This window comes from Chiloscyllium punctatum, chromosome 1 (assembly GCF_047496795.1).
Source record: "Chiloscyllium punctatum isolate Juve2018m chromosome 1, sChiPun1.3, whole genome shotgun sequence".
NCBI lineage: Eukaryota > Metazoa > Chordata > Chondrichthyes > Orectolobiformes > Hemiscylliidae > Chiloscyllium > Chiloscyllium punctatum.
In genome coordinates, this window is record NC_092739.1 from 134,691,970 (window position 1) to 134,756,909 (window position 64,940).

The 64,940-nt window shown below is 42.1% G+C and overlaps 1 protein-coding gene across 1 annotated transcript; it reads left to right on the plus strand.

The window, feature by feature from the left end:
* Positions 1-7,130: 7,130 nt before the first annotated feature.
* On the plus strand, positions 7,131-49,302 carry smad7 (SMAD family member 7). The gene is made up of 4 exons (XM_072574713.1): positions 7,131-8,410; positions 9,606-9,659; positions 15,634-15,708; positions 48,436-49,302. The coding sequence occupies exons 1-4, from the start codon at positions 7,771-7,773 to the stop codon at positions 48,972-48,974; spliced, it is 1,308 nt and encodes a 435-aa protein (XP_072430814.1). The 5' UTR covers positions 7,131-7,770; the 3' UTR covers positions 48,975-49,302.
* The last annotated feature ends 15,638 nt before the right edge of the window (positions 49,303-64,940 follow it).

The window sequence follows — 64,940 nt, forward strand, 5'->3', positions numbered from 1 at the left end:
TTTCCTCCATCCTCACATCCAACAATAAATGCCAGAAGCTCATGTGTTTTTTTTTGTCACTAGGACTGAGACTATATGATCAGCTATATCTATTGCCCTTCCAGGAGCCCACCAGACCAAACATTATTTAATTCCACTCCCTGCTCTAACCCTGTACTCACATCTTTCTCTAGTTTCTCTCCTATCTCCCATCAATGTCCTGTCCCAACTCATCTTGTCCTCTACATCCATTTCTGCACCTATCACATTCCCATTAAACTGTGAATCACCCAACTTCCTTCCTAATTCTTATGTTAGACAACATTAACAACTTCCTCTCTTCAGGCATTGTACCTCACACCTTTAATATCTATCCTCATCAACCATCTTCTCAAAAAAAAGCCTAACACTTAAACCAAGTATCTTGGCAAACCAAACTCGCCCAAAATTCTGTTTGAATCCTTCCTATTAGGTTTCAGCCTCTGCCATAATACTGAAACAGTTCTAATCAAAGTTACAAATTACATTTTATATGCCAATGACAAAGGTCATCCTTCTTGATCCATTGACTGCATTACCCTCCTGAAAGGGCTTTCCACTGATGTTTAGTTAGGTGGAATTACTTGGTTACATTCTTATCAATCTTATTGAAGTCAACAGATAATTGGAAATAATTTATCTTCCTGATACTGTGCCTCTGATGTACGCCAGTGCCCTTGGCCCAGTTCTATTTCTCATTTACATGCTACCTCTTAGTCACATTGTCTGAAAGCACACTGTTAGCTTTCATGTGTACACTGATGACATTCAGCTCTACCCAGCCACTACATCTCCCAGCTCCTCCACTGTTGCTAAACTATCAAATTGCTTATCTAATACTCCAGTACTGAATGTGCAGAAATTCTCTCCAGTTAAAATCTTGGGAAGACTGAAATCATTAGTTTTGATTCCCATTCCCAATTCCCCACTCATTCCTTCTCACTCACTACAATCTCAGACTAAATCAGTCTGTTCACAATCTTGGTGTCAAATTTAACCCCAAGTTGAACTTTCAATTACATACTCACATCAATATTGAGATTCTGGATTAGTGGTGCTGGAAGAGCACAGCAGTTCAGGCAGCATCCAAGGAGCAGCTTGGATGCTGCCTGAACACCTGTGCTCTTCCAGTACCACTAATTCAGAATCTGATTTCCAGCATCTGCAGTCTTTGTTTTTACCTCAATATTGAGATTGCCTATTCTGCTTCTATAACTTTGTTTGATTCTGTCCAGTCTCAGTTAGCTGATGCTGAAACTTTCCTTCATACATTTGTAAACACTAGACTTGGCTATTTCAATGCAGTCCTAGTTGGTCTCTCATCCTCTAACCTCTGTGAACTTCAGGTAGACTAATATGCTGCTATCCATGTCTTAACTTGTAGCAAGTCCCAACAACCTTTCATGACAGGGTGATCACTGAAGTACATTTACTCCTGATCAACATAAAAACTAGGAGCAGGAGTAGGCCATTTGGCATTCGAACCTGCTCCACCATTCAATAAGATCATGGCTGATCTTTTCATGACCTCAGCTCCACTTACCTGCCCTCTCACCATAACCCTTAACAACTTTACTGTTCAAAAAGAAAATCTATGTTAGCTTTGAAAGCATTGACAGAGGAAGTCACAGCTACTTTACTGGGCAGGGAATTCCATAGATTCACAACCCTTTGGGTGAAGAAGTTCCTCCTCAATTCAGTCCTAAATCTGCTCTCCCTAATTTTGAGGCTATGTTGCAGCTGTATAGGCTGCTGGTGAGGCCACACCTGGAGTACTGCATGGAGTTTTGGTTTCCTTACTTGAGACAGGATGTACTGGCACTGGAGGGGGTGCAGAGGAGATTCACTAGGTTGATTCTGGAGTTGAGGGTGTTGGCTTATCAGGAAAGACTGAGTAGACTGGGACTTTATTCATTGGCATTTAGAAGAAGGGGGTATCTTATAGATACATATAAAATTATGAAGGGAATAGATAACATAAAGGTAGAGAGGATGTTTCCACTGGCGAGTAAAACAAGCAATCTCCTAATGTTGCAATTCTTATCCTTGCTTTCAAATCCTTCCATTGTCTTACCCTTCCCTATCTCTGTAATTCTATCAAATTCCATGCCTCAAGATATCTCTGATCATTAAATTCTGACTCCTTGAGAATCTCTAATTTTAATTGCTTCATCATTTGATCGTCTGATCTAATATTCTCTTAAGTGGCTTGGTGCCGTATTTTATTTTATAATGGTCTTGTGAAGTGCATTGGGAGGTTTTATAATAGTAATGATGTGACAGAAACATAAGTTGTTGTTAAGTGCACTCAGTCTTTCAATGTCTTCGCTTTATTAATTTTCAGCATACTTTCTATTTAACTTAAACTTTCCTTGATTATGAAAGAAGTGAATACTGAAATGGTACTCCTCCTTTTTATCAAAAATAAGTTTCCCCCTTGGCCCCTAATCAACCCCACCATTCCCCTTACCATCTTTTTATCGGACTACCAAGGTAACCCATGGATTGATGCAGTTCTGTTGTATCCTACATTGCTGCTACACTGTTTTCCTATGCATATTAAATGCTCAATTCATAGTTGTGGGTTTTGTTCTCATTAAGACAAAGAATACCAGTACTGGAAAAGTGAACTATTTTCTAATTTTCCAAGCCAATGTCCCACATGATATCTCTCAGATATACCATGATTTGTCCATATGTGGAGGAAATTATCTTACATTATACATCTCAATCAGATGGACCATAGAGGCCAAGGAGTAGCAGATGGAGTTTAATTTAGATAAATATCAGTTGCTGTATTTTGGAAAGGCAAACCAGGGCAGGACTTATACACTTAGTGGTAAGGTCCTGGGGAATGTTGCTGAACAAAGAGACCTTGGAGTCCCCAAGGACAATAGTTCCTTGAAAGTAGAGTTGCAGGTAGATAAGATAGTGAAGAAGGCGTTTGGTATGCTTGCCTTTATTGGTCAGAGCATTGAGTATATGAGTTCTGAGGTCATGTTGCTGGTGTACAGGTCATTGGTTAGGCCGCTTTGGAATATTGTGTGCAATTCTGGTCTCCCTGCTATAGGAACAATGTTGTGAAACTTGAAAGGGTTCTGAAAAGATTTACAAGGATGTTGCCATGTTTGGGGGGCTTGAACTGTAGGGAGACACTGAATAGACTGGAGCTATTTTCCCTAGAGCATCAGAGGCTGAGGGGTGACTTTTTAGAAGTTTGTAAATCATGAGGGGCATTGATAAGGTAAATAGACAAGGCCTTTTCCTGGGTTGGGGGAGTTCAGAACTAGAAGGCATAGGTTTAAGGTGAGAGGGGAAAGATTTAAAAGAGATCTAAGAGGCAACTTTTTCACAGAAGGTGGTGCGTGTATGGAATTAGCTGCCAGAGGAAGTGATGGAGGCAGGTACAATTGGAACATTTAAAAGGCATTTGGATGGGTATATGAATAGGAAGGGTTTGGAGGGATATGGGCCGGGTGCTGGCAGGTGGGACTTGACTGGGTTGGGATATCTAGTCGGCATTGTCAGATTGGACTGAAGGGTCTGTTTCCATGCTGTACATCTCTATGATTCTATGACTCTAAGAATCAATTTAAAAGAGATCTAAGGGACAACTTTTTCACACAAAGGTTACTCTTTGGAATTAGCTGCCAGAGGAAGTAATGGAGGCTGGTACAATTACATTTAAAGGGTATCTGGATTGGTGTGTGAACAGGAAGGGTTTGGAGGGATATGGGTCAAACGCTGGCAAATTGGACTAGATTTTTTTTTAGGTTATTTGGTGGGCATGAATGAGTTGGACTGAAGGGTCTGGTTGACTCTATGATCGGAAACAGTTGGCCTGTCAAGAAGATCTGATCCATCCATCCAGCCCTATTCGGATATGAGCAGTCTGCATTCATTATCAACTCACTTTCACAATGCCAAAATTTAAATGAAAAACCCTTTCACCACTTTAGGGGACAAAAAAGTCAGAAGTTCCTTTTGAACCACAAGGACAATCAAGCAAACTGTCACTTGATGCTGAACTAAACCCCATTTTTAAAATTTATGAATGGGACTTGGGCATCATTGACTCAGCCAGGATTTATTAGTTGTCCCTACTTGCCCTTGAGAAGATGGTGATGAGCCACCCTCTTGAACTGCTGTAGTCTGTGAGCTGTAGGTAGACCCACAAAGCCCTGAGGGAGGGACTTCCAGATTTTTGACCAATCGATACTGAAGGAAAAGTGATATAGTTTCAAAGTCAGCTAGGTAAGTGGCTTGGAAGGGAACTTGCAAGTAGTGTTCCCATATATCTGCTGCTCTTGTCCTTTTGTAAGTGGTTGTCAGTTTGATTAGATTACCTACGGTATAGAAACAGGCCATTGGCCCACCAACTCCACACCAACCCTCCAAAGAGTAACCACCCAGATCCTACCCCTTTTTTACCCCTGACTAATGCACCTAACACTATGGGCAACTTAGCATGACCAATTCACCTGACCTGCACATGTTTGGATTGTGGGAGGAAACCCATGCAGACACGGGGAGAATGTACGAACTCTATACAGACACCCGAGGCAGGAATTGAATCTGGGTCCCTGGCACTGTGAGGCAGCAGTGCTAACCACTGAGCCACCATGCGGAAGGTGATCTCAAAGGATCTTTGAGTTTCTTCAGTGCATCTTGTAGATAGTACGAGAACATGGAAGGAGGAAAATATGAAGTAATCCAATACTGATTCAAAAAAAATCCAAAATACTGGAAACAACAAAGAGACTTGAGGGTCCAGCTACACAGATTATTGAATCACAAAAACAGAAATTGCTGGAGAAACCCAGCAAGGCTGCAAACTGTTCTGAAGAAGGGTCACTGGACATGAATTATTAACTCTATTTCTCTCTCCTCAGATGCTGCCAGGCCTGCTGAGTTTCTCCAGCGATTTCTGTGTCTGTGTGATTCAGATCTCCAGCAGATCATTCCAGCATCACAAACAGGTATGAAAAAGACTAAAGAAATACTGGCATTTAACTGTGGAGGATTTGAACTTGGGGTGCTTCAAGTAAGTCTTCAACCATACAAATAATATCAGTCTGGACACTATGCCTAAGCAAGGATCTGATACGATGACAACATTTAAAAGGCTTTTCATGGATTCATGAATAGGCAGGATTTATGGGCCAAATGCAGGCAAATGGGACTAGATTAATTTAGGAGAAGTTAGACGAAAGGGTCCATTTCTGTACTGTCCAACTCTACGACTCTATTGGCCTTAGAAGGTCTGCCATCTAGGTTTACTGGAATGCTGCTTAGACTCAATGGTTCATTTCAAGAAGAAATTTAACAAACTAGGGTTGTATTTCTGAAGAAGAGTCATAGTGGAGTCAAAACATTAACTCCATTTCTTTCTGCCCAGATGTTGTTGGACCTGCTGAGTTTCTTCAGCATTCTCTGTGTTTGTTTTTATGGTTGCATTTCCTGGACTATTGAAGATTAAGGTGTGGTTTCACTGAAGCTTTCAAGATATTAAAGGAATTGATAGGATAGAGTAGAAAAAATATTTCTGCTGGTGAGAATCTAAGTCACAGTCTAGAAATAAGAAAGACTTGCAGGAGTGAAGTTATGAAACTGCTGTTCACACAAAGGACGGTCCAAGTTTGTCGAATTCCTTTACACGATTGGTAATTGATGCTAGGTCAATAATTATTGTTAAATCTGAAAATGATAGGGATTTATTAACCAAAGGAATTAATGGAAATGGGGTAGGCTTGTCTTGTGATTATGATAAAATTGAACGGCTGAATAGGATCAAACAGCTAAGTGGCCCACAACTAATGTTTCTACTATGCACAGCTAGTATACAGTCTTGAATGCATGGTAACTCCCCCAGCTAGACTTTGGGAGAGGAGAAGTTCAACAGTGTAACATAAATTCAAGTTGTGGTTGGCTTCTATATGAAATATCTTGGATCTCATCATAATAATAAGACTTTAAGACATGGGAGGGGAAGTAGGCCATCCAACCCATTGAGACTGCCCCACCCCATTCAATGAGATCACAGCTAATCTGGTCATCCTCAACTCCACTCTCCTCATAACTCTCGATTCCCTTACTGATTAAAAATCTGTGTCAGCTTTGGATATCCTCAATGACCCATCCTTAATGGCCCTCTGCAATACCAAAATCCAGAGAATCCTACCCTCTGAGAAGGAAAGAAAATCTTCTCCTCGCTGTTTTAAACAGATGATCTCTAACTTTGAAATTAAGCCCTCTGGTCCTCCCAGAAAGAACCTCTCCACTGTTACGCTCCCTAAGAATCTTTGGTGTTTTAATAGTCACTTCTCATTCTTCTGAGCACTAAAGGTTACTAAAGCCCAAACTACTCATGACAAATCCACCCGTACCCAGTGCCCAGTGAACCTTCTCTGCACTGCCAGATTATCTTTCCTTAGATAAGGGACCAAAACAGTTCATAGTGTTCCAGCTGTGGTCTGACTAGTGCCTTGTATATTTTAACAAGACCTCCATTCTCTGTGTAATAAAAGCCAACAGTCCAATTACCTTCCCTGCTACCCAGTGAACTTGGATACCAGTGAGCACACGAGACGGAAATTATTCCCGTTGGTCTGTGGAATCGCAATAAGATCAATAGTTTCAAACCTTCAAGGCAACCCTCGAAATCCGACTCAGATCTATCCCCCCCCCCCCCCTCTCTCTGTCTCTCCGTGCATCATATCGCCCGGCAACAACATCTACAAGACAGTCTTGCTTGAACAGACCGTTTACCTGGTTCCCCGCTGGTTTGACAGAGGAGGCAAAACTGAGAGAGAGAAAAAAAATGACAGAAATGTTCATAGGAGAATCCGGATAGAGCAAGTTTCAGTTCCCAAAATTTCCCGATTGATTTTCTCTGCAACCCCCACTCCCCCCCCCCAACAAAACAAACAGAAAATTGATAGTGCATTGTAGCCTGATGAATGTTGCCTGTAGTTTGTATGTTACGGGGGGGGGGGAGATTTGGAGGTTTCTAAGTAAAAGGGGCTGTTTGTAATGTGATCGCTTGTTTGCGTAACAATCACTTTAAACCGGGGGCCGCGACAAAGTGTCTAGACACACACGTGATCGACCGCGCCAATGCGCAGCCAAAGGCAAGAGCTTGTAAATTTCAAGCCTTGTGTCAGTTTCAGCCCGGAGTCCGGAACACTCAGGAAACCCACAAGCAGAGCTGTAAACGGAGACAACTTTCTCGGTCTTATTTCTCTTAAAAAAAAATTCTTTTCCTCCTCACCCCTCCCTTTAAAGGCCGCTGTGTTGTGTTTTAAATTATTGTTGGAGGGAGGCATTAAGTTAGTGAAAGGCAACTGGGAAAGAGAGACAAGACAAGCATACGCACGTCCAAGTCAAACCAAAGAGAAAGAAAGAGAGGAGACTGGAACGGATTAGAGACATTGCATGTGTATCTACAACCGCCGAAAGGAAGAAGGGAAAACGAAGGAAGAGAGCGATCTCGACAATCATCAGAACCGCCGGATTAAGGGCTTGGATTAAACTGTGGCTCCCCAAAAGCCAAGGAAGGAACAACAAGCGAACGCTTGGGTTACATTTTAATGGATACATATTCTTGGCTACATTTTCCCTACTTTATGCCGGTGGGTTACAATGCATGATTGTATCTGTGGCCCATCCTCCTGTATTTAATTGTAGTATTGTTAAAACCAATTTAACCGGATCTTTTATTTTTTAACCTGCCTAAAGATAAGGGGCTGGCGTATGCTACAGATTTGTGCGGCTGTTACTGTGTCGTTGCCATCGAGGACAGGCTGGATTCATGTTTTGCGGATATGTTTTTTCTGTACCTGGCTGGGTTTTAGCGGATTTCTCTCTGGCGGATCTTCGTCTCGTATGTTCAGGACGAAACGATCGGGTCTGGTGCGGCGACTTTGGCGAAGCCGTGCATTGGGAGAAGCAGACGGCCAGACGGATAAAGAGGGCGATGCAAGCCGAGGAGGGGGAAGAGGAGGGGGTGGGGGTGACGGAGGCAGTAGCAGCCGTGCCGGGGGATGTTGCGGGGCGAAAGCATCCAAAGCGGGTACCTCGGACCCCGAACTGAAAGCCCTCACGCACTCGCTGCTGAAGAAGCTGAAAGAGAAACAGTTGGAATTATTGTTGCGATCTGTGGACAGTAAAGGAGGAGCCCGGACTGGATGCCTCCTTTTACCCAAGATGATTGAGCCCAAACTAAGTAAACAAACGTACTCCTTGCCGGTACTGATATGTAAAGTCTTCCGCTGGGCTGACCTGAGGAACTCCTCAGAATTGAAGAGACTTTATTGCTGTCAATCGTACGGAACGAATAACCCGGATTCCGTCTGTTGCAACCCGCACCACCTTAGCAGACTGTGTGAACTCGGTAAGATCTTTCTCAATTATCCGAATGCACCTTTTCTGTTACTGAAAAGTATGCCTTTAAGAGGAAAACCGAGTTGCGGGATTTTCCTTGTGGCTGTTCCCGTCCAAGTGGGGCCACCTCGGCGCCTCCATTTGTTGTTTTTTTAAAAAAAAAATCCCACCACAGTTTACAGTAATTGGGATCCCAACTGAAGTTCTGCAAATCTAACCAGCCTTGTCGCTTTATTCACATCCTGAAAGGTGTCCCTTTTATAAGAATCTAACATTTAAAATAAACACTCACCAGAGTAGATTTGAGCTGGAAGTTTCATCGTGCTATCTCTTTTTAAACTGAAAAACTCGGGGTCATGTCACAACGTTCTGCTAACATCTGAGATTGATCCCGGGATTAGTATTAACTCCGAGCGATCCGGTTTACAACTGAATTTTATTCCATACTAATTCAGGGTCAGAGTTATTAAAAAAAAAAGAACATGCGCTGATTTAAAACTGCCCGATCAATCCAAATATTACTGGGCCAATACTGTCCCTACTCAAATTATGTAAATTTGTTGCGAATTCAGAGTGTTGCCTAATAATAATCAATTCTCTATATTTGCATAGATTCTCATTCAGGATTATGATGTAAAGTGAAACTTGAGTTAGATCGACAACGGAGGCGGGGGGGGTGATAAATTAAGAGGTTTTTTTTGAAGTATTTCTGGGAATTGCTTGAACATGAATTGCTTGTTGTTTAAATTCACATTGCTCTTACAAGGGAGCAGGAGGCAAGTTGTTTTAAATGCCCTATAAAACCTGTCAGATGTATCAATCAAATAACTAAAAGTTTTGTTTTAAGTTTGTCTAGAAGGCTTGTCGCCGCGGTAAATGGGTGATTTTCCAGTTAGATGGCGCGGTCAGATCTTCAGCCAGACTGATTCAGTGTAATTTCCAGAGCAGAAGTGGTTTACGTGAGCCAAGGAGGGGCGATTAGACACACAAGTTGCATATCAGTGAGACTGGCGCCAGGCTGACTCTTTTGTTTATGTGACTGTTAACTATCAAGGCAATCGCCGCCTTCGCTACGCTGCCTCCAGCCCCCAGAGCTAAGACAAATAGTTTGCGAAAGAATGCCGGCTCTCCTGCCAGCGTTATCATCAATTTCTATCTCTTTTCTCATGGCTTTGACTTTTTTCTCTCTCTTTTTATGTTTCCAGAGTCACCCCCGCCTCCTTATTCTAGATTTCCAATGGACTCATTCAAGCAGCCTGGTAAGTGGTGTTTTCGCGTTATTTCTCATAGTAATCCAGATGTTTTTGTATGTAAATTGAAAACGATTTCCTTAAAACGTCCCACCCCACCTCCCCATCTGCTTAAAAGATTGTACTGTGTTTGTAGAGGAGAACCGTTGTGTTATTTGTAAGTTATAAAATATTTGATTTATTACATTTTGAAAAGTATTAACAATGAGTGGAACCTTGAACACTGGAAAGCTGATAGCAGCTTTTATCAGGAAAGGAGCATGATTCAGAACTAATCTGGGGAATAGCTAGAAAGTTGATCCTCCAGGGGAAATTTGGGCTGGTTTCTCATTTTTTGGTGAATGTTAGAATTTTCACAGTGTACCATAGAGTAATAAATACACCTTCATATACAGCCCAAGACAAGACATAACATGTAGAGTTTTCACACAAATTGCTATGAAATTGTTGTTTATCTGAACAGATGGAAATTTTGATGCGTTGAGTTTATTAGGGGTTCTGGAGCCAGTGAAAAAGATATTACCAAATTCTTGGGTTTTGCCCCATAACTGCCTGCTTGTCACTTTACAGGGTTTTTCCCATATGGTACAGTTTTTTCAGAGGTTAAAACACTGATGGTTAGCCATCTATTTGTTGGGGAGAATCCTGTGACTGATCAACTTGGTATTAACCTCTTACACCCAGTTCTCTCACTTTCTAATAGAAATCAATTGAAAAAATGATAAATGAAGGAAAGAAAACACTCTTTGTAAGCTCAGAGCATTCTACAACCAGTGGTTGTGTGTAGTTACTGTTACAATGCAGGGAGTATGACAGCTGATTTGCACACACCAAGCTCCCATGCTGATCATGTTGCACACACCAAGCTCCCATGCTGATCATGTGGTAATGACCAGATCATCATGGTATTGGTTGAATGGTAAATAATAGGAATTGTGCCTGGTTGTCCCCTCACCCTAACCAGCTCATAACCGCTGAGGGCAATTGCATGGTCTGACTATGATATCAATTTGCATAAAGTAACTCAATATTTAGGGGATCATGATTGAAAACCACTTCTACAAGACTCAGTACCACACACAAGGCAGTGCATTTTAATTTTTGTCTTTTAGCGAATACCTTGCAGTTCATAAATAATTGCACTTACAAGAGGCTTAGGTGTGGACTCAGTGGTCTAGCTCATGTGAGTTCCAGCTTAGTCACCTGGGACTACAATGGGATCATTGCATGTGAGTTAATCTTCAGTAGCATAAACATAAAAATGTTGAAACTCATACATGATGGACTGGTGTAAATAGATGAGTCTAGAGAACTGTTGGAGATGCAATCCTGATGTTTCCATCTCAAAGAGACCATTCTTCATGATCTCCAAGAGTTGGACAGTATCCCTTGGGTGTGACCTGTTAATGCCACTTGAAGCTATTCTTTATGGTGCATGCAAATATAATACCTATTCAGGAAAGGCTGGATGACTCACACTTCATATTTGCCTGGCTATTTGTGGAATTGACCACATCTTCAACCATACCCAGCTCCCAACTGTTACCATGACATGAAAAGCATAATGTCTACTCAGTAGGCTTTCATGTTGAATGGAACATTGCATTGTCAGTGCAATTCCTTTCCACAAGTTTCTTCTGTTAGAGATCGGACTTCATGCAGTGCAAGTCCTGTTGTCATATAGCACTGAGTAGAGTGTGGCAATGTATGCTAATTGTTTATGTGATTTGAACATTAGAAGACGCCTAAAGTAAACCTTCAGTAAAAGAGGTAGGGAAATCGGCTTTGTGTAAGGTGAGCTGAGAAGAGTATCTGTGGAAATGGTCACCCATATATTTTAGACAGAGAAATTTGTTTTAAGTTAGCAGTGTAGTATTTTCATGTTGGAGACAGACATTGTGGGTTTAAGTTTGACTCTAGAGACTTGAGCACAAAGATCCAGATAGACACTTTGGTGCAGTGCTGAGTGAGTACTGCATTATTGGGTATACCATCATTACATGAGACAGTAAACCATAGGGGGTTATTTCAATGAATAAGGGAGTTCACCATGTCATGGCCAATATTTAATCCTTGATTGTCACCACTGAAATAGATTATCTAAACATGATTTTATTACTTTTTGTGGGATCTTGCTGTACACATCATATTTTCTATGTAACAACAATGTTTGTACAATGTTGAGATTTCATTATAAACTGGTCTGAGATTTCCTGAGATTGAATGTGCTGTATCAATGTGAGAATTTATACAGCATCATTGATGCATGATTCCTTTTCCAATGAAGTGCATTGCAGCCACAGACCCATAAAGTATGCTTTTTTTCTCTTTACACCCACCTTCTAAAGGCTCTGGATGGGTTGGTGTGTAATTCCATGAGAACTGACTACATGCTTGTACTGTTGGAAACAAAGCTAACTTCCCAGTCCAATTTTCTCCAGCTCTTAAGCTGACTTGCAGTAAAGTTCTTACTGACCTGAGGAATTTCACGCCTATGGGCAGAAAATCAAAACAGCTACAAATTGCTACTGACCTTCATGTTCAAGTTCTTTGCATATGCTCCTGTCACATGAAGTTGTGTAAATTGTAATGTTTGTTCATATATTTTTATTTTCTTAAATGAGATGTGGACCTAGCAGTCCATTGAGGGATTATGCCTGGACTGTGTGACATCTGTACTGGGTATTTACCCTGGGATTTGAAGAAGTAATAGTTCAAAATTGATTTCTATGTGAAAATCCTGCTGGATTATCAACAAAGGAGGGATTTAAGGAGGGAAGAAATTTTAAAATCTTTTAAATTGATTTTGATTTTATTAATGATTCAGCACGGCTTTAAAGTATTATCATCATCTATCGAACTCAGGTACAAAGCACCTGCATTGCTAAATAATGTACCTATTTCATTTGTGAACCTAGAAAGTGTTAGTAAGTTATTTTACTATAGGGACATTATAGCTGAGCCTAATATATGGGTCACATCTAATACCTACGTGCATCTTTACCAGCAGCGAGATGCAGCAGGAGGTTTTGTTGATTCTTTTCTTTTTTATCTCTCCCAAACCCAAGTAGGACAGACCAAGTCTTTAGTATCATCATTGCAATCCCAGTTGAAGGGCTTTAAAGGCAATGGATCTTTGGCAAGTAGCAAAGTTAAGACGACTCCGGCATGGTTCATTTGAATAGGCTGGAGGAGCAAAATGGCCTACCACTTTCCATTCATAAACATGGTTCATTAGTTTCTGGCATTTTATGTACTGTCACTTAGGCTTGTAGATGTTTTGTGAGCAGAGAGAAGAATGATAGGAGCATTCTTATTGATCAGTACAAATGTGGGACCATGATGTGCATGAAGCACATTATAAAACCAAGCATGTGTTTCCTGATATATCCAAGTTTTATATGCATTCATTCCCTCTTATGGAGTGTTTCTACTTGCAACTAATTAGATTTCTGCCTGGAGGGAAAAATATCACTTTGGAAATTTAGCAATTGGTAACAATATACAAATTTACTAACAAATTAAATGATTTATTGGTCAGCAATCACAGAATCTAACCTATGAGGTGGGAGGGGTGTGTGGCGGGAGTGGTGTGGAGGCTGTACACAGCGGCTTGAACAGACTGGAGGCTTAGCGAAACAATTTGGGCCCTCAAGTAAATTAGACATACAGCAACTCCTGCACCTGATGAGTCCCATTAGTTGAGTGGAACAACTTCCTGTGAGGTGTTGACATAAAGGTTAACATTATGTATGTAAACAGAAAGCCACAATCTGAAGCTGCACTAATGGAAGGGAAAGCCCAATAACTTTCGAGGAAGTAGTGCCGAGTTTTTAGTATTTGGAAGCTACAGAAAGGCTTTCCTTCTGGTTTGGAGTGAAAACAAATATAAGTCTAAATCCCATTTCTGTGTACCTGCTTGTCAACTTTAGTGACGTGTTTTTATTTCTTAAAAAGTCAAATTTCAACATGTGGGCCATAAATAATCATGTAATTAGTCAAACAATCGACATTGGCAACATAAGTTTTGTTTTTTGTTCCATGTCCTCTGCCAGCCAGTGTGACCAGTCAGTGTGGCTGAGCTCCAATCCCAAGGAAGGCTGTGTTGTTGTATAACACTTGGGCACTTAGAACTTAATTTGCTCACGGCATGAAGTAAAATTTATTTTTGAAGGATTCTAAACAATGGGAAGGTAAAATATGAATGTGAGGAACTAAGTCACACAAACCACTGCCACCTTCACTGTTATCAGACGTGGGCCCCTAGGTCAGGGAGGAGTCCTCTTAATCACTCTTGCATGTGTGCAGTTTATTGGGTGACAACATGCTCAGGCATTGTCTACAATTTCAACACTTCCCACACCAAAGAAAATAGATCAGCTGCTCTCAAACATTTGGGCTAACGTACTAGGTGGACATTCCAGAGGGTTTCTGGTACCTGAGGAACTGTGTCCCAGTTTGAACACGTGTCTTTAGGATGGGAGAGGAAAACTAAGCTCAATATTGTATAACGCTAAGATGGAATAGCATGGCAGATATGCTTGTAGCCTTATAAATGTATGAAAATGTCGGACTCAAAACAACTAGCTGTTTTATTGAACTCCTCTTATACAGTTATGTTATAGTTCAGCATTTTGACCTCTACCCTGCAGCAACTATGTTAGCTTCTGGGAAAGAGAAGGAGACAAAACAAATTTTTTCAAAACTGAAGGCCAATATGTTGAAGAAAATAAATTCCCCTCTGGTGAGCATTCATAGTTTGGCCTAGGCTGCCTTAGGAGCAGAGCTTGCCTGAATGGCTCAGGTAATGTGTTACTTTACACAAACCATTCTTTAAAGTGTACCTCGTTTAGAGCATGGAAAGGCCCCATGCTTGTTAAGAGATACCCCTGGCTGTAAAATATCAGGGGCTGACTTTGAAAAGTTTCTTGTGATATGAGCTCAGTGGAATTTGGAGCCAGGGCGGGTGGAGAGTGATGTGGGTTAAAGGTACTTTTTTTGCAGATCTGTTGACAGGCTTTTCAGTTGAAGTCTGAACAGATTTGCTACAGATTCATTTGAAAGTCCTATTCTGAAGCAAGAGACTTTAAAGAGAGAGACACTTTGTAATAGTGCCTAAACTTTATCAGGGGTTGGGCTTCTCAAAGCCTCTAGGTTTTAGTATTTGAGGTATTTCAGTGTAGCTGGCTGGGAAATGGAGATAGCTTGGAGAAGAGCCAAAGAAAATGGATCCACATTGCTCCCTCGCTGTTCGGCTCTTAATGTGGAACTGTGGCATGAAAACAAGGCTGAAGCTTCTTAGGAGATGGCTTTCATCAGCTTAGTCAAAAATGGCTGTTGGAACAGGAAAATGAAGGTTAACCCTCTGAGAGCTGGATAGATTTTTGTGTTAGGTTTACTGCACATTATGTTTCCCTCTCCACAATCTCCCTAATAAACTATACAACTGTAACTCTGTATCTGTCTGTCTGTCTGCTGCACACCCTGTGTCACTTTCCGATTGCTTATCTACTGAGTTCCTGAATCAGACAATGAGTCAGAAGAATGGAGCAATAAAGTGGCAGTTAGACTCCTACAGGAATTGTCATGGGACTTTGTTCCTGGCGAAGACCGGAACAAAGGAAGTTGGGATTTGAAAATACCAATGTCCTTAGGTGAGCAAGTTTCCCAAGTCCATTCGCAGTCATAGAATCAAGAGCTGTACAGCATGGAAACAGCCCTTCGGTCCAACTAAGCCATACTGACCACGTTCCCAAACTAAACTAGTCCCACTGGCCTGCACTTGACCCATATCACTCCAAACTGTTTCTTTCATGAACCTATCCTTTATATGAGAATCTGTTGTCAGTGACTGTCAATAACTTTTTTAGCTATAGAGAGAAAGTAATTAGATGTGTTATTTGTGTTTAGTGATTCAAATGGTGTCAGAAAAATATATCCTGAAATATTTCAATAAATGCTTTTCCTTTTTTATTTCTTATAGCAGACTCACCAGATTCTGTGCCTCCCTCAACTGAAACTGGGGGAACTCATTATATGGCCCCTGGGGGGCTTTCAGGTAAGAGACACTGTTCTATTCTCGACAAGTTAATGACTCTTAAGTGCTGAAATGGAACTGTCACAATGTTTTTAAAAATGTAGTTTTGTTAATGACTTTAGGTGGAATTTAATCAGTGAGGTGCAGGTCATGTCAGTGGAAGTGTGCAGCAAATTGTGGGTGGATTTAATGATAATATTGAAGGGCAGGAAGCTGCCATGTGGGCCACAGATGATCACAGGTGGTTAGAAAGTGGTTGCACCCTCCTCTGGGTAACTGCAGTGCTTCAGTAGATTGGAGCGGTAATCTGGGAGCCCCCCTCATCCCTCTTGTGTAGGTCACAATTTTTCACCCTCATCGTTTCCCCTTAACTCTTCATCATCTCCTGGGATCCATCATGTCTGCACCTGACCTCCAGTCTACCCTGGTCACCAGTGTTTGTGCCACTCCTGACAAGTACAGCTCCATGACCATTTTCCTGCTCCCCTCCTCTTTCCCTCAGTGTTCAGCAACGATAACTGCTCCCTTATGGTTCCAATAAACCCCTATGTTTGATGCACACTACCTTTTAACCAGTTGAAAACAAAGTGGTGCAAGTTTCCTGTATGTTGCTGATTAATCTTGAAGACCTATTTTGATTTGGAAGAACCGTGTTTTAATGATTGTAATTATAGAAACATAGAACATTACATAGAGCTGTACAGGCCCTCCGGCCCTCCCCTTTATGTTGTGCCAACCTGTAAAACCAACCTGAAGCCCATCTAACCTACATATTCCCATTTTGTTCATATGCCTGTCCAATGACCATTTAAATGCTCTTTAAAGTTGGTGAATCTACTACTATTGCATTGTTATTCATGACGTACGAATGCGGGGAAACTAGGTTCTGACCACTGGTTGCTGTGTGTCTTGAGCATCGTTGCTGAAAAGTCTTAATCACTTAAAAATAACCCACTGTTGGAAAGCTGAGGTTAAATTATCTGACCCACCATGATTCCCATTTTCAATGGCCTCATTAAATTCCACCTTTTATTGTTGAGGAGTAAGACAGTTTGAAATCAGAGTGAATGTCTTCATTGTCTGTGTTCTGGCAAAGCTGATTGCCTGTATAGTCTTCATTCCATTTATATCAATGCAATGAAACTCAGGCTGGTTCTTTTTACTGAGTGGCCAAGTTGTTCTGCCAAATAACTTCCAGACAGCACCAACCTGCACTACACACATTGAGAGGAATGGATCAGTATCAAAATATGACTTGATTATTCTGGGTGTGTAGTATGCTGTGTGATTCTAGATGCACAATGCTGTATAGTATCCCAAATGTATATTATACTACAGAATTCTAGAGATTGTGGTATTGAAACTGCACAGTGTAACTTGGTATTCGAAGTGTGCAGCATATTATTATGTTTTCAGTGTGGTATTGTAGATAGGCATATTTATATTCTAGACATTACATTATAGGGTGGTACTCTGAACTGTGTTATAATATTCTATTGCTTCATCCACTATAGTTACAGAAAGATCCTGCTTTGCATGTGGTGTGTTGTCCTTAGCAATTTGGAAGGGATCCACAGTTTGGGAAGCAGTTTTGCTGGGAGGGTGTAAGCGTTTATGCTTTCCTGATGCTAATTTACAATGGTGTCATCTTGTGATATCGAATGGGACAAAATCAGTAAGGCAATGGCTTGGACAGACAAAATGACCGCTCCCTTCACTGACCTGTGCTGCTGAAAGAAAGCTAAATTGATTTGTTAGTTTCATCCTTCAAATTTTTGTAAGCTGCAACTGTATCATTATAGCAGCAGCTGATATTAAATTGCAAATCCACAAGCATTACAGGCCTGGGGCAAGGTCTGCGTTTTCTGCAGAGCTTTACGTCTCATTCAGACTATACTTATGTGTTTGGGCTCTTGTGAAGTGAAGTTGAGTCTATGGATTTATGTAAGGTGGCTTTGACTGGTAGAAAAATATTTCTCGAAGGTTGTTTGTGAAAGTTAGAGCTGGCTTTATATCAGATGCAAGCGACGAAGTGTGTCAGTGGAGACTAAATCCCTCAGATTTTAAAGGGACAGTGCTTCATGAAATCTTTCTTATTTCTACATTCCAATGATTGCAATATATCATGTGGTGAATTATGGTGGGGGTTTGACAGAGGTGGATGTGGGGGTGCAGAATTAGCTCTTGTCCTCTGTTTACATTGTGGTAATGCATCAACAGACTCGGTCAATCGTGTATCTCGTTTGCGAGTCTTAGTTGAATCTCTCACCAAGTGTTTGACTAATTGTTGGTATGTGGGAAGATTTTTAAAAGTCTGAAACCAAATGAAATGTATGAAGACACACGGATGAAACTCCCCCAAACCAGTGATTTTTCACCCCACCCCACCCCACGTTTCTCTCTCTCTCTCTCTCTCTGAAATAAAGTGTTACGAGTTGACATTTCAGTGACTAACATTCTGGTCAGGATCCAACAAGTTAATTTTAGACTGTGGTGCTACGTTATAGGAAGTTGTTGGAACTCAAAGTAACAATCAGCCCCACTTACAGCCATTAACCTGTACAGGACAGCACTGATTCAGAAGAACTGTGTCACGTTTGTGGAAGTGGGCATGCAGAATCTTCAGTGCTTCATTCAATTGAAATGAGGATGGTGTTTTGTGGTACGTAAATTGTGTCTGGAGTGGTTATTTTGGGCTGTACAGCGTTAAGGTGAATTGCTGATAATTGCAGATCTTGTTGCTGCAATTAATTGAGTGTCACTGAATAAATGGACAGTGTAGCTTTTAAGAGCACTGATTTCAGTCATCCTGCAAGATTTGTAAACAGCAGATTGGCACCAATAATCACAATAATCCTGGCACTGAAATAGAGACTGGGCCATATGCTGTATGTCTATTCAGTGAGGGCAATCTGTATCAACAGGGAGTTTGAAATTGAGTTTGTAATGGCGAATGCGTATGCCAGGAGTCAGAATAGACATTTTATCAACACTTCAATTGAGATTGGTCCCTCTGTGACTTGATATGTGAAAACAAAATTAGCACACCTTGTTAATCAGGTCTTAATCCTTAAAATTTGTCACACTGAGCCCAAGTAGATCAGCATAATTAGTTATAACTTCAGTTTAAAACAACAATGATTCCTGATTTCAGAGACAAAAACAAACCAGTGAAGTCTGAGTGGGAGAAGTTTTGGGTGCACTTCTGTTATTCAACAGAGCTTGATAAGGTGATAAGCCTCATGCAGCAATATGTTTATAGTTACACCACAGAAAGAAACCATTCAGCCCATCAGTGCGCCAGCAATATCCTATTGCAATATGAACTATCTTGCCCATGTAGGCCCAGTGACTAATAATGGGTGGTTTAAGAAGGTGGAATTTCATTTGGGTACATGGTTAAGGTTCCCTTGTGACTTCACCTTCATACGAATGTCTCCTAGTCCCAAGACTATTGATGAAATGCTGATATCATGGACACAATGGATTGATTTTCCTTTTAGACCTGGTGAGATACTGTAGGAAAATGAGAGACTGACCAGAGGATGATACCCACTGTTAGACTTCAGCCTAACCTCAAGCCTCCTTTCCCTAACTGGAAGGTCAACACCTATCCTTTCTTTTACCTGCTGCATACAGATGCCAGCTGGGGAGGCACGAGTTTAACAAGACTCCATAATTTTCTGCTTGCCACCACTAGTAACATTGGCCACGTGAAGAGAGTGCTGCTATGTTGGGTCAGTGATAGATGTGCAGATGTTTATTTCATAGCAACGTGGTTTTGTAAAAATGGATGGCTGTACATTTGTAATGCTGGTTAGCTTAATGCAAAAGAATCTGGCTCCACAGTGTCTAATGGAGCACAGCACCAATACACAGGCCAGTTGTTAGAGGCCTCTAATTCACCTCTCACTCTTGCATCTGACAAGAAGACATGATTGTCTTGTTGGGATCTGGCCACTTTAATGAGGTGAGTGCACAATAGTGACATTGTTCATAAATGAGTATAGGCAGCATATACTACAAAGGCCACCCATCTTTTTGTGTTCTTTCAAAGGTACTTACTCACACAGCGGAAGACAGTTCCTCAGACTCTTGCACCTTCCTGTACTCGGAGTGAAAATGAGACAGGGTGACACCTTTTGATAATACACCCTTAGCAATGAGCTATCTCAGCCTGCGCAATAAAGGTGGATTGGGCCATCACTGGGACATGAAGCTTTATGGGTTACAAGTGTGCAGACTTTATTTATGAATGGGAGCAAGCAGCCTGTATACATTCTGTTTAGGTTGCTGGACCATGAGTAGGATTGGGAACATTGCTGAATTTCACCTCTCTCTAGCCCAGAGATACCAAGGCAATTTGGAACGCAACTATCACCAACTCAACACAGGTGGAAGAGTAGACAGAGGGAGAGGAATATTTTTGCCAAATAGGGAAAGAAAGAAAGACTTTCATTTATACAGCACCTTCCACAACCTCCAGATGCACTTTACAGCTTTTGAAATTCTTGTGACATGTAACGTAGAAACAAAGAAAAACAGGGAATAAAGAATTAATGGTGATTGACTCAGACCTGCAAATATGTTGAATTTTTTTGGATGTTGATGACTATCGATTTTTTTTTTTTAAAAATTAACAAAATGGAATATTAATTAAAAACAAATTATTGTTTCCTTCTCCCATCCCTTCAGTTACTGAAACATGTATGGCTTTTATAAGTCTGCCTGAGTCCACCCAGACTTGATTTTGTTAAAATTCATGTCTTGTTTGTGAATATATAAGTTTGTTAAGGGTCTTCCTGCCTTTGATGCTCCAGTATTTGTTAAGTGTTGTGCATGCTGTTTGTGGAGTAGGAGACTTGCTGGATCTATTTCCCTTAGACTGTGCCAGCAGAGACCGCAGGGTGGTGTGGATCGTGCTTAGCTTTCTTGCTACTCATAGCTAGATTCTTTTGAAAGTTAAAAACCACAAAGGAAGGCTGCTTTTTTTTTTTGAAAATAAAAATGTTTTTAATCAACTTTACAGTTTGTTGTCGCTGGAGCGAACTCTTGAAAAACACTTTTTTTTTTCTCCATCTACTGCTTTCAAAGAGCAGGAAGCGAGTGGGTGATATGTTCAATCTATTGCTTCCTGCTTCTCTCCACAGTACCTCCTTCTCCCCTCCCCCACCCTCACCTTGCTCACTTCCTCCCTGAAGGTGTTGATGGGGAAGGTTTAGTGGCTGCTATTTGCTGTCCTGTATTTTGTTGTATGACTTTTGACGGTGAGCTGTAGTGTGCATGCACACATATGTGTTGTCAGATATCAATCAAAAGTGCAGTGATGCCTGTTCTGTTTGTCTCGACCTCCCTCCATTCCTAGTTCAGAATGAAATATATCTCACTGTAAGACAAGAAGTTATATTAACGTATTCTAAGAATTAAAGCTGTGATTTAACTTGCAGCAAATCAGCCAACATGTTTTCCTCAGTAAACTATCAGCATTCATTCCACCCTTTTTTTTTTCTCTTAGTTCCTTTTGTTTTTGTCTCGAGTCCCTTTTTCTCTCAAATTTCACACACTTACACATGCACACACAATCAAATTCAAATGATCAATCTATTGGTCAGGCCGTGATCTTGTTCTGAAATTGTCTGTTTGCAGTCACCTCTCTCTGATTCTCAGGACACACTCAAAACCGATTTAAAACATTGATGTGAGCTGAGAGATAATGATCCGAAGTTTTACTTTGGGTGTGATATAAAATTCCACTTGTCTATGGAAGGTGCTAGGAACCCTTTAAAGTCATCAAAGGGATTTGCGCAGCTCTTCTAAAAATTCTGCACATTGTAGCCCTTATGAGTTATTTTCTGTCTGAAATATTTTATAAGCTGAATTGGAAAGTTTAAATTTTCTGTCTCCAGCTTTGTCTCAGCTTCTGAGTTTCTTTCCATGTTCATGTCTCTTTTTCAGACTTGTTTATGCAAACTGGGAGGGAAGTGTCTCAGTATTTTCCTTTACAAAATGTTCATTCAGCATGCTCCATGAGCACAGATTGGAGACTGGGCTAGGAGTGATTCCTGACTTGTTCAAACAACTGACCAGTTAATGAGATGGACTAATTTCCACTTCATTTCGCCAATCCATGGGCCGGGAGTCTTGTGTTCTGATCATTTTTTTTATCTTTTTGACATCATCACACAAATAAACAGACCATTCAATAATCTATTGCTGCTTTTCTGTGTGCTAATTGGCTCTCATGTCTCCTACATTACGACATTGTGCCTTTCTGAGATACTTTGTTAACCTGGCATATCCAAGCATTTTTTGGTTCTTGTGAAAGGGCAAATGCAAATCTGTTTTCACCATCTCAGTAATTGTTGATCTCCCACTCTGTCTCTGCACATTTTATTTTGTTCTGTACTTGTCTGTGTACTGGTCTCTCCTTTTATCTTTAACTCTGGTTTCCTCTCTCTCTCTGTGTCTCTCTCTCTCTCTCTCTCTCTCTCTCTCTCTCTCTCTCTCTCTCTCTCTCTCTCTCTCTCTCTCTCTCTCTCTCTCATCTTGTAACTTCTCTTATCTTAGTCTTTTCCAGCCTAAACTCTGTCTCTTGCCATATTCTTAGAGCTTTCAATCTCCCGTCTTCACCAGTACCTCTTTAACTCTTTTTTTCCCTCTGCAACTAGCTTTCCTCTCTCCTCCACCATCTCCCCAACCACCCCACCCTTGCTCATTCTCTCTGTATGTCTGTTTCTTCCTGTCAAACTTGTCAGCTAGAGTAATGAATGAGGCTCAGTTCAGGACGGGAGGAAGGTCTGGAGACTGGAGCCAGGGACTGACTCAAGTCTCTCTGGAATCCACAGGAAGAATAAAGCTGACCACACTTGAGCTTAATCCCCAGAGCGTTGATGAAGAACTGGCTCCTCCTGGAAGCCCAACAATGAACTTTAATTCCCCTTTCATGTTTATAAAATTTTTGTGTTATCAGGTGCAGACAGGAAAGTGGAGTTGAGATCACAACCATTTCAGCAATGATCTTACTGAATGGTAGAACAGGCTTGGAAGACTTGAATTGAATGGCTTACTCCCCAACTTCAGTGTTAGAATTTGAGTCTAGGTACAACACTGAAGAGACTTTGAAGACTATTTAACACTGTTTAAGAAAAGGAATGCAAGCACAACACCTTTTGTTGGCTTTATTTTAAAAAATATTTTAGCAAGTTATGTAAAATTTAGTTTGATATATATTTCCATCGTTTGTACAATCCAATTTATTAAATAGCAAGATATTGTGATATGTACCCCAGCTTTCCTTGTGTGTTTGCACAATTAAAAATCTTACATGAGGTAGAGTCTCCACAAATCTCCGCATCTTCAATGAAGGGGGAACACAGCACATTAGTGCTAACAATAAGGCATTTGTATCCATCTTGGATCAACCGTATCAAGTGGATGATCTTGTCATCCTCAACATCTCTTCAGCCTTTGATTCACTCCATGTGATATCAAGAAATGAGCGAAGATACTGGGTACTGCGAATGTCATGGGCTTTGACACATTCTGGCAATAGCACTGAAAGCATGCTTCAGAATGAGCTGCACTCTATCCAGCTGTTCCAGTTCAGCCACAAAAACAGAACAAATGCAACCTGGTCAATTACCATCTCATCAGTCTACTTTCAACCATCAGCAAAGTAATGGAAGATGGAGTCTCAGGTAGAGAGGATAGTGAAGAAGGCACTTGGTATGCTTTCCTTTATTGGTCAGAGCATTGAGTATAGGAGCTGGGAGGTCATGTTGCAGCTCAGCTCTGCAGGACATTGGTTAGGCCACTTTTGGAATATTGCATGCAGTTCTGGTCTCCCTCCTATAGGAAGGATGTTATGAAACTTGAAAGGGTTCAGAAAAGGTTTACAAGGATGTTGCCAGGGTTGGAGAGTCTGAGCTATAGGGAGAGGTTGAATAGGCTGGGACTGTTTCCCTGGAGCGTCGGAGGCTGAGGAGTGACCTTATAGAGGTTTATTAAATCATGAGGGGCTTGGATAGGATGTAGACAAGACTTTTCCCTGGGTTGGGGGAGTACAGAACCAAAGGGCATAAGTTTGGAGTGAGAGGGGAAAGATTTAAAAGAGACCTAAAGGGCAATTTTTTCAGAGGGTGGTGAGTGTATGGAATGAGCTGCCAGAGGAAGTGGTGGAGCCGATACAATTACAACGTACAAAAGGCATCTGGATGGGTATATGAATAGGAAGGGTTTAGAGGGATGTGGCCAAGTGTTGGCAAATGGGACTAGATTAGGTTAGGATGTCTGGTCGGCATGGACAAGTTGGACCAAAGGATCTGTTTCCATGCTGTACATCCCTGTGACTGTCATCAACAAAGCCAACAAACAGCACTTACTGAACAACAATCTTCTCACTGACGTTCAGTTTGCCAGGCCCACTTGTTCCTGGCCTCATTACAGCCTGGATCCAAAAATAGGTAATTGAGCCAAACCTGAGAAAGAGTGAGTGTGACTGCCCTTGACACATGGCATCAAGGACCCCCAAAAAAGCTGGAATCAGTGGGAATAAAGATGAAAACTCTAGCAGTTGGAGTCAACCCTGATAAATAGGAAGACAGTTTTGGCCGTTGGAGGTCAAGAAGTTCTCCGGATAGTGTCCGAGGCCCAACCATCTTCAGCTGCTTCATCAAGACCTTCCTTCTACCCTCGATAAGGTTAGAAGTGGGGATATATATTGATGACTGCAGAGTTCAGCACAATTAGGAACTCACCTGATTCTGAAGCAGTCATGTTCAAATGTAACAAGAGCCGGACAATATCCAGGCTGGCAAGTAACATTTGGGCCAGATACATGCCAGGCAATGACCATCACTGATAAGAAAAAATTCAACTGTTATCAAACTTGCAAACAAGGAGCACGAATGGGCCATTAGGCCCCTCAAGACATCTCCACCTTTCAACAGGATCGTGGCTGATCCAACTGTAACCTCCAGTCCACACTCCTGCCTACCCCTCATAACCTTTTATCTTTGTTTACCAACCCTTAAAACTATTCAAGGGCTCTGCTTCCACCATTTCAGGATGATAGTTCCAAAGACTTATGACCCTCTGAGAGAAAATGTCACCTCATCTCTGTTTTAAATAAGTGATCTCTGATTTCCAGATTCTCTCATTGGGAAAATATATCCTTTCAATATTCACCATATCCCTCAGGATATGGGGACTGGAGATTACAATTGGATCAGCCACAATCCAATTCCAAGCTCCTCCAAATACAAGCCTGAGCTGCCCAAATTTTCCATATAACAAAAGCTGTTCATTCCATGTATCGGTCTGGTAAACCTTCTCTGAATTGCTTTCAATGTATTTATATATTTCCTGAAGGAGACTATTACTGTACACAACATTGCAGATGTTGTCTCACCAATGGCCTGTATAAGTAAAGCATAACCGTCTACTTTTGTATTCAGTTCCTCTCAAAATATATGATAAATTACAACTTTAAAATTCCTACCACACCTGCATTCTAACCATATGTTAGACATTCATTAGGACATCCAGATCTTTCTGCCTATTGACTACAATGACATCAATTATTGCAAAATTCCCCCAATTGTCAACATTCTGGGAATTACTACAGGGGAACCTCGATTATCCGAATACCAATTATCCAAAAATCAGATTATCCGAAGGAGATCTCCTGATGCAAACATTCCATCAAAGACGTATTTCCAACATGTGATCGCGTCTTTTGTTTACAGTGATTACACAGGCACTGTCTCCAAATGACTGATCTCCTGCCCTCTCTCTCTCCCCACACTTTCCCTGGAGATCTACAGGGGGGTGTACCCTAACACCGTGCCCCCCCCCACCGCTTCCCATGAATAATCTCTCCAACATTGTCCTGTGCAAGGCAAAGATGGAACCTGTCAAAAATTTGCAGTGAAATGTTGTGTGTGTGTGTGGCTGTGGCTGTGGCTGTGTCTGTGCACTATTTGGAGACTTACCCCACAAAAGCAGCAAATTCCCCGGAGAGGGGGTGGAGGCTGGTGCTTTGTGCTGGGGGGCGGGGGGGAGGGGGAGGTTTTGGGTGCGGGGAGGGGTTGTACTGGGTTGGGGCAGAGGGGGGTTTTGCGTGCACGGGAGGGGTTGGATGGGGTTGAGGGTAGGGGAGGGGTTGAACAGGGTTTGGGGGCAGAGGGAGGTTTTGAGTGCAGGGGAGAGTTAAACGGAGTTGGGGACAGAGGGAGGTGTTGGGGACGGTGGGAGGGGTTGGACGGGGTTGGGGGGAGGGGAGGGGTTGAACAGGGTTGGGGGCAGAGGGAGGTTTTGAGTGTGGGGGAGGGTTAAATGGGGTTGGGGACAGAGGGAGTTGTTGGGGACGGTGGGAGGGGTTGGACGGGGTTGGGGCCAGTGTTGGGGACGGGGGGGGGGGGGGGGGGGTGGGGAGGGGGGCGGTGTTGGACCGGATTGGGGGCAGAGCAGTGTTGGGGTCATTTGAAGGGGGTTGGGGCAGGAGACAGTGTTGCACGGGGTTGGGGGACGGGGGCAGGGGCTTGCGCCCTGTGTGCTGCTGCAGTCTCCTGAACGGGGAGCAGACTTTAAAAACTCCAAGCCCCAGTGGAAAGACATTTAATCGATTTTCCGAATAATCGATTATCTGAACGAAATAGTGCCCGCCCATCTTGTTCGGATAATCGGGTTTCCACTGTATTTATCAGAAACAGAACTGGATCAGCCATGTGTTTACAAGAGTAGGTCAGAACCTGGGATTCCTGTAGCAAGTAATTCCCCGCTGGTACCCAACTGACCACATTTAACATTCTTTCCCTTCACCAGTGATGCTCAGTAGCTGCAGTGTGTGTCATCTACAAGATGCACTGCAACAATTCACCAAGGATGCATGGACCAGCACCTCTGTCATAAACCCACCTCTACCACCTAGACGTTCATGAGTAGAAGATACCACCACCTACAAACTTCCTTCCAAGAAATTCAACATTCTCACTTGCAACTACATTGTTTTTACTTCACTGTCACTGTTACTGTATCTGGCATACCTACAGCAGATGAACTGTAACAGTTGAAGAAGATTCCATTTCCTCAGATAGAATCAGGCAAAGGCTCTAAATATTGGTGTAGCCAGCGACACCTGTACCATTTGAATAAATGTATAAAAAGTTGAAAGGGAAGACTTGATGGGTGAATCCTGCAGATTGGGTGCAAGTAACTGGAAGTTTCCCTCACAAACACTTCAATCAACTTGGTTCTGCTCGGGCTGGGGGAGGGAAAGTGGAGACAAGACACAATCATAATAGAAATCTGCAATAGTTCATTTGTATTGTACTTCTCAGGTAAAGGGACTATGTCTCAAGACCCTGTATCGCCACATGGGCCCCTCTGCTATGGTTTAAATAGATGCAATGTGGGCTGACTTTATAGACTTGCCTTGTGATACTAAAATGCATGGGGCATTAGATATATGGGTTTGAGTATCTTTTGAAAGAACGTGTAAAAGAGAGCTTAGCTTTAAACGTACAAAAAACCCCTCCATTTGCTGTGAATTTAGTCCTTTTGACTATATGCTTATTTTTATTGGTGTTAGGTTCAATGCTTAACAGAAAGGAGACTGAATAAAGTTACTGAAGGGTTAACTCAGCTATGAAATGCCTTCATTGCTCTCTAGGCTGTCTGCCAGACTGGGAGAGCCTTGCAACTAGCCTCTCACACATCACATCACATGACTAGAACAAAAATGCAGTCGGCTAGTAAAGTGTGGAGACTAGGATTTGGCACTGTCTGCCTGTAGTTATTAGTCTTTAACGTTTCCCCCCCACCACCCCTGAAAAGCCCCGCACCCACATCCCCTGCTCTCCTGCCCCTCCCACCCTAGTTCCCATCTACTACAGACAGGGTGGGACTTTTCTGTACTCTCTTTGCAGCAGCAGGATGTGGTAAGGAGGGCAGAGGTCTGACATTTGAAGAGGCCCAAAAAAGGCTCATGTTTCAAGAAAAATACGTAAATTGAAAAATAGTTCACACTATAGATTTTTCCCATAAATTAACATAGCCTCGATACCTACCTTTTAAAGGGGGAGTAAGGTATACCTCCTCCTTGCTCCAGCTTAGAGTCACCTTTGTGTGGGCAGGCCTTCTTGCTTTTTTTCAAACACCGTTCATTCCCCCGCAATCCCACCAAATCCACCTCACAAGAACCATAGAATGCTGCTGTAACTAGTGTTCAATTCCATAACCTATCCAGAGGCAGTGTTTGAGGTGAGATTGAACCCTCAGCTGCGGCCTGGGAGACTTCTCAAATCAAACCTTCGCCTATCTCCGACCCTTGAAATCCTATTCCCGTGAAATTAAAAGAGAAATGCATTGTTTAGAAGTTTCACATCATGGCCTAAATGATTTGATTTTCTGTCTTCCTCCTCACTTTCAATGTTAATTTGGGGGGCTTCCTTTCATGGATGCCAGCAGGCTACTTGTACCTCAGAGAAGAGGTCATTCTTCCTGCCTGAGCTGTGACATGAATGGAAGAGGATTGAAGGACAAGACAAATGAGCAAGGTCCTGTCCTCACCCTATACGTATACATTTCCAGGACTGGTCAATACATCAATGATGAGGATCACTACTGCTTTTCAATCTCACTAGCACAAAGCTACTAAAAACAGTAGTAACCTCACAAACTGTCCCCGAAGAGATGAGTTAACTGATATTTCTACATGTTAAGAAGGCTAGTAGCAATACACTTTCAGTTTAAATGATCATAGACCAAGAATATTAAGTGTAGGTTAAATGACAATTCATGTGACCTAAGGTAGTGTTTGCTTGTTTGTAAACCTCAGTGGTTTGATTATTACACATTAAAGGGAGAGTCATGTTGTATTATTGAAACAAAGGTGTAAACTGTTATTATCTTCGGATGATGACAGTTGGTCTACCTAAAACTCAAATAGTATTATCAATTGTTGACCTGGAATCTGTCCCTCTGTTTTTAAATCTGTGGGGATTAGTGACAGTTGATTGACATTTCTACTTGAATTCATGGCTGGTGTGTTTTCTATTGCCATGGGGAAGAGGGGATAGAGGAAGCCATTTTGAGATCTGATTATAGGTTTCCTTATAAACCCAGAGGTATCATAGATAGAAGGGCAGTTGCAATGTTTTGATTTTGTGTGATCTGTAGCCATTTGGGAGAGAGAGCAAAAATAAATTTTAAGTGGAGCTGCACCATAAGCAGAGAAAACACTAACTGTATCATTCACAGTGCAAAGGGAAGCTAACGCTCAGTTTAAAAACCAAATTTGTAAGGAGCTAAAACAAGGTTGAAAGCCTCAGTTAACTGAAACTAAGAGAGAATCCCTAGAAAGCTCTTACTACGATAGATATTATTGGGAAAGAAAAAAATGAACAGAAGTAAAACCCTTTGGAAATGCAAAACACTTTTTAATTGCTTCCAGGAGAAGTGAATGTTTACAAGACCAAATAAGGTAAAAACTGGGGTTCAGATTGTCATTAAAATTGAATGGTGACAAATCCTGTTAGTTAGCTTCCAGTATCAGTTGCCTACGAAAAGATAATAGTGTTTAGCTCATCATATTCCTATCGTTTACTCATTTGATACAGGAAGAATTTCAGAATGTGAAATCTTGCTGTGTATCCCTCTTCCAGCTCATAACTGAAAGCTCAAATTTTGCTTTAAATTCTTATTGGTTTCTTCGGAGACTGTAACATTCCCCAGCAGCAGTTTGAGTGGGCAGTGCTGTGTGCTGGATTTATGAGCATTAGAGAACAATTCATGTCATCGCGTGTCAGGGGAGCTTTGCTTAAATTGGGCTGGAGCTTCCTTAGAGCTGTCCCCATTGCAACTGCATACCCATTGGACCCCTCCCACCATTACTTCCCCCTCTCTCTCTCTCTCTTCATCCACAATCCCGCTTCCAACAATATTACAACAGCAGAGATGGAGCAGGCCAGAAGAAAATCCAACTTTTTCTTGATGTGACCAGTAAATCTGTAGCAGCAGTGAATGATTTGATAGACATCAGAAAGTGCACATACATCAGCACTTCACAATGTTTAGTGTTGTGGGGTATTTGTTAGCTTAACATGTCCCCTTTAAGCAGTCACTGCAGGCACAGTTTGCTATCTTATTGTTTGTTCTGGATATTGCTGCCAACTTGTCTGGAACTTGCCAAGGAAATGCAGTATTCTTACAAAACATTTTTTTTATTATTAACTCAGATTGTGAGAGGGCATGTCTACCCTTCTGTCTTCCTTGACCACAGGCCATTGCCAAATGGTAGAAAGGTCAAGAGAGGCATGTGACAAGCAAGGACATTTTTTAGCGTTGTGCTGAACTTGTAGCCAACAGAAGTCCTGTTGCTGTAGCAGTTGATAGGGTGACCCCCTTGGCTCTCTGCCTTTGGCTGAGGCCTTGGTCACATGTAGAGGCTGACCTCTTGATTCAGGACTATTTGCGGAAGGGTAAGGGGACGCCAGAGGGTCTTATCAGCTGCATGTCACATTGCCTTCCACTGAGAGGACATGGAATATCTGCTGGTGCCGTCTTGTACTGACCTTTTGCGTTCTGCTGTAAGAAAGAGTACTGAAACCTCGTACTAACACTGGCATCACTCTGGAGTCAGGATTGAATGACCCACAGGCACTGACTTGGCTGCCTGCCTGCTGTCATAGAGATGTTTCCTCTTGCATGTGTGTGTGTGTTTGTGTGTGTGTGTGTGTGTGTATTTCTTACCTTCTGAGCAAAACATCTAACTCTCAGGTTATCTCCAGATCATATTTTTTTCCTGGCAGTTGGTTTAATCCAAGTAGGAGCTCAGTTTTACCCCCACTTAGATTGAGGAGAAGGAGATTATGTATAATCACCACTGTAGGGGACCTCTATTAAAGCACTAATTATTTCTGTTATTTCTGCTTTCTGAAGATCTAATAAGTAAAGATAATGGGCCAAACCAGAAAGTCCCAAACCCCGTGCATAGTTAGTTAACTCAATTACCTTGGCAGTGGGGGTGAGACAATTCACAATTGTTGTGTGAACTGGGAAATGAAAGAAGCAACCCCTTTAAATCAGATCAAAATGGCTCCTTCTGCAAAGCAATCAAAATTGTCTGCAAAAGTTGCTGCTGAACTGACTTGCATATAGAGAGGGAGAGACCACTTGGTGAGGACCTATAACTTATAGGAGTGATCCTCTTCAGGGCAGGAGGAGCAAGAGAGAGATAAAGACGAAATATTTCAACCTGCCCATTATTGCCAAGTGTTCAGCAGATTTTTTTCACTTAGATTCATAGAGGCATGGAGTTTTACAGCACCAAGATAGGCCCTTTGGTCATCTGGTCATCAAACACCTAACTTTGCTTAACCCAATTTCCAGCACTTGGCCTGTAGCCTTGTATGCTATGGCATTTCAAGTGTTCTTCTAAGTATTTCTGAAATGTTAAATGTGATTTCCTGGCACTACACCCTTTCAAGCAGTGAGATCTTCTTATAGCTGTGGTACTGTTGTCGACAGGTCTATTCACTGCTGTTGGTAGTGGATTAACGTAATGCATCACACAAAATCTATGTTGCGCAATATTAAAGACTGTTAACTACTTGAAGTGTGAATTTTCATGTAGTACATTGGTACCAATACATTCAGTAAGTTCTGGTTCTATCAGTTACCACTTCCTATCAGCTGAAGAGGAGGTGTTATCAGAGTAACTAGTGTTGCCAGAAGGTTCTTCTTTGTCCAAACATGATGACAATCTTTCAATAAGTAATTCGTAATTTCTTTTAGCCTAGGTTTTAATGACAACTTTATTATCAAGCTCTTAACTGTGCAGTTAACAAAATAGAATATTCCCTGCTTCTCCCTAATTTGCATATATAATTGGCTTGAATGCAATCTTTTTCATTTTTCTGCCCTCTTTTCTCGCACTGCCAGGACATACTTCCTCTGCTAAACTAGCTCTTTTTCCTATGTGACTGTTCTTCACGTGTACACCTAGATTGTGAATATTAGTGGAAATTTAACTGTGTGAGGCCTCACAGCCAAACCCAATGTCCACACAAGCTCTTTTCAGCAGATGTTACTTCAACTAATTTGACTCTCACTCACTAACTATTTAAAATATTTTGTAAATCAGCGCATTTCTGCCTCTTGCACATTCCTATCGCTTGGCAACAGGCAGGAAATCAGGTTGCCCCAGAAGAAATGGCACCTAACATTGACGGCCAAATCCCAAAGATTGGCTTTGGTTTGCAGGCAGTCCACATTGAGGCCCTGTGGAGTTGTGAAAAACAACACTGAGATGAACTGGTTAATATGTGTTCTTATTCAATGTACACAGGACGGGACTGACTAGAGACCTTTACAAGGCAGAATTGAAGAGGGGGAGACAGACAATGAAAGTACTGTGTTGTATTTATTTAATATTTTCTTCTCCTGTTGGTAGGATGGTAACGTTTCTCTTTAATTTAAATACGGCCTTGATCATTACCCAGAGGGATGTGGTCGTCTGCTTCTTGTTTATGGATATTTCATTCCTTTCCCAGTTTCCTTCCCTGCTGTGAAGCCAAGGAAGCTCTTGGCTGAAGAGCTGGTTTTGATTTGCACTTGGGTTTGGTCCCAGTCCTCTGGGCTTTGCATACTGGGCTCCACCCAATCTCATCTCACAAACTAGCAAAGGAATTACACCTTTGCTTGGACCACTTTGTCGTACTCCTGCTCCCAAATAAATTATTATTCTGCTTGAACAGAAAGTTTGTTTTGTTGAATTGATCCCCAATCCTAATATTTTACAACTATGGGGCAAAGGGCTATTCTCCTGTTGAGAAAACTCGTGTCTGAAATTTGTGGTTTGCTGAGGCCTGGTTTGGGTTTTCAAAGCCATTATAGATTGTCGGAGGGAAGTCAGTGGTATTTTGAAATCCTGAAAATATGTTAAAGTGTACTGTTCAATATCTCAGTTGACTTTTTTTCTTTCTGTAATACTGAAATGAAAACTTTGTAAACATTACAAAAGTCCAATTGCCTTCATGAGGGAGAACAGTAGTTGTGATGTAAAATAAAACTGTAACTGATGTAAGAACTTACTCAAGTCAAAGTATTGTAATTGATGATTTCAGAGCATCAGAAGTTTCAAAATTAGGTGCTCCTGTGATTCATTAATAATTGGGGACAAAAAGGGCATTCTCCTTTTTATGTTAGAATTCTCACCCACACCAATCATAACAAACCTCGACTCACTATAGAACTATGCTCCTGTTAATACTCAAGCAGCATAAAACATGCAATTCTGAAGAAGGGTCTCTGGACCCAAAACATTAACTCTGCTTTTTCTCTGCACAGGTGCTGCTAGACCTGAGTTTTTTCAGCAATTTCTGTTCTTGAGTTTGTGTTTTTTTGTAAATCATGCAATGTTTGGGTCCTCTGAAAGAGTTTGTTTGACTCTGAAACGTACGAGTGCTGCTTTTAGCCTATTGTCCCATTCCAATTGTGTGGAATTGATTTAAATAGGCAATAAGAAATGCCATCCTTTCTAAGTGCTTTCTTCTGGCCTGGAGCTGGGAATGTACAAGCATTTGCCAACTTGCAGACGTCATCAACAGTAAACCTTTAATTGACCTTAGCATTTACAGCAATCAGCCTTTCTGGCCTTAAAGAGAGATAGCACATCTCAAAAACAGCCCCACCTTAGTAACAAAACTACATTGGGTGTTACTGCCCTCCTTAGAAAACGCACTTTTGTCTGACTTGTCATTCGCAATGGCACAGGATCTCAACTAGTTTAGGGGTAGAAGTTCAGTGAGTTATGTAAGGAGCACTTTTTCTCTTGAAAACTACGTACTAAAATTTATTTAAACCTTTTGTATATGACTCGTTTGTATTGCTTTGATGTACAGTTAAGCAAAATTCCACTGTCCTGTAACATTGTTACCTGAATTGTATCTGTATGTAAATCATGAGCGAAAGTTTGCAAGGAATGTGTCTCCCAACAAATTAGAACAAGCTGAGTGATGTGGAAGAATGATGAAAGGTTTAAGCTTGCCTGGAGCACTACTTGAAGTTTGGACACGTTAGTTATCAATAATTTGTTAATTCCGGATGTTGTGGACAACAATTTGCTTTTAATCATTGTTTTCTTTTGTTGTTGAGCTGAAGTTGCAAATGGCAGTAAGTGTCGAGATCACTGGAGGTTGAATTGTCAAAACTGGCTCAGATGTAGGCAAGTTATAGCATGCTGAACAGAAAAACAATTAGTTTAAAGGAAGAAGTATCAGTTTAAGCAAGGAAAGTCAATGATGTGTCAACTGCTGATGAATGGTTCGGTGGTGAGGGGCAAATGATATTTAATTTATAAATAACATTTCAATGACAGTATCTTTGAATGGTTTTGAAATAATTATTCATAATGTCACTACCTTTATGAAATAGCTGTGAAATGCTGTGTTCTGGATTAGTGGTGCTGGAATATTCCTGATGAAGGGCTTTTGCCCGAAACGTCGATTTCGAAGCTACTTGGGATGCTGCCTGAACTGCTGTGCTCTTCCAGCACCACTAATCCAGAATCTGGTTTCCAGCATCTGCAGTCATTGTTTTTACCTTGTGAAATGCTGTGGTCTGGAATTCTGAGTTGCTCCTGCTCTGTTGTTGGAATGTTTACGGGGAGGTTGTGAAGGGGACCTTCATTTCTCCTTTTTGCTTCCCAGTTGGCTTCCCATACGTTGCTTTTTTGCCAAAAGATTTTGTTGGCCTTTATCTAGAACTGGTACTGGCCCTGGTAAATGTTGGTATTCCAAGCCATTAACATCGCTCTAATCCATCCCTGGCTTAGTATAGCATCAGCAAAGAGGGGAGGAAAATGGATAATAACTGTGGGCTGGGAAAGCTCAGCAGCTGCATACCTGGTTGTGTGCCTCTTTATGTAATTGTTTTTATCCTTTGGTGTGCAGCTAGACAGCCTCAGGGCCTCCGATCCGAACACGATCCTGATGGAAAATTCAAGTGCCAGCATTCTGTCTGGGCAGTCTTGGCCTTATATAAACAGGAAATAGGTCAGAAGGCCAGGAATCTTCCCTACCGCCAGCCCCCAAACCCTGGCCTCTTTTCCACTTTACTCAGTTGCAAATATATCGGGCTGGTTAATGCGCCCAGGCCGTGGGGAACCACTCTGGGAATCCTGGGCACTGTGTAAAAGCAGCAAAGATGTGCCAAATGGGTCTCCAATGACCTTTGTGCTTTGGAAATGGTTATAATGAGGAGAGTGGGGCACAATGTTGTGAAAATCTGCCTTTGGGGTTTTGAAGGCTTGTGGCAGCATAAGAAGAGTTAAGGGTTGTGCAGGATATTTGGAAGGAATTCGTCTGCTTGCTCTGCCACTGCTCTGATGCGATTACTTCTGGAAAAGAGCAGGAGGGGAAATTGACATCACGGGTGTGCTTGACTCCACACAGTCATACCTGATTGTCACGTAACTTGTTACTTCCTATAATATGTCAGATCTTGTGCAAGGGTTTCAGTAATTACTGAATATTTCTTGTTGCTTTGTCATTTGAAGTGACAAAAAGCCTTGTTTAATGGTCCTGTGTTGAGATTCGGAGGTTGAAATTAATCATAAATCAGTAGTACAGAATGGCTGATTATTCGCTATGGCTGACCACTGAGGTTCAGAGAACGACAGGTCAAACTCTATGTTTGGAGACTTGTTGCGTAGTTCCACAGTGGCTTTCACTTTGTTCAATATTTAAAACCTTGGCAATATTTTACAAGTCATTGGAAAATTGGTGTCGTGTAAAACCAGCTGCCAATGCACAACATGCCCACTGTGTGCTGCTGCACTGTTCTCACCTACATGATCTTAAAAGGCCCAGTGCCAGTTCTTGGACTCTGGGTTCAATTGTCAGGGCCCTTATACACTGTGATCACCAATGGTGATTGCTTCTTAGGTACGCTAGTACTACAATAATAGAACAGCAAGCTGGCCACTTCACTGGGCTAAAATGTTGCTGCGCGCAGAATCCTGAGCCCCCACCCTGGAGCCTGTCATTTGTGTTAGTAAATGCAGGAAACCTTCATCAATTTTGTGTTCTGGAGACTGGCGTAGCTCTTCTGTGCATCGACCTTGAACTTCTGCTTGGGGTTGTTAAAAGTATTGCAGTCATCATTACATGTTCCCTCTCAGCTTCTTAGATTTTATCAATAGAAGTACTCTTCTGCTCGGACTGCTGCCCTTCCCTTTTCTGAATTCATTTACCAGACACTGAAATGAAAACACATAGTTGGTTTTTCCTGATGAGGTTTAACATTGTTGGTTCGGTTCTGCACACCATTTAAATTTTCTAAAATATATCTGAGTCCCGTTGGTGTACACAAGAATGAACCAGTTACATAATACACTTCTCTATTCCTCGTTTGCACTCTCTTTCTTTTCAGGTTTCTTTGCCATTTCCTCAATTAGATTACATTGACATACTAACATCCTACAAGGCTGATGCTATTCCGGTTTCAGATGAGCCAAAACACTCAGCCTGAGTCACGCATTGTGTTCCTCTCGTCTGCTGCTGGTTAAAGTTCTGGTGGGTGGGGTGCTGTCATTAATGTCATCATTTACTTTGAGTTAATGGCAAGGAAACAGCTGGCATTTTGTCAAGTAGACTGAACAAGGTCTCGATGGGGAGGTTTGTTTTTGGAGAGGATATATTTCTTGCCCTGCTTAGACTCCCAATGTTGTCTACGAATGGGTTCAGACAGATCACATACACTACCTCAGTAACAGAAGGGAAAATAGAATGTATCCCAGCATCCCCTGCAGTAATTCAGAGAGTCATGAAAAGTCAATTGAAACCTTCAGAGGAATAGCAACTGAAGACTTCTCCAGTTGGAAAGTGACATATGATTAGGAATTCTTGAGCTGAAAGATTGGATAAACTCAATCAGTAAGTTGCCTTCAGATTTCAATCAGTTAAACTCTTGTAAGGATGTGATGGCCTGATGAGTGGCCTTTTCTTGAAGTGCAGGAAAGAGTGGTGTGTTCTGCGCCTAGCTCAGTTTTGAAACCTCTGGCATGATCCTCTTGTTGTACTGGCTGAGGTGTGGGAAATCACACCTGAGCTATAAACCAAGGAGCAGATCAAGTGCACGGTGGTGTGTCGATGATATTCTGATGCACAACTGTGACAGCAGCCCCTCAATCTCAATGACAGTGGAACCAGGTCCTAAAGAGCTAGACCAGGAATCTGTAAGAGGAAAGAGGGAGGCAGAAAGGTGTGTGAAGTGGTTGTTAGTTTGGAATTTAGTTACTGAGATTATTACTGAGATTTTTAATTGAAAGGTGTGCTGTGGCACGTCCTGTGTAGGATGGATCAGTATGTACGATTGGTGGATCTGCTGAGCTCAGTGCCCAGCTGGAGAAGTTCAGTGTAGTTGTGGAAACATTCTAAAGATTGTGTGACACAAACCAGTGATTCCTTTTTTTGGTTTCGGGGCAGCATTGGCACAGGGGACATGGTCTAGATTAGAGTGGTGCTGGAAAAGCACAGCAATTCAGGCAGCATCCAAGGAATGTTTTTTTTCAGCACCATTCTAACCTAGACTCTGGTTTCCAGCATCTGCATTCATCATTTTTACCTACAGGGGACAGGGTGAAAAGTTCCCTGATAGACTTTATACACTGAGAAGCAGGAGAATTTAAATTCAACTAAAGGATCTGAAATGGGATGTTGAGATAGAGGTGGACACCTGAGGGACGGAGCAACTGGTCTGGTAGCTGCTTTGACATGGATTCATCTCACGTTCCCACCTTCCCACCAGAAACTTCTCTCCAAGAGCTTTGAATTGCTATACTGTCCGATTTGCTGGTAACTTATTCTGCAATCTTGAATATAAAGATTCCACTTGCATACCCTTCTGCACTTCCGAAAACATCTAAACTTGTTCAGCTGCTTGTACGACTTGGTAGTGTTAAAACCTTGTGCCACATTTTACTGAACGAACAATGCAGCCAGCACTATCAGAAAACAGTCCAATGGGAAGCACGGCGAAATGTCCTGAGGGATATAACAAGGTTTCAGATAAACAGAAGATCTTTATTTCTTAGTTCTGGATCTTTTAATTTTTAACTGGTGTCCCTGGTGTTTGAACCCTTTTGCGAAAGTGGAAAATATGTAATGAATCCATTGGCTGAATAATGTTGAAAACATTATATAATGTCAATTAACTTGTTGTTTGAAATGAATTTGACTGAACTTCTTATTTATCCCAAATTTCTAAATTTTGATAAATCACATCTCCTACAATTTTTAAGGTTTGGAGAGCCATTGAAATAATGATCAAAAAGCAGTAGGGGAGGCTCCAGCCAGACTGAGGGAGAATAAAGCTGTGCTTTCGTCCTTCAGACTGACCTGCTGAGCTTTCATTTCAGCTTGTACAGTACAGACAGTTGTCTGTTCTTACTTCGCAATCTGCTATTTGGGTCAGAATAGCTTCAGAGAGTGTATACAGCAGGGATGGATTGGGGGTGGGGGGGGGCGGGGTGGGGATCTGGCAGTGGGGTTGGAGATTGACTAATTTGTTTGCAAATTAACACCCTTTTAAAAGTAGGAGAATGCCAGCAGTGGGTGATCTGTATCACGAGCAGCAACCTCCCTCTGTCTATGTGGTACGTCTGGGAAGAAAAGCCTTGTGATCAGGAATAGAAATGATTTGATTATAAAGCCAGACAGAAGTAATCATTAACTTCTCCAGGCTGCTGTCTGTCTCCAGTCGGCCGGATGGTGTTGTTTTCCCCTTTGGATGCCACGGGGACACAGTCTGCAGGTTGTTAAAAATTGTAAAGTTGGCCAATGGTTGGAGAGTTTGAAGGGGCAGGGACTGGGAGGTGGGGGGAGGATGGGAAAAAGGAGAATTTGGAATCTACAGAATTTCCTGGCCTTTACAACTACAACGGTTTTCAATAAAAGTGTAACGTTGTGTATGCGATATATTTATGCAATGTTCATTTCAGCTATGATAACAGCACACAATTACAGATTTTATACTGTGTTTATGAAACATTTTATACCCTACTTCTGTTGTAGACTGCATATAATTTATCAGAAAAAGTGCTTTTAATAGAATTGTACATCGATCTATATAAGCCACAGTGCCATTTCCAGATAGTTGGGCTGTTGATATTAGTGAAAGCCCACTGACTGAATTATATCATCCCTAACAAAAGGAACTTGGGTTGGGACAGGAGTGAGGGGTTGGGCTTACAGATTACATTGTAGAATTGGGTCTCCAGTGTAAAAAATGAAGTATTATAGAAGAAAGACTTGCAGAAAACTTCCACAACCAGCAAAGAGCTAATAGCAAATACCACCGCAGTAATGGTAAAACACCATTCGTATGAGAGGAGAATGCTGATTGTTTTGCAGCTGGACCCTGATTGGTGGATGTGTTCCCATGGCGAATGCCCCAGTTAACAAATAATGACAGTTAACTGCCAAACTTTGCTTAAATTTTAAGCAAGACAGTTTGATTCAGATTTGTCAAGTCATTGCTGTGAGAAATGAACCTGAAAATTGCTGCCACCTATTTTGTTAGATTGAAACAGGCAAGTGAGTGTGCATGTTCCTTCTGTTGGCAAAGGAAAGAGCCCTTTTGTATTAATATGTGTAGCTTCCAGTGCACACAAACCCAACTGACAATCCTAAATCAATTGTCAAGATAATCAACTGTACAGTCTGGAATATGCAGCGCACGTTGTCCAGTCATCTAATGTTGGACACTATGTGAGTTTTGCAAGGGTGGGCTGGTTGGCCGAAGGGATATGTTGTTTGTTTAATACAATCCACCAGTTTTTGGAACATATGGCCAACATACCGGACACCACACCAAATTGCTCATTTGTGTGAATAGACAGAATACCTTTTTGGCTTGATGGTAATGTCCTGTTAGTGGCAAACACCATACTTTATGGTAACACCTTTATCAAGGTACATGCCAACCACTCCGCACTCTCCTCTCATGTAGTGTAAATGTTATTTTCTCTTTACTTTGTATCGCTTCATCTCTTTGAGTTCAAGATGAAAAGCTTCACCAAAACGTATACATTTTTCGGTAATCCTAAATTCTCCAGTACCAGACAACTATTGGTAAAATAAATGTTTTTGTCATGTTAATATGCAGAGAAATATTGATTTCTATTGGTTAAATATCATCTAAAATCATGTAATTGGCCTGTTGCTGTTGTGGAGAGTGTACTGGCGTTTTGACACATGCTATACGTACAATTGTAAATCAAGGTCCTTTATGATACCCAGCGAGTTAGCTAGGTGTAAAATATTGGAAAAGACAAAAAGCTACCACCAAGAACACTAGCTGCAGACACATTCCCAAATAAGGAAGAATCTGTTCTACCGAAGGCCTTGAACTGGTTACAAAGCGGGTGCTAACATAGAGGTTCAGTTAAAACCAGTGAGCACTAAAATGATCGCTTGCTCAAAACTGAAATGATTACCAGTCTTTTCCCTTTCTGTGTGACTTCTCTTCGGTCTATTTCAATTACCTCATCTACTCTCACGGAACGCAATAATATTTGGCTGTAGAAGATGTTTTTTAAAAAAAAATCCTACGTTGGTTATTTATTTTTCATTGCCCCTCCCCTTTAATATTTTACATGCTCGAGACTTATCAATGGATTCAGTCATCGAAACTTGGCAGAAAGGCTTTTCCCATCTCCATGCTTGGTTATGATTTTAAAATATCATGTATGAATTGGAGAGAGGTATTGAATATATTTTTCACATGTAGTTGAATCAAGCTGGGTTATAGTATCACAATCCCTCGTGTGAAGGCTTCATTACCCTGTGATAGAAAGCCAATTGTTCTTTTCTATATAGGGTTCGGTTCCATAATTGTATCTCTGCCTTCCCAGCCCAGTGAAAACTGTTCTTTGAGTTCTCTTGACCAAGTGAAGGTTTATGTAAGACCTCTTCACACCTCCCAAGTGTTTACCATACCATGAACTGCTTTGGAATGCAGTGATGTTAGCATTATTACATTTCTAATACAACATTTATTTTTACAAAAAACAAATGATTTTGTCTTTGCCATAAGTCTGTTATGGGAGCAGCAGTCGTGCACCCTGCCACCCATCTCAATACCTTTTGCCATTTTGTTGACAACAGCAGAGGATTTAAAATGTTTAATCTTGCCTCCTGCCCTGTCTCAGTTAGCAATAGTTGTCTGGTATTTTAATGAAGGCTTTAACCCATTTCAAATTAATGGATTGTTACCTGAGTTAAAGTTGGGGAGGAGATGGGAGTTCTATTTAGTCACACTGTTCAGATGCTAATATCGGCAACAGTAATTTCTAGGTTCAAATGCTTAACAGGAATATATCTCAGTTAATCTGTTAGCTCTAAAGAGCAATGGAACACCCTTGCCAAAGAGGCTGAAGGTATTTGTCTGAGAGCCTTTTATATAACAGGGCTGGGTTAATACCATGATGGTAGAACTGACAGCTGCAGACAAATATCCTGTAACATAGAACATAATAGTTAGTGATAAAAGAAATGTATTCAAAATATTTACATCTTACTTTCCTCTTAATCTGGTACCACCCTTCCTCATTCTCAGTTGGCACTGTCACGCAGTGCCATGTCCTGAAGGGGCCATTTCTTAATCTTTAAACTGTTAAACGTTGATTATTTAGTAGGCAATTTGACTATTAAGAGCACTACAGGGCTGCCTGATCTTGCTTATGCATCATTCACACAGCTCTGTCTTTCTCTGCTACAGCGTGATCAAGAGCTGTTTCCTGGCTGAGATGTGTGAAAGCATTTTATTTATTTTGTACACTATCAGTTTCTATTAGATAAGTAGTCAGGTATAATTGTCATCTTTGGCACAATAATTTTAAAGTGTGCAAAATGTATTTGCATGAAAATTATGGATGGCCCCTTCACTAAATTTATGCCTATATCTTTAATTGCATAAAATAATTATCCATATTTACCATATAATATAAGGAAAAAAAATGGGACAAGAAGACTCCTAAGACAATTACACTCTGTCTGGAAATAAATTGTCTCAAACTGTAAATCCCCCGCCCTCCCTTTAAGGGTTTAACTTACTTGAGTGAAGTGTGTGCAGCAGTTGCCCTGAGGACAGAGTTGCACTCTGTAATTTGCATGGCTGATGAGTAGCATACGCCTATGGATAAAGAATGTGAGCAGGAAGCAGCAATCAGCTGTCTGCCTCATTCACTGTAGACAGGCTCTTGCAGACAAAAGGAGCAGTGCCTGCTTTCTTTCCCCTTGTTTTATTGTTCCAGCTCCAGCCCCCAGCTCTTGAAATGAATGAGCGGGCTCTCGCAGCCAGGCATGCAGAATGACCTTTGCGTGGTTCCTCTCTTTTATTGATAGTGCTTTACAAAGTGCAAGCAACCCCCACCAACCCCTCCCAGCTTTATATGTTACCTGATAATATTAGCAGGTCCCATGAAGCAGGTCAGAGTCAATAAAATAAAATATCTTGCTGTTTTAAGTTTTGAAGCAAGCTGTTGGCCAGACCTTTGGCACTGCGAAATAAGCTAAGCATGCTCTGACCTCTCCTACCTCCACAGTTTCCATTCTGCGAGACTGTTCCCACTTTTACCCAGTAGTCTAATTGAAGTGGGACCAAAATACTCCATTTACAGTTATGTTATGGAACAAGGGAGGCCAGGCGCCAAGTGGTATGGTGTGGTACAGTGCAATATGCCCACCTGGTGTCAGGGTTGGGCTGGTGTTGGCTGACCAGTACCAACCCTATCTCCCAATCATTAAAATATACCCCACAGGGTCTTGCTTGAGAACTCGCTCAAATAGATCCTTGTTCCTTTGCCTTAAAGTGATAGCACGGCTTTGTCTGCGGGAAATCATGTCTTATGAACTTGATTGAGTTTTTTGAAGAAGTAACAAAGAGGATTGATGAGGGCAGAGTGGTAGATGTGATCTATATGGACTTCAGTAAGGTGTTCGACAAGGTTCCTCATGGGAGACTGATTTAGCAAGGTAAGATCTCATAGAATACAGCAAGAACTAGCCATTTAGATACACAACTGGCTCAAAGTTAGAAGACAGAGGCTGGTGGTGGAGGGTTGTTTTTCAGACTGGAGACCTGTGACCAGTGGAGTGCCACAAGGATCGGTGCTGGGGTCCACTGGTTTTCGTCATTTATGTAAATGATTTGTATGTGAACACAAGAGGTATAGTTAGTAAGTTTGCAGATGACAACAAAATTGGAGGTGTCGTAGACAGCAAAGAAGGTTACTTCAGATTACAATGGGATCTTGATCAGATGGGCCAATGGGCTGACAAGTGGCAGATGGAGTTTAATTTAGATAAATGTGAGGTGCTGCATTTTGGAAAAGCAAATCTTAGCAGGACTTCTACACTTAATGGTAAGGTCCTAGGGAGTGTTGCTAAACTAAGAGACCTTGGAGTGCAGATTCGTAGCTCCTTGAAAGTGGAGTCGCAGGTAAATAGGATAGTGAAGAAGGTGTTTGGTATGTTTTCCTTTATTGGTCAGTTGGGAGGCCACGTTGCAGCTGTGCAGGACATTGCTTAGGCCACTTTTGGAATATTGCGTGGAATCCTAGTCTCCTTCCTATCAGAATGATGTTGAGAAGCTTGAATGGGTTCAGAAAACATTTACAAGGATGTTGCCAGTGTTGGAGGATTTGAGCTATAGGGAGAGGCTGAACAGGCTGGGGCTGTTTTCCCTGGAGCATTGGAGGCTGAGGGGTGACCTTTAAAGAGGTTTATAAAATCATGAGGGGCTTGGATAGGATAAATAGGCAAGGTCTTTTCCCTGGGGTGGGGGAGTCCAGAACTAGAGGGCATAGGTTTAGGGCGAGAGAGGAAAGATTTAAAAGGCACTAAGGTGCAACATTTTCGCACAGGGTGGTGCGTGTATGGAATGAGCTGCCAGAGGAAGTGGTGGAGGCTGGTATAATTACAGCATTTAATATGAATCTGGATGGGTATATGAATAGGAAGGGTTTCGTGGGATGTGGGCCAAGTGCTGGCAAATGGGACTAGATTAGGTTGGGATATCTAGTCAGCATGGACAAGTTGGACCAAAAGGTCTGCTTCCGTGCTGTGCATCTCTGACTCTGTGACTCACCAGGATATAGACATCTATTTACTCCCTTCTCTGAAAGTTACTGATTTACACTCAGCTGTGATCTGTAAGTCAAGAAGCGGGAATAGGCCATTCAGCCCATCAAATGTTTTCTGCTCTTCATTGAGATCAAGGCTGGTCTGATAATCCACAATTCCACTTTCTTACCTTGTCCCTATAACCCTTGATTCCCACACAGAGTTAAAAATCTATCTAACTCCCCTTGAAGATACTTAATGGCCCAGTTTGGGTAGCTGTTTGTGGTAAAGATTTCCACAGATTCACTATGCTCAGGGTAGAAATTCTTCCTCATCTGTGTCTTAAATGTGCGATCCCTTATTCTGAGATAATGCCCTGTTGTCCTAACACACCCACACAAGGGGAAAAAAAATCTCTCCGCATCTACCCTGTCAAGTCCCCTAAGAACCTTGTGTGTTTCAATAAAGTCTATTCTCAATCTAAACTCCCAACAGTACAGAAAGCTTGCTTGGGCCACTCTGTCAGTGTGAGCCTGGTTAGTATCAGGATGCTGCATATATCCTTTAGCGTATAGTACTGACACTAAACCAATCCCAAGACTGTGGGGCTGAGGAATTCAGGAAGGTGAAGGTGGGGATTACCGTTAAAAGAGATATGGAGGGGGTTTGTTTTTTTTTAATCCTCCCCATGTGAGAGAAGGGGACAGGAGGTGAATCAAAGTGGGGCCCACTGACTGGGATTTACTGGGCCATGATCTAACTTGGCTCATCCCTTTGTGTCTCAGCTTCCCTCTGAGTGAGAATTGAAATAGTAATTATATGGAACTCTGCTGCTCTGAAGTGTATGCTGAAGAGTTTAAACCTCAGACTCCTACCACAACAGGAGGAGAGAGAGCGGGAGTTATTTTTACAATCCAGCACACAGGGTGGTTTGGACTGCCACTTTAAGAACCAGAGCTCAGTTCATCTGGGACGAGCAAATAATGGAATCTCTGAACTGGCTGCACTGACGTCTCCCTGAAAATTACTGGGCGGTTTGCAGGGCTGTGAAGATGAAAGGAAAACCGCCCTGGCCAATCTGGGATTTTCTTTGGCGCGACGGGTGGTTACAGTCAGGTCTCAGGAGTGGAATAAAGTTCCCGGTGTTTGTTAAGATTATTTTTGTCCTTGTTTTTCTTTTCTCTCTTGTTTCATTTCTGAGATGAATGTATTCCTGTTTTGTGTGCTAAGGGGCAATGTAGAGGACTGGGGGGTGGGGGGTGCGCGGGGGTTGGGTGGTGAAAAGAGCCCCACTGATTTCAGTGCATGTTTTATGGAGTGTTTTTTTGAAGGAGAGTTTTGAAGTAATTTGACACAGATTCTTTTTTTTTCCCTTTTCCTGCTCTTTGATCACTGCCAGTATTTCAGTTGGACATGGCTGAGCTAGAGAGGGTTATGAGGGGCACTGTAAGGGTTGGGTGGGATAAGCGGTGGGGAGCAGCTGAGATGAGGGGATCGATGGGTGAAAGGGTACAGTTTACGGGGAGTGGGAAAACACTTCCTCATTCTAGCCTCACAGAATCTGAGCAAGCCAACAAAGTTGCCTGCTGACTAGCTCCTGCTGCTAGGATGGAGCCAAATAAATGCACAACGTGTCAAACACACAGAGACATCCATTTAGAGACAGTGCTGTGGGCTGTTGGATTAACCAAAGATACAGAAGAAAAAACTTGAGTCAAAACTGTAAATAAACCAGACATTCATAAAACATTTATGTTCATGTGTCTGCCCTGTTTTGACGTTAATAATCCAGACTAGGTTTTTGGTTAGTTAAAGGTGTGTTACTACCTCTGCTGTTGTGAGTTCTCTCTGGCATGCCCACTTTCCCAAAACATCCAACTTAAACTAGAATGCCATGTTAATTTAAACAAAAAAAAAATCCCAGACTGCTTTTGTACATCAAAACCAGGACTGTGTGTCCAACCTCCCCCTGGTTTAAAAATCACCATCCACACAATCTTTTTTAATAGACCCATGGTCACTGTCTTTTGTTTGGAGAGATGTTTGTACAGCACAGCTCCCAGCTTGACCTGCTTTGCTGGGTCTGTAGTGGGGGGGAGGGGGGGGCGGGGAGTTGATGAAAATTAACCTGCCAGTAGCCAAGTAAACATAACCCAAATTATGTTGCTGTGTGTTAGCAGGGCTGCTTCAAGGTGGGCCCATCGAAATTGTGAGCTGGAACTTCAGGCCCTGGTGAGGGTGGGAGAAAGAATTGGACAGGACTCAAATTATTGATTTCCTTTGACCATTCATAATGTCAACCATTTTCCCAAAAGCATGCTTGGGGCCTGCAGGGTTTCCAGCACCCTCTATGATGCAAGGCTGATTGGGCTTTGTAAAAACCTTGTTAAGGACAATTAATAGAAACTGACTGAAATTACTCTGCATGTCCATCAATGAGTTTGATGCCTTTAGAGGGAGAGGTGAGCACTGTGGGGAATATAGTGCTTTATTTCCCCCTCCAACTCCATCTTCCTACTGTCCCTACCCAACCCCTTCGCCCCCTCACCTTTGACGGTTTGCTTTCTCCTTAACAGGCTTTGCATGTAAGTATTTTTAAAATGATGCAAAAAAGCTGACACGGTGATTTTAGTGGTGGGAAGGTCAGTAATAGCACTCCTGGGTAAAGTAAAAAGAAACAACTAGTCTGCATGGACAGGGAATGGTTTCAGTGCCAGGAATTGGCAGGCAGACACGAAGGCATAGAGGGTTTGGAGACACCATTGCAGTCGGCCCAAGAGTCCTCCCTTTCTTCCTGGGTAAAGGATCAGCCAAAGGCCAACCAGTGAAGGGATCATCCTTCGTAGTGGTCACCTGGCTGCAAGAATCATCTTTTAATTTATGTTTTAACACATTCAGTGACAGGGCACCATCTTGTTGTGATGTACACTTAGCTTCTTACTGACTACAGCAGCTCCTCAGCCTCTAATTGGCTGCCCAATTTCAAGGTCCCGAATGCTGGCCTTAAATAGGCAGGGAACCTGGTACCATGAGAATTTAAAAGGGTGCTCAATGAAAATCCTGATGAATGTCTGTTTCCTCCAAGGGACATGTAGTGGACTTGGAAATGGTCCCAGCTCCTGCCTCCCATTCCCAGAGGGAAATTCATGCCTGGAGGTTGCCATAGATAGTACTAGCATTTTGTTCATCCCCTGTGTTTGTAGCTGTCTAAATTTAACACATGGGAATCTAGCTGTGCAAGAGTTTGAGCCATGTGAGAGAGGGTACGTGGCCAGTTCTGCTTTTGCGAAAAGTTGGGAAGTCCACGTGGGAGAGGTGTATATAATGTTGAATCCTCAGCATCATATGCTTCTGGTTTTAGCTGCTCACCTATAGCTGTGCTTGTGCCTGACTGCCCTCACCCTATTGGTGGCCCATCCACTCTCGAGCCTCTTGGGGGCTCTTAAGTGGACAACGAAATATTACTCAATCCCAACTGACCTTTCTGTTTCTCCCTGAGTGGAAGGAAGCCATGTTGGACATCTGCAGCTTTAGCTGCACTGCGTAGTGTTGGGGAGATGAGGGGATTCCTGTTTCTGTGTCCCCTCCCCTAAGGTTATCCTCCTCACTCTCTTAATCCTTGCTCTCTCCCCCCCCCGCCACAACCCGGTAACCCTGAATGGTAGGCATTTTTGTGGGGCTCTGGGACTATTGGATATCCAAATTCCCCGAAGCAGGACTCTCCTGGGGAAAAGGGGCAGAAGTGATCGACAGTTACATTTCTGTGGGGTGAGGCGCGGTGTTGGGGGGGGGGGATGTTGGTTGCAGCCATTCAAATGGTAGAGTACTCCTCTTGATATCTTTTAAGCTGATCAGGGGTTTTGGATCCTATTGGTGTTTGGGATCCATGTGTGGCTCCACATTTCTGAAATGTGTCTTTGTTGCTATCTGGCTTTGGGTGTGTGTGTGGTTCTATGTTGCTGTCATTTCCATGTTTGTGTTTTTTTCCCTTTTGCTATCCGAGTACACACTGGTAGAGATTAGTACATTCATACATCAGTGATGACAGTAACCTAACCACATCTATTAAAAGGAAACATTACTGGATTGTCAAGGCCACTGGTTAATAGGAAGACTTTCTCACTTTGCTAAGCTCTGTGTGTGTCTGTGTCTGTGTCTGTATGTCTGTGTGTGTGTCATATAAAACTACTAGTTACATTGAAAAATCCTGACATATATAAAATATTTAATATTTAACATTTCTCTTCCTGACTCTGTGTTTCCGTCTGAGTTGTTCATAATGTTGTAAAAAACAATGATTTTGTAAACATTTTGAGCATCCACTGAATTGCGGAAGAGCAGCCACTATATTGTTGTCTTTGGCAGTGGGAAGAAATTGAAGCTGAAGGGAAGATATGCATTTATGTAGTGCCTTTTTTAATCTCATGATGTTCCAACATCCTTTTGCAGCCACTGAAGTATTTTGGAATGTAGTCACTATGGTAATTTAGTAAATATAGCCCTGATAGTATATTGATGTGAATGTACTGAAATTCAGATTATAATCCTGAACATAACCAGCAAATCCTTCTGTCATTTTATTACCTTGTTAAAGTTTCTTTCTCCATATTTCCTCCAATAGATTCCCGAATAAGTCAGGAGCTGGGAAGTCGGTCGCACTGGTGTGTTGTTGCATACTGGGAGGAGCGGACTCGAGTGGGGCGCCTGTACACTGTCCAAGAAGCCTCCCTCGATATCTTTTACGATCTACCTCACGGGAACGGATTCTGCCTGGGACAGTTAAACTCGGACAACAAGAGCCAGCTGGTGACCAAAGTCCGGAGCAAAATCGGCTACGGCATCCAGCTGAGTAAGGAGCCGGACGGGGTGTGGGTCTACAACCGCAGCAACTACCCGATCTTCATCAAGTCAGTCACACTGGACAACCCAGACTCCAGGACGTTACTTGTTCACAAAGTGTTCCCAGGCTATTCCATCAAGGCTTTTGATTACGAGAAGTCTTACACCTTGCAAAGACCCAACGACCATGATTTCACGCATGAACCATGGTCTGGATTCAGCGTCCAAATTAGTTTTGTAAAAGGCTGGGGCCAATGCTACACGAGACAATTCATAACCAGCTGCCCTTGCTGGCTGGAGGTGTTCCTCAATAACCGATAGGAGTGGTGTTATTAAAGGACTCGGATTCAGCAGAGGCGCTTTCAATGAAAAGTAATGAGATTTAATAAAAGAAAAAAGTGTATTTTATGTTATATATAAATATATTATATTACTTGTAAATATGAAGACGTTTTATAGCATTATTTATGTATTGTGCAATGTGTAAACCAGACAAATAAAGATGCACTTTGCTTAATATAAATGCAAATAAGATGAAAAAAAACGCCAAAATTTAAATAACACAAAATTGGTGTTCTTATGGGTGCTGAAACCAAGAAGAATGTGTTTTTTTAAATAGAGGAGTTTATGTTCAAGTGGAAAAATAAAATTGTACACCTGATTTAAAAAAAATGCTTCATGTGTCTTTTTAAGGTGAAGCAATGTGAGTAGAAGACCATCTTTGAGTTCCCTTGTCAATGGATTTACAATTTCATTATTCAGAGCACAAAGGAAAATTTCCCCCTCTGGTGTCAATTAAAAACATTTGTGACCTTTTGAATGTCAATAAACTTCCCAAGAATGTGATGAGTGAGAGACGGATTTGGGTTACAGCACATCTTTGAAATATTATTTGGTTTAGTGAACCTTTTCTATCCTTCATCCAAAAGGCACAGACAAGGTTCCTAGCTGTTCATCAAATGTTTTTCCTCACCACCTCTTGAAACCGCTAGTTCAAGCTGGACACAATTCCTTTTCGTTGATAGGCTTTCAATACCTCCAACCAAGCATCACTTCCCATGTCATACTGTCATAGAGATGTGCAGCATGGAAACAGACCCTTCGGTCCAACCTGTCCATGCCAACCAGATATCCCAACCCAATCTAGTCCCACCTGCCAGTACCCGGCCCATATCCCTTCAAACCCTTCCTATTCATATACCCATCCAGATGCCTTTTTTATATAATATATTTTTAATAAGAAAAAAGTAGATTTTTAAATATTACAACAAATACAAAACAATTCAGAACAGTACAAAAATAGTACAAAACTAAACCCAAATAATAAAAAAATTCCCCAACACACCCTCCTATACGAATGTATAAACATATATAGAGAAGTATAAAATTAAAAAAAAAACCAAAACTAGCTATTTAACTAACTAAATAAATATCTAACAACAAACAAATAAATAGTAATAACTCAGCCCAGCCAAACAAAACACTCATACATTCACAGTTCCTCCTCCCTGGATATTGGACTCATGAAACACAATCGTTACGGCTATATAAAAGCCCTTGTTAGTGTGGCAGATAAATCTGTGTCCAGGTATTTAAAAAAGGGTTGCCATGTCTTGTAAAAATTCTCAGTTTTGTGGTGTACCATATTTGTAAGAAAATCCAGGGGAATATGCTCCATAACACTCTTCCACCAACCCGACAGATTTGCCGATATCCAAGCTAGCAAGATATTCTTCCTGGTACAGAATGTAAGAATATTGAAAGGTTTTGCCTTATGCGAGTCTGCAGGAAATACAATGGGTAGGCCCAAAAGGAGCGAATTAGGGTCCTTCTCCACCCCTACACCTAAAGTCCTTTCCATTGCACCCACCACAGCGCTCCAATATGTTTGAAACCTGTCACAAGATCAAACATAATGGGTAAGAGTACCCGTACAGACCTTGCACTTGGGACATACTGAAGATACCTCTGGTTTGAATTTTGACAAACAGTCTGGGGCTAAGTGGACCCTGTGGAGAATCTTCAACTGTAAAGCATGAGTCCTATTGCAAATTGATATCTTCCTTGCATTCTCACAAATATCCTCCCATGCCTCTGAAGAAACTTCAACACCCAGCTCTCTTTCCCACATCTTGCAGAGTCGATCAGACTCATCTGAGTTGGCACCCCCCAATTGGTGATACTGACAGAGAGTGTACTCTTAGCCCTTAGTACCTCTCTTTCTACGTCGGACTTGTAGGGATCAGTCAGAAGTGTAGCCTTTATTTGAATAAAATCCCCAACTTGAATAAAACGAAAGAGGTCTCTATTAGGTAACTCATACTTCTGTACTAACTGATCATAGGACATCATTACATCTCCCTCAAATAAATCACCCATGCAAGATATACCCCTAGTTGCCCAACGTTTAAATCCTGAATTTACCATACCTGGTTGAAAACTTGGCATACCCACTAAAGGTGTAAACAAAGATGTTTTGCCAATATTACCTTCCCTCTGCCGAATTGCCCTCCATGCTTTAACAGTATTGATGACTATTGGGTTATGGCAATATTCCCTAACTGTCCTCACCTTGTCCAAAAACAGCAAACTGCTAAGGGGGCACCTTGCCTGGGAGACTTCGATATCTAGCCATATTGAAAGAGGATCCCCACAAACCCAATCACTTACGTAGGTCAAAAGCGAGCTTAATTGGTCATTTTTAATGTCCGGAAGGTCTACTCCCCCCAATCTGTGAGGCAACTGCAGTTTGGCTAATTTAATGAGGGGCTGTTTACGGTGCCAGATAAAGGAGCTGAACCAACTGTTCAGTCTCCTGAGTGTTTGTTTATTGAAAATCAGGGGGAGCATCCATATAGGGTATAGCAAACGAGGGAGAATATTCATCTTAATAAGTGCTATCTGACCCAACCATGAGACTGGAAGTGCCTCCCATCTTTGGAGATCTTGTTTAATTTTTTCAAATAATTGAGTAAAATTGGCTTTGAACAGCCAATCCAGAACTGGAGTAATGAATATGCCCAAATACACAACCCCCCTGTGACCACCTAAATGGGAATCTATAGTCACTCTCAAGAGCCAACTCTTTCGTAAGACCAACCATTGGCATAGCCTCTGATTTAGCAAAATTAATCTTATACCCTGAAAAAGCGCCAAATGCGTGAATACATTGTATCAGGCAAGGCACTGAAACTGCTGGATTTGTCAAAGAAATTAGGACATCATCTGCATACAGCGAGATCTTATGTAATTTTGACCCCACTTCTGGAGCTGATATATTGGGATCCCCACGAATGGCCTCTGCCAACGGTTCAATCACCAACGTAAAAAGTAATGGTGAAAGGGGACAGCCCTGCCGGCTGCTCCTAGAAATATTAAAATTGCTTGATCGTACCCCGTTGGTAATGGTGGCAGCGAGAGGTACACTGAGAGAACCTTTACCCAGCTTATGAAAACTTCGCCCAGACCAAACTGGTCGAGAGTATAGAAAAGGCATGGCCACTCAACTCGGTCAAATGCCTTCTCTGCATCTAAAGAAATCACCAATCCCTGTATTGTTTGCTATTGGCATGGTTGAATTACGTTAAGCAGCCTCCTAACGTTATTGTAGGATCTGCGACCTTTTATGAAGCCCGTCTGATCCTCTTTAATAATAGAAGGTAACACAGTCTCCAGCCTTAACGCAAGAGCCTTAGAAAGGATCTTAAAGTCCACATTTTAGAGCGAGATGGGCCTGTATGAAGCACAGTCTTTCGGATCCTTTTTTTGAAATATTGGCCTCTCTCAGAGATGGTGGGAGACAAACATGACTGTATGAATCATTAAACATATTCAGCATCGGGCCTGACAGTATACTTATAAATTCCTTCTAGAATTCACTGGGAAGTCCATCAGGACCGGGCGCCTTTCCACTCTGAAGCTGCCTCATAGCTTCCTGCACTTCTTGTTCTGATAATGGGGCATTGAGAAAGGACTGTTGTTCGGGAGTCACACCCGGGAGCTTCAGATCTCTAAAAAAGGATTCCATTTTGGCTTGCCCCTCCTCACAATTCTCAGACTGATATAACTTAGAGTAGAATCTCTGGAATGCCACATTAATCTTTTTAGAATCACATGTTAGGTTCCCAGACCCTTCCCTAATCGCTGAAATGGTTTGTGGGGCACTTCTCTTTCTGGCAAGGTATGCTAAGTCTTTACCTGGCTTGTCACCGTGCTCGTATAACCTTTGCTTTGCAAAAGCCAGCTCCTTCTTTGCCGTCTGCGTGAGCACGGAATTTAGTGCAGACCGCAGTGCCGTAATCCTCTGTAGTTTGACCAATGAGGATCTGTCAAAATAGGCCTTCTCGGCTGCCTTCACGCGTGCTTCAAGGAGACATTGCTGCTCACCCTTCTGCCGCTTCCTTCTTGTGGAATATGAAATAACTAACACTCTGGCATACACTTTGGCAGTTTCCCAGAGAACAGATGAGCTATCAACCGAGCCTATGTTGATGTCTAGGAATGCCCGAAATTCCCTAGAGAAATACTCCACAAACTTGCTGTCCATGAGAATAAAGGGGTCCATTCGCCAGTACCTTGAATCCACTGCAACATCCTTAATTTTAACCATGAGGTACACTGGAGCATGATCAGAGATGGCAATATTACCAATCGTACAGGATGCCACCAGATCCAGGGTTACCACAGGGTTCAGAAAAAAAATCAATCCTCGTATGACATCTGTGCGGATTGGAGAGAAACGTGAAATACCTACCTGTAGGGTGGAGACACCTCCAGACATCCACCAATCCTAATTCCCCACACAAACCCAATAACTGTTTTGATTGTGCAGAGGATATTGAGGGACGTTTTGGCAACCTGTCTACTGTGGGCTCCATGAGGCAGTTAAAATCTCCCCCTATAATGATGTGCCGAGACTTGAGACTTACCAGTTTAGAAAGATCATCTACTAAGAATTTAAGAGGATGAGCTGGGGGACAATAAATATTTAAAATGCCATATTCTTCCCCATTTATCAAGGCTTCAAGAATTACAAACCTCCCGTATGTGTCTTTAACACATTCCAACAATTTAAATGAGAGATTTTTCCTTACCAATATAGCCACTCCCCTACTTCTGGTATTAAGTGATGAAAAATAAACTCAGTCAAAGCCATTCTGCTGTAATTTCAGATGCTCCTTGTCATCCAAATGTGTCTCCTGTAACAAAGCAATATCCACCTTCTCCTTTCTAAGACTCAAGAGTACCTTCTTCCTCTTAATTGGTGAGTGACTTCCCTTGATATTCCAGGTAAACCATTTAATGAAATCATTAGCCATAATCTTCTGCAATTACATTTAACTTCCAGAGAGGAGGAACCAGAACCACAAATTGCTGAGCCTTAGTGTCGCATGATCCACCAAATATAAAAACTACATAAACTAAAACCACTACATTTAACAAACATACAAAATTATTAAAAATAAAAAACAACAAAAAACAGAAAACAAACCAACATATAAAGCGCCAATAGCGCTGAGTAGGGGAACTCACCCCCTGCCTGGAGGGGGTAACTACCCATCCCGAACTGCCCATAAGTAGGCATCTAACCATCTCAACCACCTTCACTTCTCCCAGCTAGAGCTGCATCACAAGCACAAGCTAAAAAGAATAAACACCCCATAGAATATCAATATGAATAAAAAAAACATTCTTTTATTAAAAAAAAGGGGGAATCAATGCTCCACCCATCCTCTGGCATGTCCTAACCTAGAAATTTAAAATGTACATCTTAACAACTGCCAGACATAGTTTGAATCAAATTATTATCAATAGAGGAAAAAAAGGGAAAAACAAAGCTCCAACCGGATTTCCTCCATTTCTTTTACAGAATGATTAACGCATACCCAAGCAACAATGTTTATACATACTACAATTGTTTAAATGAGGTTAGTTTGTCCACAAAGTCTCTTGCCTTCTCCGATGTGTCAAAGAGATGCATGGATCCATCTAAGGTGATCCGAAGCACTGCCGGATATCTCAGGGAGTACTGAATCCCAAGCTCCTTCAATCTTCTCTTGACACCATCATACGATTTTCGTTTCTGGATCACCGCTGCTGAAACGTCCTGAAAAAACATGATCTTAGACCCTTCGTGAATTAGGGCCTTTGGATCCTTCCCCTGGAGTCTGGAAGCCTCTATGACTCTCTCCTTATCCCGGTAATGATGGAACCTCACCAAGAAAGGACGAGGGCGTTGACCCAGACCCGACCTCCGTGCTCTGACCCGGTGAGCCCTCTCTATCTTCAATCCTCTCATACCAGTCTCCAAGTCAAGGAATTTCGGAAGCCAATCTTCAACAAATTCCGCAGGCCGCTCACCTTCCTTACCCTCGGGCAGACCGATAATCCGAATGTTTTTTCTCCTGCCCCTGTTTTCAAGATCATCCACTTGGTCACGCAAATTACGAACCTGTGTCTTCAGGGCTTGGATCTCTTCCTTGAATGAACTGGCATCAGCTTCCACCACTGTGACCCTGTGCTCCACCTCATCCATCCTCTTCTCCAGGTCTCCCAGCTGCTGCTCATGCTTCTGCAGCATGAGAGAGACTGGAGCCAGCTTCTCTCCAATCTGTTTCCCCAACATCTCGCGAGATTTCGAGAGCTGGTTCACCAGGTCCTGGAGAATAATCGGCTCCGAGGCTGCTGCAGGCTGAGCTGCAGGCCTCAGATGCTCCTCCTCTCTTTTTAGGCATTTCTGAGCAGCTGAAAATACAGGTAAGTCAATCTTTAAATGTTTCTTGGGGCTCCACAATCTTTCCAACACCCCAAGAAATCCTGATGACCTGGGTTGGGTGGGTTAAAGGACTGTCTTGCTCCTGCTGCGATGCAAAGCTCTGCAGTGTGATCTTCTCAGATCGCTGCCATCTTAGATCCCCCCAGTTGCCTTTTAAATGTTGCAATTGTACCAGCCTCCACCATTTCCTCGGGCAGTTCATTCCATACATGTACCACCCTCTGCGTGAAAAAGTTGCCCCATAGGTCTCTTTTATATCTTTCCCCTCTCACCCTAAATCTATGCCCTCTAGTTCTGGACTCCCCCACCCCAGGGAAAAGACTTTGTCTATTTATCCGAAGCATGCCCCTCACAATTTTGTAAATCTCTATAAGGTCAGCCCCTCAGCCTCCATCGCTCCAGGGAAAACAGCCCTAGCCTATTCAACCTCTCCCTATAGCTAAAATCCTCCAACCCTGGCAACATCCTTGTAAATCTTTTCTGAACTTTCAGGTTTCACAACATCTTTCCGATAGGAAGGAGACCAGAATTGCATGCAATATTCCAACAGTGACCTAACCAATGTCTTGTACAGCTGCAACATGACCTCCCAACTCCTGTACTCAATACTCTGACAAATAAAAGAAAGCATACCAACTGCCTTCTTCACTATCCTACCTACCTGCGACTCCACTTTCAAGGAGATATGAACCTGCTCTCCAAGATCTGTTTGTTCAGCAACACTCCCTAGGACCTTACCATTAAGTGTATAAGTCCTGCTAAGATTTACTTTCCCAAAATGCAGCACTCACATTTACCTAAATTAAGCAGAAGGAGTATAATGTGGATTTGACCAAATGATTGACAGAGGCATAATAAATCAAATTGCCTCCCCAACATCCATACGTGCTTTCCATCAAAGGCATCTGAATAGGGAATCATGAACAAGGAGTCTAGTTAATTTATTCTTTCCTATCTGAGATTGACCTCTGATGCTGCTTCTTCAGATTTCACTTTGGACATATTATTTCCCTGGTGTGTATGGTTTCGTACTCCACTGGTAACATATCAAATGGTGTCTTTATCCAGTGAAATGTCATGGCAACACCAATGCTAGTCTTTCAACCCGGAAGTGCACAGAATAATTCTACTTAACTAATTTCCCTAATCTCTGCATTGACACTGAACTTGCTGTAGGAGAGAATTCACATGGTGGACAACACAACTGACCGCTTTGTTATGACCATGCTTTACTAAATGTTGCAATGTCCTACTGAACTAAAATGAGATCCTCAAATAGAATGTCAAAGTCTGGGGAGAGATACAACTTCCAGGGTTGATGAGATATTTTAATTAAGTCTAATTACAAAAGGGTTAATTGTGCAACTGATGTCCCAGACTCAAATATGTGCCATTGTGCCTGCTGACCCAAAGCAGAATGAAGATTGCCATAAAGTAGATTCATTCTAAAGAGGTGAGAGGAAATAATTGGTCCCAAACTGGATCACTTTGCAATATGACCTTGGGAACGGTTGGCAAGGACAGAATTGGTATTGATTGTTGTGTCCCTGTTATTCTAAGGACTTGTTGTACATTCTCAAGGTTCACCCATGAATATTTGCCCATTGCATGGTGTAGGGGAGAGTCATCAACTTGTTTGAAAGCCAGGAAAGCAGTCCAATGTATTTGGCGGAGAAGAGAGAGAAACTGGGAAAAAATGGTTGGGATTAAAACTGAATGAATTCTCTTGATTCAGTTTGGATTTCTCATTCTAAGCATGTCATTTAGTAATTGCCCCAGAGCATGGCTGAAAGCATTTTGGCGAACAAACTCTGAGGGCTTGTCCTGATCTGAAAGGAATGTGAAATCTGCAGGGTAGAAACTGCTGATGCAACTTTGAGTTAAGTGTAAATGTATTTGACCAAGACTTACTTAGAGCTGTTCTTAATTAGAGTCAGAAATTCATCCAGTTTGCTTTTCAGGTTTTCCAAAGCTTATTAGGATATAACCATGGTTACGAGGCCTACATGGTGATTGAGCCAAAAGCAGCCTTCAATGATTACATTATTTTTCCTGCACGTAATCCAATTTTGTAGCAGTAACATTTTAATTTTATTTCAGAAAAGTGGGATTGAACTCACTATTGTTCAGTTTTTATATGTGTAAGTCACAGTAACTTTATTTTCTCCATAAAAATTAGATCAATTGCATATCACCAAATAACACACAAGGAAAGATGGAAAAAGGATTAAAAATGACTGGAAATATTTGAAGGATGGATGGTACATCAGTTTGGGATAAAGCTTTTTGAATACTCCAAATTAGTAGGTGAAAATTCCACTCAAGTTGTGTAAGAGACCTAAATGAGTTGTGCTTTTTCTTTATTTATTTCTCGTTATTAACTTTATTTTTGTTTCTACTATATTTTTTAATGCTCTGCATCTATGATATTTGTAAGCTTTGATGATCTGAACCATCCAACTGGTTGGTGTTTTCTTGATAAATGATGCCTGACCTACTGAGGCAATTTTTCTTTCTAGTGTTTATATGTCTTGCTGTCCAGGCCAGGCAGTGTATGCTGCATAAACAGTGAACTCTGTACAACTGGAGTAGGCAGTGGGGCGATGTGATTTTTTTCTCTCTGAACTGCCAGGAGAGCAGCAGCAATCTTCTGAGGGGGAAGATAAGGACATGGAGCAGGAAGAACACCACTCTTAATATGACATGGCACTTCAGTGTCAGTTGCTACAAGCCAGGCAGGATTTAATTGACACCAAGTTCCAGCTATAGGCATAGGCTTAACAGGCTGGGGCTGTTTTCCCTGGAGCGTCAGAGGCTGAGGAGTGACCTTATAGAAATTTACAAAATAATGAGGAGCATGGATAGGGTAAATAGGCAAAATCTTTTCCCTGGGGTCGGGGAGTCCAGAACTAGAGGGCATAGGTTTAGGGTGAGAGGGGAAAGATATAAAAGAGACCTGTGGGGCAATTTTTTCACACAGAGAGTGGTACATGTATGCAATGAGTTGCCAGAAGAAGTGGTGGAGGCTGGTATAATTGCAACATTTAAGAGGCACTTGGATGGGTATACGAATAGGAAGGGTTTGGAGGGATATGGGCTGGGTCCTGGCAGGTGGGACTAGATTGGAGGATTGGGATGTCTGGTCGGCATTGATGGGTTTGGCCGAAGGGTCTGTTTCCATGCTGTACATGTCTATGACTCTATATGAGCTGGGTGCAGTGATCATTCATTGCCTGTAAATTTGTTGCTGCTCGAAAAGCAGGCAGACCCAGAACAAATGCACCTTCCATTTGTTTTTAGAGTCATAGGGTCGCAGAGACGTACAGCATGGAAACAGACCCTTCGGTCCAACCCGTCCATGCCGACTAGATATCCCAACCCAATCTAGTCCCACCTGCCAGCACCCGGCCCATATCCCTTGTCAGCCTCTCCCTGTAGCTCAAATCTTCCAACCCTGGCAACATCCCTGTAAATCTTTTCTGAACCCTTTCAAGTTTCACAACATCTTTCCAATAGGAAGGAGACCAGAATTGCATGCAATATTCCAACAGTGGCCTAACCAATGTCCTGTACAGCCGCAACATGACCACCCTACTCCTGAACTCAATACTCTGACCAATACTCATACCAAATGCTTCACTATCCTATCTACCTGCGAATCCACTTTCAAGGAGCTATGAACTTGCACTCCAAGGTCTCTTTGTTCAGCAACACTCCCCAGGACCTTACCATTAAGTGTATAAGTCCTGCTAACATTTGCATTTTGTCTTTGCTTTTGCTGTTGCTGAGCAGAAGTGAATGTGTTCAACCAATTGAAGGTTTTCTAGTATGTGATAGTCCTCCATTGAACAATAAGTGGATGTCAGACCACACTGGCCATTGGGTAAACAATAATGAAGGGCTTTTGCCCCAAACGTCGATGTTCCTGCTCCTCAGATGCTACCTGATCTGCTGTGCTTTCCCAGCACCACTCTGATCTAAACTCTGGTTTTCAGCATCTGCAGTCAGGGAAAACATCACTTCTGCATCTGGTCTGTCCAGCTCTGCTAGAATTTAAAGTTTCAGTCAGATCCACTCTCATTCTTCTAAACTGTGCAAGGCACAAGTCAGGAATGGGAGGGAAATGCTCTCCATTTTCCTGATAAAGAGCAGCTCCAAGAACACTCAATGAACTTGATATCATGTAAGACACAGAAGCTCACAATCAACAGTGCAGCCACAAGCTTGAACACCCGTTGCCTCCATCATCACTGCACATTAGCAGCAGTGAGAAACACCTAAAAGATGGCCAACAGCAACTCACCATGCCTCCTTCAAAAGCAGTTTCCAGATTCAGCCAACGAGAAGGTCAAGGATAACGGAGACATGGTAACACCAACACTTCCATGCTTCCCTCCAACTGTAAGTACACTTATTATCCTGAATTGGAATTACATCGTAAAAATGGCATGTTTCTATACATGTATCAAAAAGCAAGGTAACATAAGACTATAAGACATAGGAGCAGAAGTTAGGCCATTCAGCCCATCGAGTTCTGCTCCAACATTCAATAATGGCTGATAAGTTTCTCAACCTCATTCTCCCACTTTTTCCCCGTAATCGTTGATGCCCTTAACAATCAAAAACCTATCTATCTCAGCCTTAAATATACTCAATGGCCTGACGTTCACAACCTTCTGTGGCAATGAATTCCATAGATTCACTACTGTCTAGCTAAAGAAGTTTCTCCTTACCTCCATTCTAAAAGGTCTTCCCTTTATCTAAGGCCGTGCCCTCATGTCCTAATCTCTCCTTCCCAATATGCACCCTGTCCAGGTCATTCAGTATTCTGTAAGTTTCAATTAGATCCCCACTCATCCTGCTAAACTCCATTGAATATAGACCCAGAGTCCTTAAATGTTCCTCATATGTTAGGCTTTTCATTCCTGGAGCCATTCTTGTGAACCTCCTCTGAACACGGTCCAAGGCCAGTACATCCTTCCTGAGATATGGGGCCCAAAACTGTGCACAATATTCCAAATGTCATCTGACTAGAGCTTTATATATCCTCAGATGTACATCCCTGCTTTTATATTCAAATCCTCTCAAAAGAAATGCCGTCATCACATTTGTCTTCCTAACTACTGACTCACCCCAAAAGTTTACCTTGCCAGAATCCTTCAGATTTCTGAACTTTCTCCCCATTTAGAAAACAGTCCATGCTTCTCTTCTTCCTACCAAAGTGCATGACCTCACACTTTCCCACACTGTACTCTCTTGGCCATTTCTTTGCCCACTCTCCTAACCTGTCTAAATCATTCTGCAGCCCCCCTGCCTTCTCAATGCTACCTGTCCCTCTACCTATCTTTATATCATCTGCAAACCTAGCCAGAATGGCCTCAGTTCCTTCATCCAGATTGTTAATGTATAAAGTGAAAACCTGTGGTCCCAACACTGAGTCTTGCAGAACACCACTTGTCACCGATTGCCAGCCTGAAAAGAACCCTTTTATGCCTATCCTCTGCTTTCTGCCAGACAGCCAAGCTTCTATACATGCTAGCACCTTGCCTCTAAAGCCATGGGCTCTTATCTTACTCAGTACACTCCTGTCTGCACCTTGTCAAAGGCCTTCTTAAAGTCCAGTGAGGTAACATCCACTGGCTCTCCTTGGTCTAACCTGCTCATTACTTCCTCAAAGAATTCTAGAAGGCTTGTCAGGCATGACCTCCTCTTGATGAAACCTTGCCGACTCTGCCCTATTTTACCATACACTTCCAAGTATTCAGAAATCTCATCCTTCATATTGGATTCTAGTATCTTACCCATGACCAAGGTTAGGCTAATCGATGCGTGATTTTCCATGTTTACTTACTCTCTCAGTGATTTTTCAGTCATGTTAGCGATTTTCCAGTCCTCTGGGACCCTCCTTGGCTCTAGCGATTCCTGAAAGATTACAATTAACGCCTCCATTATCTCTTCAGCTATCTCCCTTTGAACTCTGGGGGCATAGTCCATTTTGTTCAGGTGATTTATCCACCTTCAGGCCATTCAGTTTTTCTAGCACCTTCTCCCTGCTGATGGCCACCATATTCAGCTCTGCCCCCTCACTCCCTTGAACTTTTGGGATATTACTCGTGTCTTCCACTGTGAGGACTGCTGCAAAGAAATTATTCAGTTCCTCAGCCATTTCCTTGTTCCCCACCACTGTCTCTCCAGCGTCATTTTTCAGCAACTCAGTGTCCACTTTTGCCTTTCCTTTGTCCTTCATACATTTAAAAACACTCTTACAGTCTGCTTTTATACTACTGGCTAGCTTACCCTCATATTTAATCTTTTCCCTCCTTATTTCTTTCTTTGTTGCCCTCTGTTGTCAGCTTCCCAATCCTTTGGTTTCCCATTGCCTTTCATCACATTATATGCTTTCTCTTTTGCTTGTATGCTACCCCTGACGTCCCTAATCAGCCATGGTTGCCTCATCCTTCCTGTATCATGCTTCATTTTCCTCAGGATGAATCTCTGCTCTGTCTCCTGAATTACTCCCAGAACCTTGTGCTGTTGCTGTTCCACTGTCTTTCCTGCTGGGCTCCTCTCTAAGTCAGGTCAAAACAATGACTGCAGATGCTGGAAACCAGATTCTGGATTAGTGGTGCTGGAAGAGCACAGCAGTTCAGGCAGCATCCAAGGAGCTTCGAAATCGACGTTTCGGGCAAAAGCCCTTCATCAGTATTTATTCCTGATGAAGGGCTTTTGCCCGAAACATTGATTTCGAAGCTCCTTGGATGCTGCCTGAACTGCTGTGCTCTTCCAGCACCACTAATCCAGAATCCTCTCTCAGTCAATTCTACCCAGCACCTCCCTTATGCCTCTGTAATTGCCTTTATTCAGTTTTACTACCATTGCCTCTTCTCCCTCTCAAATTGTAGAGTAAATTCCATCATGTTATGATCACTGCTTCCTAAGGGTTCCTTTACCGTAAGCTCCCTTATCAAGTCTGCTTCATTGCACAACAGTAAACCCAGTATTGCCTGTTCCCTAGTGGGCTCCACCACAAGCTGCTCCATAAAGCCATCTCACAGACACTCCACAAATTCCTTTTCTGGCACTCCTGTACCAACATGATTTTCCCAGTCCACCTGCATTTTGAAATCCCTCATGATCACTGTAACTTTGCCTTTCCTACACATCTTTTCTATTTCCTGGTCTACCTTGTGTCCCAGCTCATGACTACTGTTTGGAGGCCTGTACATAACTCCAACTATGGTTTTTTTTCATCTTTGTGGTTCCTCAATTCTACCCAAACAGATTCTACACGATCTGACCCTACCTCGTTTCTCACCACTGATTTAATTTTCTTTCTTACTAAGGCAATCCCACCTGCTCTGTCCACCTGCTGATCTTTTCGATAGGATATATATCCTTGAACATTTGCTTCCCAATTCTGATCCCCCTGCAGCCACCTCTGTGATGCCCACCACATCATACTTGCCAATTTTGATCAAGTTCATTTACCTTATTCCCTTATACTGCGTGCATTCAGATATATTAGCTTCTGTCCTGCATTAACCATCCCTCTTCTTATTGTCATTTGTATTTTCAGTGTGCTTGAAATTTGATTGCTAACACTTTCCAAACCCTCTGTCCTATTTGTGTCTGTGCTGGAGACTTGAATAGCCTCTCCTGAGTTCTGCACTCTTACCTCCTCCTTTAATTCGGGTTTTCTAATTTCCCCTCTAACTGAACTCTCGTCCCTCATTTAGCTTAAAGCTCTGTCCACAGCCCTAGTTATGCGATTGGCATAACATAGTGAGTGTTGGTCCTTTAGAAAATTATTCTGGGCAAAAACTGATTGGGCGCAGACGTTCGCAGGGAAAGGGACAACTGGAAAATAGGTAGCCTTCAGAAATGAGATAACAAGAGTCCAGAGAAAGTATATTCGTGTTAGGATGCATGGAAATGCTGGTAGGTATAGGGAATGCTGGATGACTTAAGAAATTGAGGGTTTGGTTAAGAAAAAGAAGGAAGAATATGTCAGTATAGACAGGATAGATCGAGTGAATCATTAGAAGAGTATAAAGGCAGTAAGAGTATACTTAAGAGAGAAATCTGGAAAGGCAAAAAGGGGGCATGAGATAGCTTTGGCAAATACAGAATCCAAAGGGTTTTTAAAAACACATTAAGGGCAAAAGAGTAACTAGGCAGAGAATAGGACCCGTCAAAAATCAGCAAGGCAGCCTTTGTATGGAGCCACAGGAGATGGGGGGAGATACTAAAAGAGTATTTTGTGTAGCATTTCCTGTGGAAAAAGACATGGAAGGTATAGAATGTAGGGAAATAGATGGTGACATCTTGAAAAATGTCCAGATTACAGAGAAGGAAGTGCTGGATGTCTTAAAACATATAAAAGTGGATAATTTGGGCAGCACGGTGGCACAGTGGTTAGCACTGCTGCCTCACAGCACTAGAGACCCGGGTTCAATTCCCGCCTCAGGCGACTGACTGTGTGGAGTTTGCACGTTCTCCCCGTGTCTGCGTGGGTTTCCTCCGGGTGCTCCGGTTTCCTCCCCCAGTCCAAAGATGTGCAGGTCAGGTGAATTGGCCATGCTAAATTGCCCATAGTGTTAGGTAAGGGGTAAATGTAGGGGTATGGGTGGGTTGCGCTTCGATGGGTCGGTGTGGACTTGTTGGGCCGAAGGGCCTGTTTCCACACTGTAATGTAATGTAATCTAATCTAATCTAAAGTTCCTAGGATTTGATCAGGTGTACCCTAGAACTCTGTGGGAAGGTAGGGAAGTGATTGCTGGGCCTCTTACTGAGACATTTGTATCATCGATAGTCACAGGTGAGGTGCCTGAAGACTGGAGGTTGGCAAACGTAGTGCCACTGTTTAAGAAGGGTGGTAAGGACAAGCCAGGGAACTATAGACCAGTGAGCCTGACCTCGGTGGTGGGCAAGTTGTTGGAGAGAATCCTGAGGAATAGGATGTACATGTATTTGGAACATGGCCTTGTGCGTGGGAAATCATGTCTCACAAACTTGATTGAATTTTTTGAAGCAGTAACAAAGAACAATGAGGGCAGAATGGTGGACGTGATCTATATGGACTTCAGTAAGGGATTCAACAAAGTTCCCCATGGGAGATTGGTTAGCAAGGTTAGATCTCATTGAATACAGGAAGAATTCACCATTTGGATACAGAACTGGCTCAAAGGTAGAAGACAGAGGGTGGTGGTGGAGGGTTGTTTTTCAGACTGAAGGCCTGTGACCAGTGGAGTGCCACAAGGATTGGTGCTGGGTCCACTACTTTTTCATCAGTTATGTAAATGATTTGGATGTGAGCATAAGAGGTATAGTTAGTAAGTTTGCCGATGACACCAAAATTGGAGTTGTAGTAGACAGTGAAGAAGGTAATTTCAGATTACAATGGGATTTTGATCAGATGGGCCAATGGGCTGAGAAGTGGCAGATGGAGTTTAATTAAATAAATGTGAGGTGCTACATTTTGGGAAAGCAAATCTTAGCAGGACTCACATACT

Bases quoted from the DNA above. Each gene is read 5' to 3' on its own strand.
- smad7 (XM_072574713.1), top strand. From the start codon at position 7,771: ATGCTACAGATTTGTGCGGCTGTTACTGTGTCGTTGCCATCGAGGACA. The intron at 8,411-9,605 runs GTAAGATCTTTC...TTATGTTTCCAG, and splicing joins TAGCAGACTGTGTGAACTCG to AGTCACCCCCGCCTCCTTAT. The intron at 15,709-48,435 runs GTAAGAGACACT...TTCCTCCAATAG, and splicing joins GGCCCCTGGGGGGCTTTCAG to ATTCCCGAATAAGTCAGGAG.